This window comes from Phaseolus vulgaris, chromosome 8 (genome assembly GCF_051622355.1).
Source record: "Phaseolus vulgaris cultivar YP4 chromosome 8, ASM5162235v1, whole genome shotgun sequence".
NCBI classification, from domain to species: domain Eukaryota; kingdom Viridiplantae; phylum Streptophyta; class Magnoliopsida; order Fabales; family Fabaceae; genus Phaseolus; species Phaseolus vulgaris.
In genome coordinates, this window is record NC_143505.1 from 55934229 (window position 1) to 56005831 (window position 71603).

General features: G+C 30.2%; 7 protein-coding genes and 1 pseudogene across 12 annotated transcripts; 4 read left to right on the forward strand and 4 right to left on the reverse strand.

Annotated features, from left to right (window-relative positions):
- The first annotated feature begins 2632 nt into the window (after positions 1-2632).
- On the forward strand, positions 2633-4749 carry LOC137826470 (protein transport protein Sec61 subunit gamma). Its single transcript, XM_068632442.2, has 3 exons — positions 2633-2793; positions 2890-3005; positions 4501-4749. The coding sequence occupies exons 1-2, from the start codon at positions 2700-2702 to the stop codon at positions 3003-3005; spliced, it is 210 nt and encodes a 69-aa protein (XP_068488543.1). The 5' UTR covers positions 2633-2699; the 3' UTR covers positions 4501-4749.
- A 2310-nt stretch (positions 4750-7059) lies between these two features.
- Positions 7060-12216, forward strand: LOC137824097 (indole-3-glycerol phosphate synthase, chloroplastic). Of its 3 annotated transcripts, none has more exons than XM_068629553.1 (11): positions 7060-7264; positions 7342-7493; positions 7960-8220; positions 8321-8497; positions 9132-9206; positions 9353-9397; positions 9476-9640; positions 10088-10166; positions 11241-11323; positions 11682-11750; positions 11900-12216. In XM_068629553.1, the coding sequence occupies exons 2-11, from the start codon at positions 7356-7358 to the stop codon at positions 11981-11983; spliced, it is 1176 nt and encodes a 391-aa protein (XP_068485654.1). In that variant the 5' UTR covers positions 7060-7264; positions 7342-7355; the 3' UTR covers positions 11984-12216. The 3 variants fall into 3 exon arrangements, with proteins under 3 accessions (XP_068485654.1, XP_068485655.1, XP_068485653.1); XM_068629554.1 differs by having other exon boundaries at positions 7063-7264; positions 7363-7493; XM_068629552.2 differs by having other exon boundaries at positions 7220-7493.
- Positions 12217-13457: 1241 nt separating this feature from the next.
- Positions 13458-16065, reverse strand: LOC137824193 (WEB family protein At2g40480-like). Of its 3 annotated transcripts, none has more exons than XM_090294416.1 (2): positions 15411-16065; positions 13458-15158 (listed from the first exon to the last, which is right to left on the reverse strand). In XM_090294416.1, exons 1-2 carry the CDS (start codon positions 15633-15635, stop codon positions 13716-13718), a joined length of 1668 nt encoding a protein of 555 aa, XP_090150542.1. In that variant the 5' UTR covers positions 15636-16065; the 3' UTR covers positions 13458-13715. The 3 variants fall into 3 exon arrangements, with proteins under 3 accessions (XP_090150542.1, XP_090150544.1, XP_090150543.1); XM_090294418.1 differs by having other exon boundaries at positions 13458-15153; positions 15411-16050; XM_090294417.1 differs by having other exon boundaries at positions 15417-15903.
- A 4142-nt stretch (positions 16066-20207) lies between these two features.
- LOC137826808 (uncharacterized) lies at positions 20208-21072 on the forward strand. Its single transcript, XM_068632943.2, has one exon. It carries the CDS (start codon positions 20348-20350, stop codon positions 20927-20929), a length of 582 nt encoding a protein of 193 aa, XP_068489044.1. The 5' UTR covers positions 20208-20347; the 3' UTR covers positions 20930-21072.
- Positions 21073-24574: 3502 nt separating this feature from the next.
- LOC137826648 (peroxidase P7) lies at positions 24575-26346 on the reverse strand. The gene is made up of 4 exons (XM_068632711.2): positions 26073-26346; positions 25542-25733; positions 25268-25433; positions 24575-25198 (listed from the first exon to the last, which is right to left on the reverse strand). Exons 1-4 carry the CDS (start codon positions 26283-26285, stop codon positions 24807-24809), a joined length of 963 nt encoding a protein of 320 aa, XP_068488812.1. The 5' UTR covers positions 26286-26346; the 3' UTR covers positions 24575-24806.
- Positions 26347-36166: 9820 nt separating this feature from the next.
- Positions 36167-38949, reverse strand: LOC137826471 (uncharacterized). Its single transcript, XM_068632443.2, has 4 exons — positions 38442-38949; positions 38053-38230; positions 37331-37406; positions 36167-36606 (listed from the first exon to the last, which is right to left on the reverse strand). Exons 1-4 carry the CDS (start codon positions 38728-38730, stop codon positions 36463-36465), a joined length of 687 nt encoding a protein of 228 aa, XP_068488544.1. The 5' UTR covers positions 38731-38949; the 3' UTR covers positions 36167-36462.
- A 269-nt stretch (positions 38950-39218) lies between these two features.
- LOC137827275 (uncharacterized) lies at positions 39219-39805 on the forward strand (annotated as a pseudogene).
- A 19136-nt stretch (positions 39806-58941) lies between these two features.
- On the reverse strand, positions 58942-61518 carry LOC137826472 (uncharacterized). Of its 2 annotated transcripts, none has more exons than XM_068632445.2 (4): positions 61172-61518; positions 60820-60970; positions 59966-60035; positions 58942-59222 (listed from the first exon to the last, which is right to left on the reverse strand). In XM_068632445.2, the coding sequence occupies exons 1-4, from the start codon at positions 61383-61385 to the stop codon at positions 58962-58964; spliced, it is 696 nt and encodes a 231-aa protein (XP_068488546.2). In that variant the 5' UTR covers positions 61386-61518; the 3' UTR covers positions 58942-58961. The 2 variants fall into 2 exon arrangements, with proteins under 2 accessions (XP_068488546.2, XP_090150545.1); XM_090294419.1 differs by lacking the exon at positions 58942-59222 and adding an exon at positions 59229-59367 and having other exon boundaries at positions 61172-61516.
- Between the last annotated feature and the right edge of the window lie 10085 nt (positions 61519-71603).

Consider the following 71603-nt stretch of genomic DNA (forward strand, 5'->3'; position numbering starts at 1 on the left):
ATTTCTTTTTGTTTTTTGTAATACCTCCCGGTCATTAGTTACCAATTTGTTACGTTTTGGTTTGGCCTTTGTTTGCCATGTTTGAACTTATTGGACCTTAATATAATAGTTTTAGCATCATATATCAATCTTTCAACCTTTCGTCCTAGATCAATCGTATAAAACAATTTGTGAAAATGACTAACTATTTTAAACTAGTCTTTTAAAACGAAATAAGCTTAAAGATTCTCGATCTTCAGGCGTTTTCAACTTATGATAAAATAAATTAAGTAAAGATAGTTAAATATTTTTAAACCTTTTGACCTTTTAACATTTTTCAATATATCAACTTGTAATAAAAAAAATCATGTGAATATGGTTAAATGTTCTAAGACTTTTCAACCTTTCGGCCTAGACAAAGTTTATATTTGGTTAAATTGTTTATTCAAAACAAATTCTTATATCAAAGACAAGACATTTTTTGTCGAAAGATTTTTACTTCTTCTTAATCAGTTAAGTTTATCTTAAATAACATTTATCTATTATTGGAACGTCATTGACCAAAAGTTCTAAGTGTTGAGTTATAGAGATTCGCTTAGTATGAAAAATTTGACATGTATTTCTTTTTGTAAAAATTTACCTGGAATGAGAATTTCATTGACTGAGAAGTTCGATTTAAAACAAATGCGCTCTCAGGAGGGATTCAAGTGGAATGAGAATTATCCTTGGCTGAGAGGCTTGATTTAGACGAAATACATTATCGGGAGGGATTCACTTGAAATGAAAACATCTTAGGCCAAGAGGATTTAGTAAGATGAAATGCACTATCGGGAGGGATTTCACCTGGAGCAAAAGCTTCCTAAGCTGAGAGGTTTGAAATAAATGAAATGCACTCTTGAAAAGGATTTCACCTAGAGTGAAAGCTTCCTAGGCCGAGAGATTTAAGTTAAATGAAATATTGAGAATTTGTCTTCATATGAATAACTTCTTCATTAAGTAGTTCAATCTTTAGATCGAAAGATTTATATATATACAATGATAGATGCTTGACATTACACATAATTAGCTAAAATAAAACTTCAAGTGGCTTGCATTCCATGTTCTCGGTATTGCATTTTCATCTAGTGTCTCCAATCTATATGCTTCATTTTGTAGATTTTCAACTATTCTGAACAGGCCTTCCCTGTTTGGTGCTAATTTTCCTTAGGTTGAATCTTTTCTTGCTTCAGTTCTCATTCTCAACACTAAATCTCCTTTGTTAAAAACTCTCGGCTTGACTTTTGCATTAAATCTTTTGCACGCTCTTCTTTTCACTACCTCCTCTCTTATTTTTCTTTCTCTCGAAGTTCTTCAATCAAGTCCAAATTTGTTCTTAAACATTCGTTATTTAGGTCCCAGTCTTCTATTTGTCTTCGCAAAGTTGGTTCACTTACTTCCACCAGTATCTTGGCATCAATATCGTACGTGAGGTTGAATGGAGTTTCTCTAGTTGTTGTTTGCAGCGTGCATCTATATGCCCATAGTATTTCAGGTAACTTCTCGGCCCATAATTCCTTTACATTTCCATGTATTCTTTTCAACTGGCCGAGAATGACTTTGTTGGAAGACTCTTCTTGTCCATTCGTTTGCGGATGTTCAACCGAAGTTGTTATAAACTTAACTCCTAAATCTGCATAGAATTCCATAAGTTTTTTATCAGTAAACTGTCGGCCACTATCAGTTATAATAGTATGTGGGATACCAAATCTACAAATTATATTTTTCCACACAAAAGTTTGAACTTGTTGAGCGGTTATTCTTGTGAGAGCAACTTCTATCCATTTTGTGAAGTAATTTATTGCAATGACCAAAAACTTTGTTTGTCTTCTTTTCAAAGGAAATGGTCTTAGAATGTCCATACCCCACTTTGCAAATGGCCACGGCGAAACAATTCTTTGTAAATCCTGAGATGGTATGCAATTAAGATTACCAAACTATTGACATTTTTTTTTGCAAACATTGACGTATTCATTACAGTCTCCTCGTACTGTCGGTCAATAATACCCAACTCGTAAAATTTTTGTTGCCATTGTTCGTGCACCACATTGTAGTCCACAAAGTTCCCTCTTGTATAACTCATCTCCTATTATGACAATTTTGGTGGCTTTTCTTGCAACTTTGACATCATTTTGAACAAATTACTATTGATTCTTTATTACTTCTTTATACAATGTGATCCAATCATCTTTTGTTGTTGTATAATAGAATTATGGTGAGTTTGTCTTCGTTGACTTGCCAATTTGAACAATGAATCCACTCTTGAGTTTTGTTCTCTTGAAATGTGCTCAATCTCGACCTTACTAAAGCTTTGCATGATGTTTAAAATTTTATGATAATATCATAGTAACAAAGAATTTTTACTAAATTCATATCTTTTGTACATATTAAAAAATAATTTTAAATATAATAAAAGTTAAATTGAGTTATCTAAACTAAGAATTTAAAGTTTAAAAATATTCTAAAATTAATTTGTTTTTCATCAAATTCTACCTAAACGAATTTGAAATATTTTTTATCAAAATTATCTATATATAATTTTTAAAATAACTATTCTAAAAAAAAAATAAGGCATGTTTTTGCTTAGATAAACAACCTGCCTCCATATAAAATAAAACTTTTCAGAAGAAAAAGAAAAAAGATCGACACATATTTGCATTCTGGTATCCAGTGTCTGAGAGAGAATGGACGCCATTGATTCCGTCTTCGATCCACTCAGAGAATTTGCCAAGGACAGCGTGAGGCTCGTGAAGCGCTGCCACAAGCCAGATCGCAAAGGTGAAACCCTAATTCCAATTCTACTCCTTCCTTTTCAATTCGATTCGAATCTATGTGCACTGGATCCTGATTTTTCCGATGCATTTTGTATTTTAGAATTCTCCAAGGTTGCCGTGCGTACCGCAATTGGTTTCGTCGTGATGGGGTTCGTGGGTTTCTTCGTGAAGCTCATTTTCATTCCAATTAACAACATTATCGTCGGATCTGGTTAGGTAAATTATACTACTCACCCAAAAATGTCTTTTTTAATTGTTTGTTATATGCTCTTTTCGGGTACCTGGATCTCTTTGTTTATTATCTGCTCAAGTTAGAGATCGCCATTGGATTTGTGTGTGTGTAGATTTACAAAAAATAAATATTTGAAGGGCTTGTTTGATTGGGAAGAAATATTGTTTCAGTTATTAGCATTATTTTATCTGCTTGTAACTATATGATGTGATGGATTGAAGCCAATATGGGTTCTATTCGCTTGGATACCTAATGATGTGTGAACCGTGTGGAATATTTTTGTGTAAATCCCTGTGTCTGGAAATTTTATAATGGCTCAGACAGTTTTCATTCTTTCTATTGATTGATTGATAAGTGTAAGTGACGAAGTAAATTATGTTTTTTAAGTAAAATTGAAGTTAAATAAATAAATTAGGTGCTCTGTTTGGTCCATTTGATCGTGTCAAGCAAGCGTATGAATGGGAATGGTTGAGTTCTTGTTTGATTGAGGTTCTTTATATGCATATGATGATATGAATGGGTGATCGATGACGGCAACAAAGTTAGAATCTTGAACCTTGTGCCTGTTACTCAAACTCTCCACCTAACCCACCACCACTCCTTCCACTAAGCCGACCTTACTGAGATCGACTTCTGTTTGTCTTCTGTTTTTGCCCTGATCATATAATTGTCTAGATTAGATGGCATGGTAATAAAGAACGGTGAATTCCCTGTTCAAGTCTCTTCTTTCTATAAAGCAAAATTAAGACACAGTGTTTAGCCGATGTACAAGAGTATGTTTGTTTCCTTATATCTGTGCTTCCTGATGGATTTTCAACGTGAATTTATGGTTCATGGAGTTCTGAGGTTGAACGGGGTTGAATGCCAAATCAAACATATATTTCAATGAACTTTATGATCTCTCTATTGGCTATTAGGGTGCATAACTTTACTAGTTTTTATCTTGTCATAATGCTGCCGTTTGCTAATTGGCAGGTGACTTTCCCATCTTTGACTCTGTTATGTTCTAGGTTGCCCTTGCTTATTTTGAATAGTATTGTATTTTATTTAAATTGTAGAATTTTTTTGAAGGGCCAATAACTAGATGATGAATTAATTGGTTGCATTGTAATATGGTTTTCATAAGATAAATTCTACTGTCGTTATTTTCCAATGAACATACATGACAATAAGGTGCTACGATTTCATATTCAAACATCTGAGGTGTGGTGGGGTTATTTTATGGGTACATGTGTAAGAGATTATGCATATCTATCACCTCGGGAGCAATGTGAGAGTATTTATCAAATAAACTGTTGTTAAGGACACTATTATGGAATTTTCTACTTTCTTTGAAAAGGCAATTTTAGATAGTCTGGTTTTTGTAACAATTTTCATTTATTTGGTCTGTTTCGAGATGTTGGCTGTGTTATTGATGAAATTTTCTTGAACGAAGTATGCAAAATGAATGATTTAAATAAACCTTGGTTTTCTCCACAGGGTGGGGAACTGCAACCGCCTCTGGACTTCTAGGTGTCAAGAAAAAGGAGGCAGAAAGAATTCCCCCATGAATAGATAATTAATCTTAGTTCTGTTATATTTAATTTTTATTGTTTTTCCTTATTACTGGAAGGAAGCAAGGAAAGTTTAAAGAAAGTTTGTGCTTTCTTTTGTTATATATACCTTTGACACATTGTTTTGATTTAGGATAAGGAGGAAGAAGGATTGGTGAAACTGTAGCTTTGTTTTTAGTTCATGTTAACTGTTTTCTTTCTTTTATGATCAATTCATGCTTCAACAGTGCAGCTGGCTATTTATTGGCCGCTCAACTGAATCCAAATTTAAAATTTTAAAAAATAAATACTTTCCTGTCGCCATAATAATTTTTTTTTATCTTTTTTCAACAATCTCTCTGTAATTAATCAGGAGTTATTCATGAAGAACTATTAAAGTTGATCTGAGGTTAAACAATATGAATATCTTTTCATCATAGCAGTTTGTAGGTTTTTTCTTCCATCATCGATATCTTGCTTTGCACCCCTCTTAACCTTGTGAAATAGCTAAATTGCTTTTAAATGTTTTTAAATTTTTTTGTACTTTCACAAAGATTATATCTTATTCGGAAAGAATTAACAATCTTTATATGAAAGATAGTTTTGAAAACAAATTTACCAGCATGATCATACCCTTTTGTTATGATTGGAAAAAATGTGAGAACTGAGATATGAAGTAGAGATAACGTTGAACTAAACTTATAGAGAATATATTAAAAAAAAGTGTGGGAAGTTAGCAACTAAATAAATTCAAAGATAAAAGAAAAAATAAAATTAAAAGATGAAAAAAAAATTTGATATTTTTCATTATTCCGGAATAAATTAACATTTTGTAATTATAATTCTCATTACAGGATCTTCCAAAATGAATATTTGGTATGAATGTTAAGTTGCTTCTAAAATGACATTTTCAAGAGTGTTAATTTAACAGTTAAGGGTAAGCCAGTCATTTAACATTTTTTGAGACACAGAATGAGATTCGGCAAATTCTTCCTGCACCATATCAATTTTAACCTCCACCATATCAAACTTTTAAATTTTCAAAACTACCCTCCTGTACCATATCAATTTTAATCTCTACCATATCAATTTTTAAAATTTTTAAAACTACCCTTATTCCAAATTAAAAAATCTAAAATAATAATTATAATTGAGAAATAAAAAATACATGCTGGAAAAAAAATTCTGAACACAAAAATAAAAATACATTTGGATAAAAAATTTCAGAATTCAAAAGTATGTTCTGAAAGTTGAAATCCAAAATATTTCAGATAAAAGTTTCAAAAATAATTCTTTCATTTTTGTGTAAGGTTATTTTCGTCATTTAAGAGAGATATTTTTGTCATTTTCTAGAACTGATTGGGTGCATGCTGAAATCGATATGGTGTAGGGAGGAATTGCCAATGAGATTCTAAGGTCCAATGAACGTATAAAAACAGCATTTGGCAAAATAATGTGGATTAAAAATCCAATTCAAATTTACGCACCAATTCTTACAAAACAAATTAACGCACTATCTAACATTTCCTTTTTTTTTATTATTGTGCTAAAATTAAAATATATGAATTTGAACATTGTAAGATAACTAATATTTTCAGAAACAGCAATATTTAACATTATTTTTAAATAGTTTTAATTCCATAAAACCAAAAGCATTAATTATTAATTATATTAAAATGAAATCAATAAATATTTAATTCAATATTTCATGAATAATTTAAAATAAAAAGTCTAAAACAGTTCTTCACCTTAATCATATACATTTTCAAATTAACAACTGTGCTCCTCGCTTTAAAAAATTCTTTTTCCACATAGAAGAATACACAAAAAGAAAAACCAACAATAAATGAATCATTTTTGTTACTTTATGGATCTTCTCACTTTAAAAAATTAATCATCTTTTAAAAAAGTATGAATATTAAAGATTGTAATATAAAAGCCTTAAACAACTTCCAATAAATTTTATTATAAATTTAAAAATATTTTATTTTTATTTTTATGGCAGAGATATTAAACTTAAATTAATATGATACAATATTTTTGGATAAATGATCATATCAGTATAATATTAACAGCGCACAAATTTCGTTTTTAGTATAATAAAAAAAACCTACCATCTTATTAGAATTTTAATTTTGTCAGTTTTGTTTTTAAATTATCTTAATAGTTGAAGTAATTAAATATATATTTAATGTTGACAGATGTGTTTATTAAAATGAAAACGAAATTCATATTAATGTACAATTAACTTTGGAAGGGAAACTTTTGTCTTTTATTTTTTGTTTTGTAAATTTAATCCTAAATGACTTCTTTAAAATTATTTACATACTAATATTAATCTTTTAATAAATATTTGAGATAATTAATACAGACCAAACATATATTCAATTAACTCCATTATTAACGAAATTTAATCAAAATTAATAGACTTAAAATATTTTTTTACTTAAACTATAATTTTATTATTATTATCGACTATTTGATCAGTATTTTCTTACAAGACAATATTGCATTGTAATTTGGTAGCTTTGATGCCCTTTAAGTTTGATTTTATGCCATTTTTAGGTCTCAATTTGGCAATCAATCCCAACTGGTGCGTGCTCTGTTTGGCCCAGAAAAAAGCAAAAACAGGGTGTGTGCCATCGGAACTGAATTTGCGCGCACGTGTTGAACGCGATAACAGTCTTCTCCTTCAAATCAATATAACTTAGGTAGACGGTGTGTTTTCTTAAACAACTGTTTCATTTTGATTCTCATCTTCCTTTTATCACTCCCTCATTCTTCCTAGCGTTACCTGCTTCAATGGAAGGTTTGGCTTCTCTCAAGGTCCCCTTTCAGGCCACCCCATTCCTCTCTTCAAGACCCAAAACCTGGGATCTTCCGACCCAACTCAATTTTTATAAAAGAAACTCCTTTTCAACATTTTCTGTTCGGGCCCAGGTGAGTTTTTTTGGCAAATTTTTTTATCTTTTTGCAACATTTTGGGGCGTCTCCTTATGGATTAATCTGGGTATCTGTCTATTTTTGTTTTGGGAGTTTGGGTTCACTAAGAATGAAAATAGATGATAGGGAAGTACAATTTGGGTTCATTTTGGGGCCTATGGATGAATGCCGAATTTTATTTACGGTTACGGGGAACACTTATTAATTTGCCATGTGGGATTTGGCTTATGTGGTGTTTTGGTTGGAGTCTAATGATGTTTTGGTTCATTAGGGGTGTATGAATGAATGCAGAATTTTATGTTCTGAGGAACTCTTGTTGATTTGCCGTGTGAGTTTTGGATTATGTTTTGATTAGGTGGTGCGTAAGTGGGTCAGGGAAGTAGAATTTGGGTTCAATTGGGGTGTATCAATGCTGACTTTTATGTTATGAGTAATTCTTACTGATTTGTGGTGTTTTGGTTAGGTGGAGTCTACTGATGGTTCCTCTGCAGTATCCTCATCTGGTGAAACCGTGACAGAGACTCTCAAAATTAAGGAGTGGGAGGTAGGAATGTTACAAAATGAGGTTGCATCTAGCCAGGGCATAAGAATAAGGAGAAGGCCACCATCTGGACCCCCTTTGCATTATGTAGGACCCTTTGAATTCCGGTTGCAGAATGAGGGCAATACACCCCGGAACATTTTGGAAGAGATTGTGTGGAACAAGGACAAAGAAGTCTCACACGTACTATGATTGATTTGCTTTGTGCTCTATTGTTCTTAATATATATGTTATTTTTCAAGAAATAGGTTGAATGTATTACTGGTGACTATGTGATTTTCAGCTTAAAGAAAGAAAGCCCCTCATATCTCTGAAGAAAGCTCTCGAAAATGCACCTCCTGCTAGGAATTTTATTGGTGCTCTAAGGGCAGCGAATGAACGAACTGGACTGCCGGGGTTGATTGCTGAAGTGAAGAAGGCATCACCAAGTAGGGGTATCTTGAGAGAAAATTTTGATCCAGTAAGTTTTCCCTGGTTTCCTTTATCATTTTTATAGATAGAATTGTTTTCTCTCTACAACTGTAACCTTTATGAAGCTGTTACTGATTTATTGTGGAAAGTGTTTTAGTTGGCCTGAACTTGCTGACATCCCGTTGCTTCTTGTTGGTTAGAGTTAGTCCGTTCAATTCTTTTTTATTTGGCCTCCCTGAATCTTCTTGTTACAGAATACGTGTTTGATGCGAGTCATGTTTTCAGACCGGTCCTGGTTTATGCTACATATCGATTTCTTCTCCTATGCATCTTAAGCTTTTTGCTTCCTTAATTAATTTTGTATCTACCCTTTGCGATGCATTTCTTCTCAAATATATCTTTGTTACTTGGATTTTGCTTTTACTATTATTGCATTTATGAAGTCAAATCTATTATAGTTGTTAAATCTTGTCTTCAGAAAACAAGGACCTGTTGTAATTTTAATGTATCAGGAAGATGTTATGTTTTCTCATTAAGTTGAGTATCTTGGTCTTGGTTTTGGTATTTTTTTATCTCTGAATGTATCACGACCCTTCAAACAACTTACCCAACATTGTTGCTAGTCTGTATTTTTCTCTCTTTGTAGTACATACACGCGATTATTTGAGCTGCTTCTGTGATAGGTTGAAATTGCTCAATCTTATGAGAAGGGTGGAGCAGCTTGCCTAAGTGTTTTGACTGATGAAAAGTATTTTAAGGTAAACCAACCAACGTTGAATTTTTTATAATGTGTGTACGGCTTGATAATATTTGGTTGCTAGAGTACTAGGTGATGCTTGAGTACTGCTTAATAATATTTGGCTGCAGCACAATGATAACTCACTCTTATTTAATATTGGTCCAGGGAAGCTTTGAAAATCTGGAGGCAATAAGAAAGGCTGGAGTAAAGGTTTGTTTTGTGATTTGTAAAGTCCCTGATCTAATGCCTTTTATAGACCATGTTGATGACTCTGGACAAAACATGCAGTGCCCTTTGTTGTGCAAAGAGTTCATCGTAGATGCATGGCAACTTTACTATGCTCGAACTAAAGGTGCAGATGCTGTCCTTTTAATTGCTGCTGTTTTGCCTGATCTTGACATCAAATACATGATTAAGATATGCAAGTTACTTGGACTGACTGCACTTGTTGAGGTAAAGTTGGCACTTTTTTATTTGTTTCCTAAATCTGAATTATGTCAACTTCAACATTATTTTTTTTAAGCTTTCTGATATCTTATGTTTAATATGAATGTAGTGCCAAATCTATGTTGAGTTTATCCCATGTTGTGGAAACTTGGTTCTATAGTAGGTCACTTAGAATTTTGAATAGCGTAGTTGTTATAGTTATAAAAATAAGGAGCTAATCATATATAAATAAAAACATAGGTCCTGTCTAGCATAATGATTCTGTACTTGAAAGCAAGAAATACATTATGTTAGATTTACAAGTATAGAATCTATAGATTGACTGGGCCTGTGTTGAAACCAGAAATAGACCAACTTAGCTTCAATCAAAACTTTGGATTGTCATGACTGATTAGATGATTGCAATACCTGATGGACAAAAGGATTTTTTCACATTTTATGTTGTTTTGTCAGGTCCACGATGAGAGGGAATTTGATCGTGTTCTTGCAATTGAGGGGATTGAGCTTATTGGCATTAACAATCGTAATCTTGGTATGTGTTATCACTCTACTCTCTCCTCCCCTTGCATTTTTTCTTTTCTTTTTGATGATATGTTATCTGGCTTTTCTCGTGCTTGTACTCTAAATGGAATTGAATTGTAATTATATTATGCAATTTATCTTTTAATTAGTAGCTCGGTAAAATCCTTTTGGTGTTTGATCAGCTTGTTTTCCCTCTCCAATTGGATGTGCCTTTTATTTCTACTTTTGCTTTCATATTCTGTATAAGTTTTCCAGTTTTCTTCATCTATGTCATTTGTCTTTCTTATCCTTCTACATGGATACATTATCACTTCCTTAAATCCTATCTGTACCTTTTTACTACCATCTTTTAGAACTTATAAAACTTTTAAGCATTGCAATTACTTTTATCTGTATACTTTCTGCTATAACTTCACCTAGCAACATTTTTTTGACTTAGTTGTACTTTTGGTCTCTTTAGCTTGAACTCTGAACACTTTTCGTCAACCTAAGTTTTTAATATTAAGTTCCTCTATTTTTTTAATCAAGCAAATTTGGCTTCTATTTTCTTATATCCGAAATCTTAAAATTCTCTTTCATTTCCTTCTAAGTATTTGAGAGAGTTCATGATGGATTCAGTATATAAAATCATTTACAAAGTAGAATTTAAAAATTCAGTGGCTTTAAATGATTTAGTAGGGTTTGAAATTAGGATTTGAAGAGATAAACATTTGAGATTATTATTTTGTTTTATTTTGGTGAAATTTAGTGTTTTGTTCGGTTAGTCTTGAGTAGTAGAAGGTTTTAAACAGTTTAATTAATTTATATTGCGAAGGTTTCAAGTAGAAAGTGAAAAATTAAGGATTTTAGGTAGAAAACATAAATGGAAGGACTTAACTAGACAGAAAAAAAATTAAAGGGACCAAAATCCAAAGTAAAGAAAATAAAAGTGCAATAAAGTTTTTTTTTCTTTCTCACGAACACATTACATGTTTGAGAACACTAATAATTTTCTACTTTGATTTTATCTTTCTGTTCCAATCTCTGAATATTTTAACTTGAGGATCTGAGTCATCACCCACGGCTTTCCTTTTGGGGATTGCAGAAACATTTGAGCTGGATATTAGCATCACAAAGAAGCTTCTTGAAGGAGAACGAGGCAAAATAATCCGTGAGAGAGACATCATTGTACGTGGCCTTTCCTTTCCTTTGTTTAGAGCTACTCCCTCTGTTACTATATAATAGTCGTGTTTTGAAGAAAAAAAATGTTCCTTCCTATCGCTCATTTTTTTAATTTCAAGATAATTAAGTTTTTTTAATTACATCTTTATTTTCATTTTTATTATGCATTGAAAATTGTTTAGGGGGAGAAAACTCAAACAGGTATGATAGATGACTTTTTTAAATTTGCATTGAAAATAAAAAAAGTTAAATGTTTTCTTTAGAAAAAGAACCTTAAATGACTGTTATATAGAAAACGAGGGAGTATTTAAAAGACATTTTCTCAGTTTATCAACATCATGCTGATGATCATATGGTTGTTTAGATGGTTGGAGAATCTGGTCTATTCACCCCTGAGGACATTGCCTATGTTCAAGAAGCAGGTGTCAGAGCTGTAAGTATTGGCAATTGAATTTCATTAAAGCATGCGTTCTCATAACTGTCAAGCATTTGTAATCCAACATCAACAGATGCTTCGCAACTCACCCCAGTTACAGTAATACCTTTATGGTATCAAACTCATTGTTTTACCATTTTTTTCAGGTATTGGTTGGAGAATCTATCGTGAAACAAAGTGATCCTGGGAAGGGAATCAGCAGTCTCTTTGGCAAAGATATATCTATCTGAGTTGAAGCGAACTATCTTGAGATACAGGCATCTTAGATGACTGATTATGATAAAGTTCTTGATTTGATGCCTTTATGTACCAAGTCATCAAAAGCTTATCAACGGCAAGCATGTACCAAAAGAAACTTTCAATGTTCAATTATAGTTCCCACCTAAATACTATATCATTAAGATATTACTGTCAACTTTGAATCTCACTTCATTTTGCACAATCATATATTTTCCCTAACAAATTCGAGTAGTTGTGTTGTAATTATGCTAATATCCATTAAGGACTTGCCTGTCAAACCCATTTGATGATCTCACATGATGAAGTTCAAAAAGCAATAAAAAGGAACAACAAAGTTTCTCATTATACTTACTGATCAGAATGATAAAAGATACATAAAATAGTGAGAGTACTTTTATTTATATTGGTACTAACCACCATCAGCAAGTAACTAATTCATAACAAATTAACTCCTGTAGAAGTCTACTCCCCTAATAAATTACAAAAAATGAGGTGGTGGGTGGAAATGATGAACACTATTTTTGTACATAATTGTGTAAAAATATTTAACCAAAAAAACACTTTTGTCGGTAGAAAAAGTAGTCTTTGAAGTTTTTCATGATTATACACTTACCTTGCTAGTATAAACAAGTTTGAATAAAATTTTCCATAAACATCATAGGAGAAAAAACAAAGTAAAATAAAATTTAGTTAAATCAACTTATCCCACCTATGATACTCTACCAATTGCCTTTGTATATAATGAATGGGGTTTCTTTTAAATTAAATAAGCAATTAATTTCCAGTTGCATGACAGTTGGTCATACTCAATGGCCCATACCTGGTAGAAGGAAAAACAATGTGAAAAGAGCAAAAGCAGGAATTTAAAGGTGAAAACTTAAAAAGGGCATAGGATCATTCAGACCTCTTTCCTCACAATTGACAAAGCTTCTCCAACATATGAAACTGAATCTTCAGGAACAAATTCCCTCACTTCATCTACCTAGGCAGCTGTTCGAATAGGATCAAACATGATACAACTCTTTCACAATGTTTATTCATATCAGTTCGTACAATACATTTTCATTCACTAGATGTTTGTCCCGTGTTCAGCCTCGGGCTTAGTTTCTTCTCTTGTTTGCACCGCTTTTCGGTTTTGTCCCTGTAATTGCTACTGTTTGAGCAGAAAATATCAAGAGTGATGCAGTTAACTAATATATAGTTTTTTCATTACAATTTGGTATAATTCCAATCCCTGGAACTTTCGTGTCAATTTGTTTCTGGCAACGGATACAGAAGATTACAGTTTTTTTAAATGGGGCCCAATTGACAACAAATTATAATCCAATGGAATAAAATCTTCTTCGGTAACAAGTGTATTAAATTTAAATTGTAAAGAACATTGCAAAACAAACGCAGCTCCCATGTTTAAACTAACATTCCCAACAGGAAGGTAGAGGGGTTCGCGGAGATGAATCCTAAAAATCAACAGAAGTAAAATCCACTAGCCCTGTTAAAACTGAGCTAGTTGTATAAAGTAAGGTAATCACACGAGAAAAACATAGGTTACAAAATCAAACAACAGCAAATATTGCCTTATCCCACAGGACTTTACAAAGTTATACAAGAGTCACAGATTCTATGACTTACAAAAAGGAGACATAACATAAGAATAAAGAAAGAACGGCAAAACACTGATGCGAGTTGTGTTGTGGATATTGATCCATGCATAGGCCTCGGGATTCATGTCTTCTTCTTACTTCGCTTTCCCAAGGGGAGTGATATTTGAATGAAACTGAACTTTTTCCTAGACGCTATGAACTGCTTTTGCTTTTGATTACTCTTCCCATCTTTCTCGGGTATTGTAGGTAGAGTTTGATCCTCCTTCAATGCTCGAAGCATTTGACTCAATGCTACCGTCTTTTCAGAATGCTCTTGCTTATCCTTTGTTGTAGTGTAATCTTCAAGAACTTGCTTTTCGCTAAGTACATCTCTCATTGAAACTGAAGACCTCAAGGCATGCTTCGGATCATTGCTAGTTGTAGTAATTGATCGGATTACATCTGGTAGAGTAGAATCTTGACAAATTCCAGCTTGATTGAACGTCCTGCTCTTAATCAATGGCTGTCCTTTTAGATCATTCTCAGGAATCCATCTCCGAAGAGCCTCTTCAGCAGCAAGCTGCTTTATATTTGCACTTTCAACACTATTTAATGCCTCAGTCAAGACTTGTTTGCTGCGTAGAACTTCTTCTGTTGCTTCCTCAAACTTTTTCAAAATACCTATTTTGTCAATTGGAAACTTGGAAACTGTTACCTTCTTCAAGGTTGACTCTTGAGGAAATTGAACTACGGGATTTAGAGGAGAGTACTCCCCTAAGGAAAAGTCCACTTTCTGATGTTCTGGAAGCGAAAATTCAGATGATATTTCAGGGCAACATAGAGCCTCAATTTCAGCAAGAGCAACGGCTTCTGCTGCTATTGCAGCTTCTTCCATTTTTTTCGCTGCAAACCACCTCATCTCAGCAGTCTTAATATTAAATCCATTGTCTCCAAACTCAGCCAAGGGCCTTAAAACTTCAGAGCTTCTTGTTTCACTCATTCCATTGCACTGTCCAGTATCAAATTCGAAACTCCTCCCACCATTTAGGGGATGATGACAAGTGCAACCTGTTCCAGCAGTAGCTTCAGGAGGATTAAACCCTGCTTCTGTTTTGGTAACTTCTTGAGTAGAGACAGCTGTAAACTTCGACGCTAGTTTCTCCCGTGTCCTCTCAACAAAAAGCCTTTCCTTCTTCATCTTCTTATTTAAATCTTCAACAGAAGATTGTATCACTTCAAGATCATTAATCGTTTTACCAAGGCTCAGTTTAGCTTGTCTTAACTCCACTAAGAACAGATCAGGTGCACACGGACTCGAACTTTGCAATGTCTGCTCTTCATTGTTGATACCATTCACACAATTTCTAACAGCAGCTCCAACCTGTTCACATGAATTTTCACCTCGAGTTGCTAAGCAATTCAATGCTTCTGATTGTAGCTGCAGCTTTAATTCCTCCAAAATTGCTTTGGTTGCTCCCAGTTCTTCAAGCACATCAAGTGTCTCGAGTTCTTTCACTATCAAATCCTTTTCTAACTTTGCGGCTTCTTCCTCCACTCTCTTTATGTCAAATTCTTCAGCACTGTTCTGTTAACAGCAACCTTCAACATTAGAGAGTAAATCACCACAGGAAAAATTCTAATTGAAGAACTGTCGTATAATAGAACAGAATGCATCCCAATTAGTTTAGTAAATGGTAAATAACAAATAACACCATAAAACAGAAACTAAGCCAGCACCGGCAACATTTTGAACATGCACCAACAAAAAAGGAAAACTGATAGCGAAACACATTCATTACTCAAAATTAAAAAACCAAAATAGAAACAAAAATTTTACACGAGCCTCTCCGAATTTGTAAAAGGGTGTCCAAGGTCCAGTTCCTTCGAAACGGGTCACCGCTTCCTTGACAGACCCGAACGGCGGCGAAGTATCAATTTCAGCTCTCAAACCAAACCTTATAATCCCCGGGTTCTGACCTGACCCTGGTACAACACCAGGCTCGGATTTCACCCTCGGCGTCGCCGGCAAACCGACTGCTGAAATTTTCGGGGTCTCGGTCATTGGAACAAAGTCCAAAGCAAACGCGGGTTTCAGAGAAGCATCGAGAACTAAAGCCACATAAAGGTTCGAGCTTTGACCTTTTTTGGTTACCCATTTGTGTGATTTATTGCAATACCGAGGATGAAGGAGAAAGGGTGCGTGATGATGGTCTCGCGGGACCGAGTTTCGAACCGGGTCGAAAAGGGGTGTCGGGTGAGCGGAAAGGGGAAAGGGGAGCGGCAGCGGAAAGCGCTTCTAGGGTGCTTTTCGCGGTGGGAGACAGTGACGTGGAATTACGGTGTGGTTGGTGGGTAGAGGGAAATATCAAGGGCTGTGATTAATTGTGGTGAAATGTGCCAATGAAGAGGAGCCACGTCATGAATTTAGGTGAGGGTGAGAGTGTTGTGTCGGTGACCTTTGCCTTGATTAGGAGCGTGATTAGCGGTCAGGGAAAAAAGGGAACTAAATGCTGCTAATCTAATCCTTAAAGTGTAAAACGCGCTTAATTAATTTCATCTCTAAAAGCAGAAAAATTATAAAATTATTTACGAACTGAAAAATGTGTGTGAATTTGATCTTATAATTAAATTGGATAGGTTAAACTTAAATTTTATTTCTATGGATATATTCTTTTTAGGTGGTATGTACTCACTGCACTTTATTCAACTGGACTGAAGATTGATTTTCTTTTACTGTTTTAAGATTTGGTGGTATTATAATGTGTATAACTTTCAATTTAATTATTTATTTTTATTTTGATGTTAAAAATACTTTTAAATTTTCACTTAACTTCACAATTTTTCTGCATTTTTATCTATTTTATATTTATCTTTACTTTTGCAATATTTATATTTAATTTATTTTTGTCTCACTGTTTATTATTTTCAATTTTATCTTTCTGTTAATAAATGGATTAATGCAATCCTTAATTTTTCAAAATTATTCTAAGTTAAGTTAAATTTGCAAGTACTTTCAAATATCAAAGCAATATTAATAATTAAATTCAAATGATAAAATTTTTCTCTGTTCTCTCTTTTTCGAAGAGTTTTTGTGTGGTTAAGGTTTGTGTGGATAAACTAGTTTGTAGACTTAAAATAATTGTAATATATCAAGAATTGAGTCAAATTAAATATGGAAATTACTAGTTTGAAAAACATAGACACGTTTAACTTATTTTTTTTAATTTATATATAAAAAATTATTAAATAAAATCTAATTTTAGAAAAAAAAATATTTAGTTGTTATATTGATTAAATTAAATATTATTTTAAAAATTAAAAAAAAATATTGCTATATAAATTATTTTTTATTATTGATAATTAATTTATAAATTGATATCTAATTAATTATCAAGAAAGATTTTAGCTACCTGAATCATTTAAACAATAAAACTTTGATAATAATTAAATATTTTGAAAACTATTTTTCAATAATTTAGATATTAATATTTTTGTAGTATCTAATTTAATAATTAGTTAATTTTTATTTATATTATTTAATAATTTTCTTGAAAATTGTACTCAATAAGACCACCTTTTGAAAAACAAAATAATACGACTACTTACTAAGACCGCTTTCAACCTGCAACATACAGACATGACGAAAAGGCAGCTAAAAGGATACATATGCAAAATAATAGATATTGTCATACCCTAAGACCCTATTCAGATTAAACATTTCAAACACAAATTTCTGAAGAAACCAACGAGAATAAGAAAATAAAGTCTTATAGGGTACTTATGATTTAAGCAAATCCATGTCTTTACTTGTACCATTGTGAAAGTTTCCTCCAAGTTTCAAATTGCATCTTTGAACATGACACCATTTCTCTGATTCCAAATCCCAATACAATTTCTATCCACACACACTTCTAGATCTGATTAGCTTTTCCAATTATCTCACAAGTAGATCAAATTGTTTGAAGTGACTTGCAACCTCATTAAAATGTGCAAAAGATCTTCCTACCCATTTATCTGTCATGTGTTACAGTACAAAAATAATAAGTGGCAAGCATTTTCCAAAATCGATCCACATAAAACACATAATCCCAATTTGTACACCCTTATGCAGTAAATTTTCAGATGTAGTTATTTTCCTATAATAACTGTCCATCCAAATAATTGAGCTGAAGGTAGTGCTTTTGTTTTTTAGAAAGTACCAAAGTTAGTCCCAATCCTAGTGCTATTATGTGCATGTGAAATAAGTTGAGTGAGGCGATTTTACTGTGTATGTTTGTGATAGTTCATCTTTCCAGTACCACTCATCATCCCTAAGTGGGTTGATAGAGACACTATTTAGGTCCATCAAGAAGTCCTTTACCAAATATATCTTCCTCCCATTTGAACTATTCTCTCCTCCAAGTAACCATCCATATCCATTGATTATCGTTCCCATCTTCCCAATTGATCCAATGTACCATCTTTCAACACAAAGTTTAAAAACAGTCTTGGATATTTTGTTATTAGGGAATTTTCACCTTACCAGCATTGAATCTCATTCTATTATTATTGAACCAATTATTACAACCACTCTCCCGGCCTTCCTTATGAATCATATTTTGATTCTAAAGCTTTTTGAATGATAACAAAACTTTTAATGAACGACATTAAAAGTAAGTTAATTTTTAACTATTACAAGCAACAATTTGATATCAGTTATAGATTCGTGACAGTAACCATTCACTTAAAAGAAAATATTAAGATAGAATAAGATATTTATTAATGGAATTATTTAATCAGTGATGAAAGCATTGATAGTCTTATTGTATGTATTATGTAGAAAGTAAAAGATTAAGAAACTGTGGGGCTATGGCAGTGGCTTTAATGTGGTATAGCCTTCCACAGGGACCTGCCTAATCCCTGCATGTTCTGTTGCGATTTCTAATTCAGACCATTCTTCCTGATAAATGTCCAAATCAAAGCAACTTTTCGTATCACAATTAATTTGTTTTTTTTTTCTGCCCCCACAGCAGAGAAATGGCAGTAACAAAACCAGTGAGTTCTGATATTTAAAGTGCAATATATAGAAAAGAAAAAACATGATTAAGTATCATCTCAACGTGACACCAAGCTTTTCAGTGGACTACTGTCTATTAAGCTTTCAGAATTAGTGATCAACACATTAAATACTAATACATGCATAATCAATGCATGTTGTCGTTTAATATGTTAATATTTTTTCGCCATTCAATGTATCTGACCCACGGTAGAAGAGGAAATTCCTGCATCAAAATCTCTTTCCAGCATTGGACCAGTGCATCATGGTCCTGCATGCCGTTAATTAATTCACCTAAAAGTGCTAATTTCTGTTTGTAGTAATGCGAAAGTTTTGATAACTCTCTCACACCTCCTAGAATATCTAGCTAGTGAGGTGGTTGATAATGAACAAATTTTCCTTTGGTGTAAAAAACAGTATCATTGATAGTAGAGTCCGTTTAAAACATGTGGTAGGAATTGAAATAATGGAATTTGTTCATAGCGAAATGCACAGGAAAGAAGCAGTTAACGGTATGAACGTGAAGGTGATTCTCCAATGGTGAAGCAAAGGACTTTTCTGATGACACAGCTCATCCCGTATGTGACATTTCATGGCTAATAAATAATAGTAATACCCTTCACACTGTTATGTACGGTGTGTGATATGTCTCTATCCAAGATGCCCGAGTAGGTCAACGTATTCATGAATTTCTTCCTGCTATTTAATGAGTGTGAATTGTTCAGCATCCAATATCCAAGCTTGGGTACAAAGCAAAGTTTGATTGGAGAAGGGCATGGTGCAAAATGCAGGCCCTCAACTACCTACACACAGTAGAAACACCTTAAATTAGATCCATTTTTTTATTCAATTTTTTAGTTAGAAGAGATAAACATTGCCAATCAGATAATAATTCACGTGGCATGCATTCATTAACGTTGGTGCCTTTATGTCATTGGATTTTCTTTACTTCCATATTATGACATATAGCATAGCATTTTATAAGCAAAATATGATCCTTATAAGTTATATCATCTTACTACAGAAAAGAAAGTACTCTTGTTTGAGATACAATCTTTTGAGCCAAATTTCAAACCTCCTTAACGAATGAGTATTAGATTATTGGCATATACATAACATATGAGATATGACAATTAGGTAGACATGAAAGCAATTACACAGTATAGTAGTATGTAGTAGAATATCTGCCAATTCCTCCTTTCTGATTCATGGATATGTACATGTTTTCATTTATTGCAGTGTTCATCCGTAACCAAATTCCCTTTCCTTCTCACCTGTTTCAGATCACCAATGATTTCTAAAGGAACTACCACTAAACTGCTTCGTCACTCTTTAGTCAATGGTCTAGATTCTTCCATAAATAATTTGGCAGCTACCTCTAATAACCCATTTAATTACACAGTTTAATCATCGACAATCCATATCAGACATTAAATTTCGCCACAACCAAATTGGTGCGCTCCAAAAAATACCTACCATTAAATTCATTGAACACCCCGGGCCCTCCTTCATTAACTTCATGCTTAAATTAATTCCCCATCAAGAAACCCAATTCTTCAGTGATTAGAAGAACATGCACTCTTTATTTATTGACATTTATATATGTTTTAACTTTTAGGAGTATGATAAAGTAGGGGAACCCATAAAACAATGCTAAGGTCTAGAAGGCAAATATAAACCCTGCTTGAGGCATTTCATGCATCATAGTTGAGGTAAGAAAATCTTAGACTTGAGTGCAAATGGTGAATGATGGTGGTGGTGGTGGTGCCAATCATGTCTCAATTGAAAAGTCCTTCAGAATAAAGGAGGATGATAGGTTCTTCTCAAGGCTAATGTCCAAGGAAACCTCCAAGGCTAACTCTTCTTCAAGGGTTTTCTATTATGGAGAAACATCAATTGCAGTTCCTTTCACATGGGAGGCTCAACCTGGCACCCCAAAACACCCTTCTTCTGTAACTTCTCTACCTCCCCTTACACCCCCTCCTTCATATTACTCCAATTCCAAGTCCAGCAACAAGAGAAGAAACTCCAAGGCCAACATATTTTCATGCATTTTGCCACGGTTTATGACAGGCTCAAGAAAGGACCACGGTTCACCAGCATCATCTCGCTCATCCTCCTCATCCTCATCATGGTCATTGGTTCACCCATCACACTCATATTCCACCAGGGATACAGCAGATCAAGGAACCCTCTCTTTCTCACGCCCAACAACTAGTACTGTTCGCACTTTTCTCAAACATAAAGCTTCAAACAGATTCAGAGGCTGCTACTCCTTTGGAAACATAAAGAATGCAGTTGTGAGGCATGGATCAGCCTAGTTTGTGGAGGTAGCATAGTTAGAATTTACTTTGTTTAGTAGAAAATATTTGAAAAAAAATGTAGTTTGGTTGGTAATTGTGCTAGTTTCAAATATGAGGGACATAATCATTTTCTATCTCATCGTTTTGATTGAGATTGTATATGCTTTAAATTAGAATCTCTCTTTCAATATAATATATATACACACTTGAGAGTTCCAATTTAAATCTGGCTGAGATGTCTAACGCGTAAATGAAATTATAACCTAATCAAAATGATTATTATTATTAGAAATTCATACTTTGTTCTTCTTAAGAAGTGTTTGATATGAGATAAGTTTTTTTAATCTTGAGAAATTATGTTCCTGGAGATTCAAGATTTTTAAAGTTGATTAAAATGTATGTTTTAGCCGTAGATATTCTTGGAAATATTTGTTTAAGATTTCCAATAATAAAATAGTAACTTGTATTTTTTATTGTTGTAATTTTTTTTTACTTTAGAACATTTATTTTTCTACCTGTTTGTACGAATAATTTTGTGAAAAAAAAAACTATTTTTTAGAAACATGATTTTCCCAACTAAGCCTTTTACTTTTATTAGTAGAAACTAATAAAAGAGTGCGCAACAACAAACTGAGCTTGTCAGACTAATAACCATTATTGCGAGGAAAAGTAATCTGTGTTCAAATGGACTTAAATAGCACGTGGCAAGAAAAATAATTTTCGCATTAAATGAATTTGTATCTAATTTGCATAAAATATTTTTATAATTTATCTGTGTTGTTGTTTTTGGTGAAACAAAATTTAGACCAAATATAAAAAGCGTATTTAATTTGGTCAAATAAGAGGGAATTTTTTCATCACCTCTACATTTTTCTTCCAAATTTCACAATGTTATATAAAGATGAAACTATTTTTATTATTTTTTAAAAACTCTAAAAACACACTATCCACACTTTTTTTTTCTTTTTCTTCCTTACGCCACATATCAAAGACCTACATTTCCTACATTTCTTTGTCTCTTTGTGTACGATGACGACTTCACCTCATTGCACAAGAATCGTGAGGCGTGTTTTGTTTGGTGGTGTCTCTTCATCTCGTCCCTATTATTTTTGTTTTTCGGAATCATGGTTCTGCAACATAGTCACAGATTGAGTGATCCAAAAATTTCCCAAATGAGTGTGTTCGAAAGTTACCCGAATTGAAATGCATTCCGGATCCACCAATTCGTAAGCCAAAAAAATGCATTATGGATCCATCAATATGTAACTAAAAAATGGCTTCGGGATACAACAATCTGTAAGTCAAAAAATTTCTTCCAAAACATCCCTCATATGAAAAACATAAAGCTTTACTTACGAAACGATCAATCTGTAGATCATATTTTTACTTTCGGATTGATCCATCTGCAGCACAATCCCAAATGTCGATTTCCATAAACCTAAAAACACCATAACTGCTCAACCTCTTAAAAAAATCAATTCTTACCTTTAAAAGCTAACCAACACTTCAGGAATGCAACTCATTTCTTCACCTTGCTTCGTGCAGCTAAAATGAGCCTCCATCAACGCCACCAATGAATGAAAATGAAGAAGGTAGTAAACCAACTCATCCAAGATGTCCTTTTCAAATAAAAGGCCAAGGCTATATTAGGAATTTTAGAAATTATGGGGGTGCAGGAAGAAACTCTCCAAATCAGAACTGGATCTAAGCACAAAAGCCCTAAGGCTCAAGCCCATATATGAAGAATCTCCATTCGTTCAGTAAATAAATAAGTTTACGAAAAAATAATTTTAATTCTCTTGATTTTCGGTCAAAGATAATTCTAATTTTTACATTTTAAAATTGATAATTTTATTCCTAATAGTTTTTGTAGTATATGAATTTCATTTCTCATCTTAATATTCAAAGCTGCATAAAGAGAAACAAAGTTCACAAATGATTAAAAAAAATGAGAATAAAAGTTACTCTCTCTCTCTCTCTCTCTCTCTCTCTATATATATATATATATATATATATATATATATATATATATTTGTATTTACGAAACCTTTTAACTAATTCACGTACTTTAAAATATAATTGATTTAGAAATTAACATTTATTTTTCAATAATTCATATTTTTCTTTCAAAATTATCCTAACTATTTTTAAATTATTTTTTATTTACTTCTTTCTCAATTAATTAATGTTTGAAGAGAGAATAATAATGATATAGTTTGAAGTTACCCATCTTTATTTCTAATGATAGAAATTTCATAGAGATAGAATGTTAAATTATATTATAAGTAAAGACAGATTCCTTCTTATAAATATAATTTTGTGAGATTAAAATTAAACTCCCTTAGTATGATAACAAAATCTATAAAAAATATTGGTTAATTTTATTATGAATTATTGTTATGTTATCTATAAATATATATTCTTGCATAAAAAGAAATTTATATGTTTAAAAATAAATTTTGTATGAAGATGTGTTTTCTTTATAATATTAAAAAGCTAAGACTAGTTTTGAGAGAAGAGAAAATGCCGTTGACTTTCTTGAGACAGAGAATTAAAATATCAGTGAGATATATAATATATAATTCCAACCATGAAAGAGTTGATAATAACAACAATGAAGAAATACATGAAATCGATTCGAAGATTCGTAAGAAACCGAAGGGCACCTGCCTGCCTTCTTGAAAGATTTTCACCACCAAATTGTCAACAATTATCAACTCTACAAGAATTTTCACTTCTCATAATGTGTGTTATCCATTACATTCTATTTTATCACATGCCTCTATATCACAAAAAATTTCGTTATTGTTATTATTATTATTATTATTTTTAATATTATTCAATATATAAATCCATAAGTATTATTTATGGTAAATAATATTAATAAATCTACATGGATAATATTAATACATTATTATTGTTACTAATATTATTAATTTAATAATTAATATTAATATTGTTAATATATATATATATATATATATATGTATTTAATATTACTCCTAGATATAGATCTTTACGGATATACCTAAATTCTAAACTGTAGGTTACATATCTATATCCATATATCCATGATAATATTAGAAATATTCATAATATTATTAATATTTTTAATATTACTGATGTATATAAATCCATAGGTATTATATATGGATCTGCATATCTTTATCTGAGGATAATATTAAAAATATTAATAATAATAATATTATTAATTTAGTAATAATAATATTAATAAATCTTAATATTAGTGTTAATATTAATATTTTTTTAATACTAATAACATTTTTTTTAGTATTAATAACAATAAAAATAATAATTAAAATATTTTTATTCATATTATTACTAATATTAACATTATTATTTATATTAATAGTATTATTATTTATAATATTATTATTGTTATTGTTAATAAAAATATTAATATTATTAATAATATAAAAAAATAATAATAACCGTAGATATAATCATAATAGGAATAATAATAATAATAATCATAATATAAAATATAATATGGTAACAAGTTTGTCCGACCGATTTCCGGAAACCAATTATAAGAGCCACTAAAAAGGTTGTGTAAGAAAACATAGCAAAAAAAAAACATAAATAAATATGAAAATTAAGTAGGGTAGAAAGTGGACATAAAAAGCAAAAAAGAAAAGCCAAAATAATGATAAGTAAAACTGTAGTAGGAAGTGAGGAAGGAAGTTGTACATGAAAAGCCTTCAACTTGAACATAAGCACTCGGAAGCAAAATTAAGGAAAAAGGGAAATGCAGGTACACTTTGTAGCAGAAAACGTAAAAATGAGATGAGGAGATACTTAACAACTTATTATTACCCCTGCATTCATCTGGAATCATAAAATCCAAAAGACGTAGGTGTTTTCAACAATGGAATTAGTTGACCCTCCGACACTTGTTCCTTATTTCTCCGAGGGAGCCGGTGAGGGGACTGATGTCTCCCATTTTTATCATAGCAGCGGAGAAATCAGCGAAAAAGGAGCCTGGGTTGGTGTTGTAGGTACGTACCAGTGAGTCAGTGGAAGCACCATTGAAGAGTTGTTGATCAGAATGGAGGAGGCCCTTCTTCTGAATGAGATTCTTGAAGTAGTGATTGTCAAAGAAAGTGGGAGTGGCAAGGTCAAGGGGTGCCAAGTTGTTGTCCCCTGATCCTGAGTTTGGAGGGCATGTAGATTGTCTGATGTGTGCAAAGGAACTATCTATGTTGGTTTCATTGTAGATGCGAGCTCTAAAGGTTGTGCACCTTGCTTGTCCAATTGTATGAGCCCCTGGAACAAGGTCAAAAGTTATAAACAGTTTCTAAAAAGTGTATTTTGAATCCAGGTTATTGTGTGTACCAGATAGTGCGACCAAGTCCTTGGGAGAAAGTCCAAGAGAGTTGAATCTGGAGATGAGTTGGTTGACGTTTGAAGTGGGTGGTGGGATGCCATTGTTGGCAGCAGATTGGCTTGCTGTCCTCGAATCTCTTCTTCCAAGTTTCACGTTCCAACTTGGACCACCAAGCTGAGATTAAATCCAATCAAATATTCAATTCACTTCTACTTGCATGTCATGTGGGTCAATACTATGTAAAATATTATATGACGGGCCTTATATATAGTAATTGCTTACGATGTGAACAGAATCTCTGGCAGCAATGGCAAGGATATCAGCACAGGAGACCACACCTGGGCACACTTCCTCCACAGCTGACTTGATTTTGTCGATCACATCAAATCCACGAGCAGAGTTCTTGTTAGGACGTGCGTTCTTCTCTCCGGTGAAGCTTGATGTATCATCAAGTAGAATCGACCCATCACACCCCTGCACCACTTCTTATTTATTCAATCCACATATACTGTTTAAAACTTATATATATTGCTAGTTTCAGTTTTTTTACACAGTCAACCAGTTAGAAATGCAAAAATATGCATGGACAAAAATTATATTGATCATAACTATTGATATCTGAACTGACAGAAAATATACGGGGTTACTTTAGTAGTTTTGCTATAATAGTTCTATGAAATGTAGTTGCAAAAACTAGCTATAAAAAATGCTTTTTAAGCAAAACCAACCAAACCTAATAACTTGAAAACGAATGCAGAAACAAAATTGTCTAGCAGTAAATAGAATAGTTAACTAGCAGGTGTTAAAAATTACGTTAACAAAGCAATCGTGGAAGAACAAACGTAGGAGAGAAGCACCCATGCGGGTCTCCTTTGATATGGCTGATTCCACTGCGCATTTCACAGTGTCAAGGAGTTTTGGGCAAGAACTGGAGTAGAAGTTTGTGTAAAGTGTTGCATTGGCACCTCCAATCACAAGGACCAAAAGGGCCAAAGTGATCATAAAGCTAGAACAAGACGAAGCCATATGTCTGAGAATTCTAGAAGAGTAAGTAATATTTAGGTCGATGAGTGTGTTTTCTAAGTGCATATGTCACATCTTTTTATAGCCAGTGTCAAGGTTAGTTTGTCAATGTGGGATTAAATCTCAAGGTGCCTTGTCTCTTTGCCGTTACCTAACCTAACACGCAGAACTATAGCTAAGTTGTCAATGCATGGAGTGTTTACTTGGATTGTATTTTGATTAATCAATTCACAATAACGATGTGAACCTGCTTCGTTTTTCTTTGATGCAATGACTTGTGCTGCCGGCTTCCCATGCTTTGTCAAAGTGTTGGCAAAGTAGTTAGTAAGCTTTTTTTAGGGTTATATCATATGATATAACCCACGATTTGATGTCTAATATTTTATCATGCAATTCATATATACAACTCCACAGAGCTGAAAATAAATCGAAACTTCAACTGCTTTAATCAAAAGATTCCAAATGCACCGTTTTATTCATATAGTGGCAAACTTTTTTGAATTATGTTTTTTTATCAATAAAAAATAATAACATTGACACCTTGATGGAAAAAACGCACGCGGAAACAACACACATAATCACGAATCAACTGCAGAAAAATAAACGACACAAGATTTAACGTGGTTCGGTCGTCAACTACAACCTACATCCACCCGGGCAATTATTAGGTTTACATTATATTCTGTTGCACACCAATTACAAGTAGAATGATCTCTTTAAATAGAGATAAATAGAGATAATAAAGGGACATAATAATTAAGCCCACTCACTAAACATGTGTCTACTCAGCCCAACCCAATTGGTCCTAGTTTCATACCCAACACACCTCACTATCCTTCACTAGCTAAAATAAGTCATGCTACAAAAAAAAAAACAGAACCTCAACAAGGAGCCAAGATGAAACAGAGATCTTCCTATCACCACCTTATATTCTTCAAACATAATCCATGCAATGTTGCCCTCCAAAAGAGAGATATCCACGTTCTCGATAGAGTTTTCCAAATATCAGTAGGATTTATTTTAACATTGTGTATCCAAGGTACATGGTGAACTTTGAATGATTATGCTTAATGTTTCAAGCCTAAAAAAAGTTATATGTTGATGTGTAATGTAAACAGTCACTAAGATTGTAGGGGTTACCCATTGCAAGTAAATATTTTGTTATATATAGGTTGGATAAATATCTTGTTATATATAGGTTAGATACTCCAAATGTTTAGTTTAATATAATTTATTGTTGATCAAGATTTTGAAGGTTAATGTTTGGTAATCTGATTATGTTTTAATACTTTTTGGTGTTTTTAGTATTGTTCTATTTTGACCGTTGTTAAGGACGCACTTCTTTGGTTGTGTTATTTATTTGGATAAGAAATAGTTGGTAATTTTTGTTCCTAGTTTGGAATAGATTGGAATGTGAGATTCTATTTTATTTTTCTTCTTATTTCTTGTTTTTAATTCTTGTATAAGGGTTGAGTCACCACTTAAGTGATTTATATTTATTTATTGTTTTTTTCTAATAAAAAAAATTATTGATTAAAAAACTTGATTTGGATTTAAAAAAACAATTGTTATAAAATAAAATGCAATAGGATTAAATTTTTTTAATGAACCAAAACATAGGTGACACTCCTAATATTATCTAAATCTTTTTACTATAGTAAAGTGATTGTAGTTAACTATCAATTTAATTGAATACAAATAATTAGCTGGCCATAAAATAGATTAATTCGACCGGCACTGGCTTGTAACTCAAGTATATAATTCGTTGAAAAGATGGGATTGCTAATGGTCTAAAGAGAGAGACCTTAGACAATAAGAATAACATAAACAAACCAAATGCTTTTATATTTTATGTTAACCTTTAGCTGCCTCTGAAATGAAAAACAATGGCTTCAAAGTTGATTTTGGGGGAGTCTTTAAAAGTAGTTCAGATGAAAGAAAAATCACACTTCAACAAAACGAGAAATATGATAGGAGTGAGTAAATTTGAATGATTAAGGTATGACTTAGTCTTTTTTTGTTTTTTTGTACCTTTTTTATATTACCATTGAAATAGTATACTTCCATGATTATGATCCACGTTCTCTCATACGGTGCCTCTTCCAAATTAAATAACCTTTTGTGCTTTGGAAAATTACAAGGTTTAGGTTTTTAGAATTATATTCATTTTGGATTATTTGAAGTTTGATGGAGTGTAACGAATCTTTCACAGCCTCACCCTTTTACTACCTTATTATAAACCCCATTGCTAAAGCTTAACTAATACCATTTACTAAGAAATTCAACGTTGATAAGTTTGACATAAAGTTGCTAAAGCTTTTTGTACTACACAATATTTGTGCCAAGAGGCTAGAAACTTGGTTTAAATATGAATTATACATATCAGTTCATTGTTAACCTTGAACATAAAAAAAACCTTGAATGGTAACTGAATTTAAATACCAACCACAAAAATTAAAATTAAATTTTTTTAAAGGTTGAGGTTTGCACCCACTTATATAATAGGCTACTCTGATATCATATTACAAAGTGGACTTTAAGCTTAACTCAACCCCATAAAATCGACTCATTAAGTTGAGGTTTGCACCCACTTATATACAATGAAAGGCTCTAATCTCTAGTCGATGTGGGATCTCCAACAAAAATATGTTTTTCTTTCATATCTTATGTATCCTTAGTGTAAATTTTAAATTTTTTGAGTACTTATAATAAAAAAAACTATTAAAATATGTTATTGTTAGTATTTTTTAAACAAATGAATTTATATTGAAAATCTATTTGACACGTAAAAAAATTTGATACGTGAAAGTACATGAAAAAAATATTTATCCTGATTTTAAATATCCATCGAGTTTACCCAAATTTTCTTGATTAATATTTTTGGAAAAGGATGTTTATTTTTACCTACTTGTCTGCTGAAGATGGAGGATCTGGACTTTTTGATTGGGTTCACATTGTTTTTGTTTCGATTGTCAAAGTTCAGACAATGATCCATTGGATAAGGTGGTGGAAAGAAAAGAAAGTCGTAAATCAATTAAACTATATGATTACTTTTGCCCTTTATATATATATATATATATATATATATATATATATATATATATATATATATAGATGAACTGGCTAATTTGTAATTAAATTCATTAATGTCTTTCACTTTTTGTGCGTGGACGATGAATTAGAATAATCTTATAATCTTACTCATTCAAGTAGTATATAGATGATGATTACCAACTTAAATTGACCATTGTATTTTCTTAACAATAATAACAATTAATTAATTTCACTTACAGCTGGAGATTTACCTGAATATCAATCACTGTACTCAAATGATTCAAAATCATTACAGAATATTTGAGTTTGATTTAAGTCATCAACATCCCTTATTTTTAAATTCCTCTCAAAATTTGGAATATGACTAGATCACGGTATTCTAAATGTAATTTTTTGGTTTTGATTTTATGAGTTTTAGTACAAACAAAAATGATATTTTGAAACAAAAATTATATTTTGAAGATTATTTGAATAGCTACCATTTGAAATATTTGAAATATGAGATATAATATATTTTTAATAATAAATTTCTAGATAAATAATAAGTATTATTTGTGATGGTGTGATTAAAATGTTGGATTTGGATTACATTCCATTGGTTATTTTTTCTTATTCTAACTAGTGTTTAAATCTTATCATTTGTATTCAACTATTAAACTAAACATTAGGCTTTCAAGTTCAAATAAAAGTTTTCTTTACAGCTCATTAGAGATTAATGCCTAATGCAGGTCACGTTGAAAAAGTTGATCCCATGAAGCATAGGCCTAACACGAAATTCTGTTAGAAAAAATTATTGTGTAAAGGATCAAAGTATAAGGTCTAGGTGTTTATTGTAGAACATCTTATGGCAATTGTTGATGTATGATTTGCAAGTTTAAGGAAGATTTTCGTTCAGAGCTAGTAGAACTTTGGTAAGGGTTTGTATGGTTGTACGGATCTTTTTGTTTTTAAATTGTAAAAACTTATCTATATAGATTCATGTTAGCTCCAACTTCTTTATATATTTGTTTAAACCCTTCTTCTTATATTTATGTGAGGAACCTAGGTTAAGGAGGATCCGTTTGGGATGTTACTTTTTGATTGGTTTTAGAACTAGTTTTTTAAGTCACTTGTAGTATATATGTAATAGAGTTGAAGTATCCCTCAAATACTCTCATTTATTTTATTTTTTAGTGTATTAATAAAAAAAATTATATTTCTTATTGCTGATAAAATAAATCGAACATATCTACGTTCTTTTTTAGCGTGACGTGCATTAGCTCGGTCTCGACAGCCGCAATGGTCGTGTCGACACAGGTGTTGTGCTCCTTGTCGAGGAGGGGTGCTGAACCAAGTGGTGTTCAATGTTTTGAAGAATCCAAATCCTTTGAAGGATGATGAAGCCTCTGCTTTGCTTGATGCTGCTGTGCTGGTTTTAGCTTTGTTCTGGGGTAGTTTAAATGTTGTAATCAACCCTTGGATTAAATCTCAAAGCAATTAGCATCTCAATCTTTAACAAAGTAAAATGTTTTTCAAACTAAGTTGAAACAACCGATTGTTTTGTCGAAACAACCGATTGTTTACACTTAGGTGTTTTGAGAAAGTTTGAAAACTGTTTTTGAATGGTGAATTTTGTTAAGTAACAAAACAACCGATTGATTCGAGGAAACAATCGATTGTCTGTTTTGAAACCATAACAGAAAAACTGTTTTCTTTGACTGAGCTTTAAATGCTTTAAATGAATACGCTCCAATCATTAAATGCTTTGACCAATCTGTTTTAAATGCAATTAAGAGTTTGTTAAGATTTGATAACAAACTATATTCTTAGATATATTTTGAAAAACTGTTTTTATGTTTTAAGAATCTTGAAACAAAGTTTTGATAAAAAAAAAAAGTTTTTAAAAGAGTTCTGAGATTGCAAAAGTGTTGAGAGATTGATCAAGGTGCTGAATAGGATTCTACTTGTATTGATTTCAGATATTCATCTGTAACAAGTGTAATCTTTGTAAAACTGCTGAACAATTCGTGTGTGTGTTTTACTGAGATTGGCTGTGTGTTCTTGAGGTGTTCAAGATCAGCAATCTTAGTGTTGGCCAAGGAGAGTGTGTTTCTTGAGGTGTTCAAGGTCATTCTCTTGGTTGTGGTGTAAGTGATCAAGTGGTGATTGCTTACTGGATATCATCAGGGTTTCTGAGAAGACTGGATGTAGCTTTTGTTTGGAGTGAACCAGTATAAACGACTGTGTACAATTTCTCTATCCCTATCTCTTTAATTCAGTTTTGTTATTTTGGAACTGGTATAAACAACCGATTGTTTCGCTAAAACAACCGATTGTTTTTCCAGCTTTGTGCTTTTGTTGTTTGTTTTGGAAAAACTGAATCCTTAATCAAGGTTCTTTCAAAGTATTTTCATTTTAAGGTTAAAAGTTTGCAAAAATCTTTCTTAAACAATTCACCCCCCTCTCGTTTAAGGTCATATATTCTAACACATATCTACGTTCTTTTTTAGCGTGACGTGCATTAGCTCGGTCTTGGCAGCCGCAATGGTCGTGTCGACACAGGTGTTGTGCTCCTTGTCGAGGAGGGGTACTTGACTTAACACTTCCTTGGCCTCCGGCCTATCCTCGGTCGCTCGGGGATCCAGGTCCACCAGAGCGACTGTGGGTACCACCAGTACCGGTTGGGCTTCTTGAGGAGAGCTCTGCCTCCGAGAAGATTTGTGTTTAGGGGAGCGGTCGTCTCGCAAAGGCTCTACTCTAAGACTTCTGCATAACATTCTCTCGCCACCTTCTAATCCACATGAACCGTGAGAATGTCTCCTAATGGCAAAGGGAACTTCATCGCCAGGTGGGGCGTCGACATGATCGCCATCAGCCGGTTGATGAAACGGTCATCCAAGGAGGATGTTATACGAAGCATTCGCGTCAATCACCAAGTATCGGATCTTGATGGTCTTGCAATTTTTTTCCTCACCGAAAGTGGTATAAAGCTCGATGTAGCCTTTAGTACCAACCCTTTCGCCCGAGAAACCAACCACTTGGTCATCATACGACACCATTTCGGTCTCGGGTATCCTCATGGCCTTGAAAGTCTTCCAGTAGAGGATGTCTACTGAACTTCCCTGATCTACTAGCGTCTTTCTGATGGTGAACCTGTCGATATCGACCGTTATCACCATAGGATCGCCTTGTCGGTAATCGACACCTTTGAAGTCATCGTCGGTGAAGGTGATAGGCGGCATCCTCGACCGGAATGACATCGCGTTCACCTATTGCACCTCTCGGAGGTGTTTCTTCCTGGAGCTGTTGGAGCTTCCCCCACCGAAAAATCCCCCGACGATTGTGTTGATGACTTCTCGGTTCCCCCTTCTCTCAGTTTCCCATGGGGAGTCGTCTCTTCCCGGAGGGTCATCCCTCCTTGTCCGTCGCTCGAGTCATCGGCCGTCTCGTGGCCTTGGAGGCGAATAATGTCTTCGCTTTGCGAGCTCGTATTTGCGAGGGGAGTACTTCGTACCTCGGCTTCCCCAAACGAACCGGCGCAGGTGCCCAACCTGGATGTGTTCTTCAATTTTATCTTTTAGAGCTAACATTCTTTTATTGAATGCTCGTTGTTTTGATGATACCGACACTGTTTTCCTCGGGTGGAATTCTCTGGCTTGCTACCTTTCTGGGGGGAGGGATCAGCTCGACGCTAAGTGCCTCGTCCAAAATTCTCCCCCTCTCAACTGTTAAAGGGGTATACTTCGAGAATCGGCTTCCCCGGCTGTCTCTGCGCCTGTCACTTCTATGGCCCGATCGGCCTTGGCATTCTTTCTCCTCCTTCCCCTTCTCACCCCTGGCCTCTAACCGGGCTTGGTTACGAAATTCTCTCAGCTCCTCTAGCTGCATGAACTTGGCTACTCTTTTTCTAAGCTCGTCTAAGCTAGTGGCCGACTACATACAGAGGTTGTCGGCAAACGGTCCCGGTCGCAAGGTTGTTAGCATGTGGTGCATAGCAACGTCCGGACTAAGGTTCCAGTTGCTCATTGCCACCTTGTTGAACCTGTCGACAAAGGTTCTCAAGGATTCTTCCTTCTCCTGGCGAATGCCCACCAGGGCGATGGAGGTCAGGTGGTGTGGCCGGCTGGTGGCGAACTGTCTCGAACTTGGCTACGAGCGTTGCGAAGCTGTCAACGGATTTGGGCGGGAGTTTGGTGAACCAACTAAGGGCTCCTCCCTTCGGGGACGTGGAGAACACTCAGCACAATATCGCGTGCGTGGTGTACGCAACTATGTGCTCGTCCGGGTTAGTCGTGCCATCGTACCGACCCCTATTGAAGCCTTTCCACTTGTCCGAAAATGGAGCTTTTATGATGGAGTTGGTGAAGGGGTGTCGGTGAGTTGAATCAAGGGTGGCAATCGTCCTGACTGACTTGTTGAGACAAGACTCACCATCCATCTCATGGGTAGGAGCCTTATCTTTGGACTTCTCAACCGCTCTCAGGTTGGGAGGGGAGGTGAATGACTTGCCGACAACGTTTGTCGGCCCAACAGATGGTCCTCCCTCCACCAGCTTCTTCCTCATATTCTCATTCTCCGTCCGTAGAGCCTGAATCTTGTTCATTCTTCCTAACGACTTCTTCATTTTTTCTCTTCATCTCGGCTATTTCTCTCTACAAAGACAACAACAATGCCATCTGGTTAGCTTCATTCACTCTTTCTATGCTTCGAGTTGATATAATCTACTATTACTCTTCAATCGATTTCTCTCGATCCAACGGTGGACATCAATTATTCTCGATAGAGAAATGAGATCTAGAGAACTATTGAGAGACTTAGTATTCTTCCTTCCTGTCAGCAGTCAACTTCTGCTTCAATTTCCTTCACCAAACTTCTCACTACAAACTCATTGTTTACTAATATGCTTTCCATCGTTAAGGTATGAGTAGAACCAAATTATTATTTCTTAGTATTCCGTTAACTTCTTAAATAATGATAAAAAAAAATCTTCAATTTCAACATAAAATATTTTATTTTATCTCATTCTAATCGAACTCATCTCATTTATTTGAGTCCATTCATTCATTTATTAAATGTCTTATCCTTATTTTAGTACAAACAATGAATGAGTAACATTGCAGCCTTTTCCTGGTTATTGCCAGAATTGGAATGCAATTTCCAGTGTTAATTAAGAGTGTTGCCCTGTCTATTTAACACCTAAAAATTATCATTAGTCCGTTTGAATTTTGCTCCCCAATTTATTACCAAAAGAATGACCACTCTGATGTTCCAAACTTTGCTTGCTTGGAAAACGAGTTTGTAAATTTGTTCAATTCAATTTTTTTTTCTAAAGAGTATAATATACTTTTTATTTTGAAAATGTGTAATATTTTCCATTTCCTGCACTGAATTGTGTTCTCTGTGAGAACTCTGGGAGAAAGAAAAGTAAATGACATCCTACAAGTGTGCGAAAATTATGAAGAAACTTATATAATATAATATAATAATAATAAACTAATATATTTATATAATAATAATATAAATATATTCATATAATAATTTAAATGTATTTACAGAATAATAATAAAAGAAATAAATTAATAATATAAATATAAAATAATAATAATATAAGTAAACTTTAAAATAGTAATAATATATAAAAAAAGTAATAAAATTATAAATAATAATAGTAATTAAAATAAATTTAATAATAAAAACAATTATAAACAGTAATAATAAAAATAAATATTAATTAGAAATCTAATAATAATTAAAAAAATTTATTAAATAATAATATTAACAATAATTTTTTATTTTACAAAAATATTTTTTATATGTATCTATAATAAAATAAAAATATTAAATATTAAATAAATTTAGGATTTAGTATTAATAAAAATAAATACTAATAATTCATAATAAAATTATTTATAATATATAAAAATAAGTATACAAAATTTTAATTATTAAAATTTATAAAAAAAAATATTTTCTTTCTAAAGATTAGGATAAATATATAAATTCACATTCTAATATTTTAAAACAAAATAAAAATTACCTCACACACATCACATCACTCACCTTAATAAATTTTCTTCACAAATTCACTCTTTCTACCTTAATCCAAACAACTTAACTTTTTCACCTTTTTCTCTCAAATCAATTCAAATTCACTTTCTCAAATCATCATCTTTCTTCTTCCTAATCCAAATTCCTAATCCAAACACATGTTGTAACTAAATAAGAGAAACTTTCAATAACATGGGCAAATACCATTGGCCTGGCTGAATGCGAAAATTTCCAAGCACACATTTACAATGACTCCAACATTGATCCTCCTAACAGAAGTTCCTGCAAAGCAAATGCCCAAGAAGTGGAAGAGACAATACACTGAAACCTCTTGACCACCAAACTCCAACCCGTTTCGATAATTATACTTCCAGAATTTGGTGAGTAAAAAAATTCTTCTTCAATGGCAGTTCTATACAATCTGGTTAGAAAATACGCTGTCAATACAGCTGCATTTTTTTAAGACTTTGTCAAAGGCATGGCCAAAATAAGCAAAATCAAGCCTCTCAGAAGAAGCCAAGGACAGATCAGAATCAATTGCGGGAAAGTCAATTAAACTTTAGCAAGTGATGTTCAATTTCCAGTGTTTTAAAATTATCAAATAAATTGATGCTCGTCACATCTATCTTATATAAGTAATATAGATAGACTTGTAACATCTACATGAACCACAATACACAACATTAGTAATACCAACACCTACCTATCCAGAAATTGTCTCTCTTTGCATTTGCCCAGTAAGATGGTAAAAGAATAAATGGCGTAAAACAAAACAAGGAAGTAAAATCACAATATTACAAGAATACTACTAAACTCCAAGAAGATTTATTGCTGATAAAAAAACTAAACTAAAGTCCAAGAAGAATTTTGCTAGAGAAATCAGAATTTTTTTCTAAGACAACGTTGAGCATAATATTAACATTGATTGTTTCCACTGGACCATTACAAAATAGTATTAGGAGGTTACATTTATATATTGGTCATGGAGACGCCAGCCAGTTAGTTACTTCATGAGAAAACCACGATATCTCAACTATACAACAGACCAAAGCGAAGAAATTTCAAGCTGCTATTTATAGTAGCTTACATCTCCTACGACCTAATCCAACTCATCATCAGATTCAACCTCCAGTTCAAATTCATCAATTTCTTTAAAGTAAGCATTCTGTTTTTTCATATATTCTTGAAGCTGGTGATTGGGGATTGCATCTTTTTCTTTTTTAGATGTCAAAGTACGCTGTTTCTGAAAATTCAGCAAAGCAACTATGTATCAGATACTAGCAAAATATTTATTTTGACATGATTGAATAATTAACTTAAAAACAAGGATGCAGAATCTATAACTTATCGAGGTGCATGATATGAAGCTATAACTTACCAGAAAATTTATATATATGACTTCCACCCAACAACTATTTCAAAGATTTTATTAGAATAATGTGTAATGACAAAGGAAATATCAATAGTTGGAAATCAAAAAGAACGATTCTCAGATTGAAAAAGGCTCCCAACATTATTCTAATGCAATATAAATGGGTGAACAAGCTCCCCTATATCCCAACAAGATGATACCCATGACACAATCACCAAGGGGCAATCTTACCAATGCATCAAGATTCAACCTTCACACAAATTCATAACCTACAAATAGGGCAAGTACCCATTATATTTTAGATGTGAGGACATTTCATAGAGTCTTATCCTTCTTCTAATTCATTAGACATCAATGGAGGCTGGCGTAAAAATATTTATAGACAACTTCGGATCATTCATGGCACTGAAATTGACACATCCACTTAAAGGCAGGGGTACTCATCTTTTAACAGTAAATAAACAGTTATCGGAAATCTCAGTGCAATATTTTTAACAATAAAAGATCAGGTTCTTGTCTAATAACCAATTCAACATCATTTGAGTTTCCTAATAAAATCACAGGAACTTAGGACCATAATAGTAAATTAATATACCTTTGCCCGAGGAAAAGTCAATGCTTTGGCCTTGGATAGGTTCAAACCTTCAAACTCATCATTTTCATTTTTCTCGCTGTTTTTTCATCACAAAACCATACACCACAACAATTATATGAAAAAAATTCCGGAAGGAAACAATAAAAAGAAAAAAAATCAAACTCAGTTCTCTTAATCACGACAAGAGATATAATGAATGTATTCAACTATAACATTGTATCATTGTATCCAACTATAACATTGAATCCAACCAAGAGACCAAAAAAACATAAAATGTCATGGACATGCAGCATAGTAATGGCAAAACAGGACAGACTAAAGAGGTCAAATAAAAAAAAATAAGTATCTGTTCAGGAAAGCTTTCACAAATCCAAGACTTTTCATGTATTCAAACAAAACTTATAAGATTAATCTACCCAATCCAAATAGCACACTAGTCAACTTAAAATTTTAAAATGCAAAAGAGTGCTAACAAATAGCAACATACTCCTCTGACAAAGTCTGTACTCATTAACTAAGAGAAGGTCTGTACTCATTACTAGCATTTCTATTCGATAGAATCCATTACCATGGTTAGCATTTTATTCCCCAATCTCATTATTTTCCCCGTGTCCCAAAACTTCAAAAAACCCTCTCTTATTTTCCTCGATAACTGTATCTTAAAACTCAATACAACTTCCACAAAAACACAATCTACCAATTTTTTGAAGGTAAATACTTACAGACTATCAGATATCTTCAAATTTGGGGTGCTGCTAACAGGAACAGCCACTGCCTTCCCTTTGTCCTTCTTTCTTTTATTCGAAGAACGTCTTAGGCTGTACACTACTGAAATAGGATGAAGAGGCTCAGAAGCCTCAACATCATCAGAAGCTTCGGCATCAACAGCATCAACAATCTCTGAAGGAAAAAAAGAAAAGAAATCACAGAGGGATTAAACATAGTTATACGAAAGCTTGAAATCAAATAGCGATAATTAAATACAGTGATTAAACATGGTATATTGAAATTGAATTTGTCAAGCGACAGTAGTATTGCGAAGGTGGAATGTGTCTTTGGTTGCAAGAGAAACTAAAATTGGAAAATCAATAAAATAAGGAAGCGTGTGTACGGATTGAAGGGGGAGTTATTGAATCGGCGGCGTGTAGAGAGGGTGCTTTGAGAGTTGGTGTGGAGGGAACGGACGGTGAAGGAGGGGTAGGGTTTGGGGCATTATCGAGATTGGCGGCGGCGGCAACAGTGTTTTCAGTGACACGTGTATCGAGTGCAGAAGAGGAAGTAGTAGAAGAAGAAGAAGGGTTAGTTCTGTGAGGTTTTGGGGAAACAGGAAGAGAAGTGTTGGTGATATCGGAGAGAGGCTTTCTGCGAACGACCACTCGTCGTTTTCTGTTAGCTTCCATCCTTACTTGCGGAGTTGGATTTCTATTGCCGGCGAAAAACAAATTAAACGTGTGATGAAGCGAGTGCACAAACTTTACTGCAAGTGCGAGAAGGATGACGATTCACCAAGAACCTTCTTCTTTTTCTTCTTCTTCCCAGACACCAGGAATTCGAATTTTTGTTTTTCTTTTTTGTTTTCGGTTTAATACCAACGCCAAGAACAAAGGCAAGCCTTCTCCTATCCAATACGGGCTTGGGCTTACTAATTACATTGATACGTGGCAACAGCGCAAGATTCTGTTTAATTTTTTTTATATATTTTTTAATTTTACAGAGTATATATTTGAAATTAATTTTAAAACAATATACAAAATCTAAACTGAATTATTTTGGTTAAATATATTTTTGTGCCTGTGCTTTCATCTGAAATCTTTTTTTTATGTATTTGTAATAAAAGAAATTTAAATACTCCTAACTTCCAAATTACAAGAGAAAGCAACATAAAGATTCAAAATGGAAGCAATTCAATCATGGGTTTCAAATCACAAGCTAGGAACACTTGGTAAGATCAATTTAAGATATTGCATTTTTCTTTTAACCAAAAACTTAAGAACAAAACTCGTTTCAAGTTTTACTTTAATAATTTATATTTTATTAAATATATTATATATTATGAAGATTTCAACTAATTTTATATTTCTTATGGCATGGTAGGCCATTTTTTCCATAAATTTAATTATAAGGAAATTATAATTAATTGGTGTTTGGTTGTAGGGGGACTGTGGGCCTCTGGGATTGGGGCATCACTTGTGGCTAATTCACGTACAGGATCTCCAATGAAGCCCACTCTTAGACTCATCCATGCCAGGTACATAACATGTCACATACATACATATATGCACATTCATACATTCATCACCTACATAATAGTGTTCTTTGTTTTTGGGCATGCCCAGGCTTTAACTCTGGCAGTGTTGTCTGGTGTCGCGGCTTATAGATACTAAGATTCGTGCATGTGGCCCAAAACCACAGGCCCACGTTCTTTCTCCCACTGTAGCCCAGCTAGCTAAATGGGAGCTTCTAACTCCTTTCTAAAAATCAATATTATAAATAATAAGAAAATTTCAGTTTTAGATAATATTATCAATTATTAACTTCTTGTAGTTTTTTTATTATTATATAATATAATATAATATAATATTATCAGACTCCAAAAAAGAGAGTTTGGTGATTGAATTGTGTAATTGGTTACGAGAAAGACTTGCTTTTAATTGATTTTGAATGTATGAAGGGTTGTTTATAAATCAACTTCTTTGTGCACTTTCTTACTTTCTTTTTACACCTCCATAAATCGTCTAATTCCAAAAATATTCTTTTCGGCAGAAATTTTAAGATTTTTTATTTTATTTTTAAATTATATAATCTGTAAATTTTTAAAATTTTAAAATTTGAAATATAAAATTGCATTTCAGAATTCTATAGTTAATAATATATTTTTAAATTTCAAATTTTAAATACAATTTTTCTTCTTCTTCTAAATTCGTACTTTTAAAAATACATAAAGGTTGTTTTAACATCCATTTGGTAAATTATTAACTTATAGATAGATGTTAGGGCTTGCAACACACGGATAGAGGAAATCCTAGTAATAAGGGCAAAAGTATCAAAGTAATTTATGTTATGTTTTTTAGTAAAGCCTTTAGCAACTAGTCTAGCCTTATATTTCTTTATGGATCCATCAGGAGGCATTAGTGCAAAAAGGTTAAAAGAAGACGACTATTTTCAATTTAAAATGGCAGCTTTATAGTCGCATTTGATGTACATGTAGTCTTAAATCCAACACATAAAAAAGCGGCTATTTAGCCACATTCTTATTTAATTTTTTAAAAATAAAAAATAAAACTCTAAACCCTAAATCCTAAGATAGCAACGGCGGTGACGACAGCAGCGATAGAGCAAATATAGCATAGCAAAAACCCAAACAACAGACAATGAAGTAGTGGTGACCTTTGTCAATACAAGAAAACAAACAAATAAGATAAACAAAAAAAATATAAACCAATGGTGGAGAAGAATGAGAGCTCGAAACGAACTTACAATGACACGAAGAAGACAATGAAGGCTCGCAGAAGACGAGAGGAAGCACGAGAGCATAAACATAAGAGAAAATGAAGCTTTAGAGAACCCTTTGCCAATGCAAGAAAACAAACAAATAAGTGAAACGAAATTTTTTTATAAACCATTGGTGAAGAAGAAAGAAAGGTGATCGAAATGAACTTATAATGGCATGAAAACACAATGAAGCTCGCAGAAGAAAAAGGAACACCAAAGAAGAAACAGAGAGAAAACGCGAAGCGCCAAGAAGAAAGAAAGTATGAAAGCATAAGTGGCGCGATTCAGAGTTAGGATAAAAAATGACTTAAGAATGCGGCTATTACAAATAGCCACATTCATAAATGAAGTTAATTTCAAAAATGCCACCACATTTTGAATGACAATATCTGATCGTAAAAACGCATTAAATAAATAGTCGTTGTTTATACATTTTGCACTAGTGATGGTACTTCTTAAAGATCCGCTTACAACCAATGGGTTTTGCTCCTTTAGGCAAATATACTAATGTCCATGTATTATTTTTCTTAATTGAATCAAGCTCAGTTTTAATGACCTTATCCCAATGTTTAGCATCAGGAACACTAGTAGTTTCTATACAACTTATTGGATCATTGTCAACTAGATAAGTGTAAAAGTCATCTCCAAATGAGATTTTCTTTCTCTGACTTTTACTCATTCTAGCATCCTCACTCATGCCATCACTAGCATTATCTATAGGTTGTTCAGATGTACCACTACTCTTTAGAGGAAATATATGTTCAAAGAACTCAACATTTTTCGTGTCCACTATAGTGTTACGTTCAATTATATCACTATTAAGAACTAGAAATCTATATGCAACACTATGTTCCGCATATCCTAAGAACATGCAATCAGATGTTTTAGAGCCTATTTTCCTTTTCTTAGGATAAGGTAACATCACTTTAGCTAAACACCCCTACACTCTTAGGTATTTCAAATTAGGTTGATATCATTTCCACAGCTCATAGGGTGTTTTACCATTTTTCTACACTATTGAGAATGTACTGTATGTTGAAGGGCTAAAACATAGTCTTCTAAGCATTAGCCAGTTGTGTGAAAAGGGATACAAGGTCAATTTTGAAGCCAACACTTGTACAATTTCAAATGAAATTTTTGGTAAGGTGCTGTTCACTAGAAAAAGGGTAAATAACATCTATCTCTTAGATATTATAAAGAGTTGTTCTGAAAATGAGTGTTTGTTGTCTAAAAATGATGAGTCATGGCTGTGGCATAGGAGGCTAGCTCATGTTCACACAAATCACTTGAATAAGCTAAGATCTAAGGAACTTGTTTCTGGTTTACCAAACATAAAATTTCAAAATAATAGATTGTGTGATGCTTGTGTAAAGGGAAAACAGATTAGAACTACCTTTAAATCAAAAGATATGGTTTCTTCAAATAAAGCTTTGGATGTTTTGCATATGGACTTGTTTGGACCATCTAGGACTGCTAGCTTAGTTGGAAATTACTATGCTTTGGTGATTGTTGATGACTTTTCAAGATATACATGGACTTTGTTTCTTGCTTATAAAAATGATGCATATAAAGCCTTTAAGAAACTAGTTAAGGTTCTGCATAATGAAAATGAAAATAGGATAAAACAGATTCGTAGTGATCATGGAGGAGAATTTCAAAATGCAAAGTTTGATAAATATTGTGAAAAACATGGGATCATACATAGTTATTCTGCTCCTAGGACACCCCAACAAAATGGTGTTGTTGAAAGAAAGAATAGATCACTAGAAGAGTTAGCTAGGACTATGCTAAATGAATCTGGTTTACCTAAATACTTTTGGGTTGATGCTGTATACACTGCTTCTTATGTGCTTAACAGAACTTTGATTAGACCAATTCTTAAGAAAACTCCCTATGAATTGTATAAAGGTAGGAAGCCTAGCATTAGTCATCTTAGGGTGTTTGGCTGCAAATGCTTTATTTTAAATAATGGTAAAGATAATCTGGGGAAATTTGATCCTAAATCAGATGAAGGAATACATATTGGATATGCTATAAATGGTCATGCTTATAGAGTGTATAACAAAAGAGTGCTTGCACTTGAAGAATCTATACATGTTGTATTTGATGAAACAAATTTTTTTGTGCCCAAATCTGTTCTGGATGAACCTGGTATGGATGATTTAAGAACCATTATGCAACAGAATCAATCTAGTGAGCTTGATGCAACTAATTCAAATTCTATCAAAGAATCTACTGTGAATGCAGGACTGCCTAAAGAATGGAAGACTCCAAGGGATCTCACTCTTGACAATGTAATTGGTAAAATTGAGAAAGGAGTCTCAACAAGGAATTCACTCAACAATTTCTGCAGAACAGTGGCTTTTGTGTCACAGATTGAGCCTAAAAGCCTGGAAGAAGCACTGCAAGACAGCAATTGGATAACAGCAATGCAGGAAGAGCTGAACCAGTTTGAATACAATGAAGTGTGGACCTTGGTTCCAAGAAAGCATGAGATGAACATCATAGGAACCAAGTGGGTGTACAGGAACAAGATGGATGAACATGGAGCTATCACTAGAAATAAAGCAAGGTTGGTTGCTAAAGGTTATAACCAAGAAGAAGGTATTGATTTTGGTGAAACCTATGCACCAGTAGCACGTCTTGAAGCTGTCAGACTACTTCTAGCATTTTCCAGCATACAAGGTTTCAAGCTGTTTCAAATGGATGTCAAGAGTGCATTTCTAAATGGCTACATCAATGAAGAGGTGTTTGTATCTCAGCCTCCAGGGTTTGAAGATCACAAAAATCCAGAACATGTGTACATGCTTAAGAAAGCCTTATATGGATTGAAGCAAGCACCTAGGCAATGGTATGAAAGGCTAAGCGAATTTCTGCTCTCTCAAGGATATAGCCGTGGCAATTCTGATAAAACTCTCTTTCTAAAGAAGAAAAGAGAAGATATCATACTTGTGCAAGTCTATGTAGATGATATTATCTTTGGATCCACAAATGAAGAGATGTGTGAAGACTTTGTGAAAATCATGAAAAGTGAGTTTGAGATGTCAATGTTAGGAGAAATGAATTTCTTCCTTGGACTACAAGTTAAGCAACTCAAGGATGGAATTTTCATAAGCCAAGAAAAATACTGCAAGGAACTGCTCAAGAGGTTTGATATGGATCAATGCAAAGCAATCAGTACTCCTATTTCAACAAGCTGCCAGCTGGATCAAGATTTTGCAGGAAAATCAGTGGATCAAACCAAGTATAGGGGTTTAATTGGTTCCTTATTATACCTAACTGCCAGCAGGCCTGACATTATGTTTGCTGTGTGTTTATGTGCTAGATATCAATCTGATCCAAAGGAATCACACTACAATGTAGCAAAGAGAATTCTGAAATATTTGCAAGGATCTAAGGATGTTGGATTATGGTATCCTAACAAGGTATCCTTAAATTTAACTGGTTTTTCAGATTCTGACTTTGCAGGTTGTAAGGTGGATAGGAAAAGCACAAGTGGAACTTGTCACATGCTTGGATCAAGTCTAATCTCTTGGCATTGCAAGAAACAAGCTTGTGTTGCTCTCTCCACAGCAGAGGCAGAATACATAGCTGCTGGAAGTTGTTGTGCTCAAACCTTATGGCTAAGGCAGCAGGTAAGTGATTTTGGAATTTTGTTAAACAAGATACCTATAAATTGTGATAATACTAGTGCCATAAATCTGTCTAAGAATCCTGTCATGCACTCAAGGACTAAACATATTGAAATTAGACATCACTTTTTAAGAGAACATATAGCTAATGGAACTTGTGATATACAATTCATTGGTACTGAATTTCAACTAGCTGATCTATTCACTAAACCACTTGCTAAAGACAGGTTTTATTTTCTTCTAAATGAATTGGGTATTATTAGCTTAAATTGTCCTCTGCAGTGAAAATTTCAATCTGTTGTTTTATGATTTAACATGTTTTGTTCCCTATTTCAGAAATCACAGCTATGACTAGGAAAGAGAAAGATTTACTTTTCTCTCTCTCACTTTATCTTTGACTGCTTTTTCGGTTATTAACCAGCAGGCCTATGGCAATTAGTGTGTGGGTATCCTAACTGATTGGATATTGTGGAGGTGCAACAGATTTGGTTTGCCAAAATCAGGTTCCAAGATATTCTTACGTGAATCCACACCTGAACCTACTGCACCATTGGAATAAAATCTGTAGCATATCTAATAGATTTGATTTTTTTTCAAAACCCATAATTCCCAAAATCTGATCAAATTGTCCTTCATTAAAATCTGTGATTTTCAAAATTTGATTTAATGATTCTATATAAACCTAGCACAATTCAGCTTGTCTCTCACACCTTCTCATTTGTGCTATAAGCTGTCCAGGTTTACACTTGCTTCAACACAGGTTTCGTTTCTGTTCTGAGTGATAATCTGTATTGCATTTTTTTTCTAGAATTGTATATTAATAAACTGGTGCAGGGAAAAACAGATTGAGCATGGCATCCTCATCACACAGAAGGAAGAAATCCAAGGAGCAATCCAGCAACAACCAAGGTATTTTGGAGAAATGGTTTGCTGGAGATTCTGAAGCAATGACAAGGTACATCCATGAGACAAGCAGAAAGTAAGTCAATGCACCCAAAGTGCTGGAATTCTCTTGGTTGAGAGAAGAAAATCTGACTGAAGCAAAAACCTTGCTCAAGCATCAAAAGCTTAAGAACTTCCTAGAAATGACTGGAAATGTCTATCCAGACTTGGTGAAAGTCTTCTACAGCAACTTGGTTCAAGATGGCAAAAATTTGGTCTCCCATGTGAAAGGTGTGAAGCTGAAGATTACTAGAGAAATATGGAGTAATGTGGGAGGAATCAAGTATTCTGGAATGAAGGTAAGCAAAGGTAACACTGTTGGAATTCAGGGATTCAACAAGATGCAGTTTTACAGAAGTTGTGTGAGAAACCCTGCTGAACCAGTGGCTAGATTCCATGCTGGAAATCTCACAATCATTCCAAGACTCCTTGCCTACATCATTGCTTGGCAGCTTACTCCAAGAGGAAGTAATCATGCAACTCTTCATGAAGAAGATTTGATTCTGCTATACTCTATCATGAACCAACTCAAGGTAAATTGGGTGAGTACAATGGTTGAGCATATGCTCAAATCCACAAGGTTACCAGACTATCGTTTTCCATATGCTATTTTTGTGTCAAAGCTAATTGATTACTTTGAAGTTGACACTACAAATGAGAGAAATGACACCATTAAGGCAGCAAGTGAAATAGACAACTCCACTCTCTTGAAGATGGGCTTTCAAAAGGAAGATGACAGCTGGATATTCAGAAGGAATGCTGCAAACAGAGCTGAAAATGAAGCTGCTGATCCAGAAAATGAAGAAGAAAATGCTGATGGAGTGCAGAACATGGATGCATCACCAGTGCACTCTGCTAGACTTGAAGATGTTGCTGCTACAAGTCAAAATGCAATGGTTGCATATGAGGAACCTGAGTACAGAGGTGAACCTCTGTCTATGTTTGAAAGACAAGTGCTAAGCAGGCTGGACACACTCACATATGAGCAGAAAGCACACTATGAAATGACTTACGCCAGGTTTCAACACTTGGATGACCAACTTGAAGGAGTTCAAGTGCAGCTAGCTGAGCTCTACTACAATGACAAGTGATCCTAAATCTAAGTATTTAGCTTTTATATGTTGTTGAACAATTTGGTTGTAATCTGTTTGCCTTTATTCTGCACTGGTTTTTAGTTGATTTCATTGAGGTTTGTAATAGAACTTAATACTGGATTTATGGTTTGAACTATGATGAATGGCTTGTATGTTTTATCCCATGCTTTATTTTGTTTGATGAATCCAAAGGGAGAGAAGAACAGCCACAGAAAGCTACATGGTACATAAAGGTAGCACAAAACTCACAACTGCTCTATTATGGTTTTATGTCTAAAAATTTCTGTGCAGGTTTTGGCAGCTAGTCTAATACAGATTGTGATCATCAAACTATGCTGTGCAAAGGGGATTTGTCTCCATCAAACAGGGGGAGATTGTTGAAGATGGATGAAGTCTCTTCTCTACCTAGTGTTGTGTGTGTTTGATGTAGAAAATAGCTAGTTTGTTGTAAAGTTTGTAATAGGTTTAGATGATCTTGTATGTAGGCTTGTATTTGTGTGAGGTTGTCTTTTGCTACATGATTTATCCTAGATGCCTAACCAAGTCTAGATCAAGCACATGATGTGGTTAAATGGTTTTTGAAAAGCTTTTAAAAGTGCTCTCAAAAGATTTAAATCAGTACAAAAATAAATCTGTTTTATGGAGAAAGAATCGGTTTATTTCTTCTCTGTTAAAAGGTTTTTCTAAAATTCTGTTAGGGCACCACAGGTAAAGCTTAGTTAGTTATTTCAGTTAAAGCTGAGCTGGCCTGTTTGCTATATTTTAATCTGTTTCACTGAGAAAGAACATGTTTATTCTTTGGTCAACTAAAAGGTTTTTCACAAGTTAGTTAGGGCACCAAAGGTACAACTCAGACAGTTATTTCAGTTAGCTGAGTTGGCGGTTTTCACAAAATAAATCTGTTAAGTTCAAAAATGAATCTGTTGTCTTCATAACTGCTTTTCAACTGTTTTTTGAAAAGAAGTTAGAAACTGTTTTCTATATAAAGAAAAGTCTTTCTCACATGAAAAGGGGCTGAGCAATTACGCTTTTGACAGAGGTCAAACATTTTCCATGTGAGAAGAAGGATCAAAAGATTTTTGAAAGGTTTTCCAAAGAGATTTTCAAGTGTGCTTGTTCTAGGAAACCTTTGATCTTGGTGAAGGTGCTGGTGCAATTCTGCAGCAAATTGAACTACTGGTTTTGAGTTCTTGCATCTTCTTTTCAGGTGTAATCTTTCCTTTATTCTGGTTTGTAAAGGTGTAAGTGTTAGTCACTCCTTGATAGGGTTTCTTGGAGTGCAAGGTGTGCTGAAATAGGGTTTTTCAGCATTGATTGTGTTGTTCTTGTAGTGTTCAAGAACTGCTGTGTTTGTAAGTAATTGGTACTGTTTTTAGTGGATTCCACCTTGGGGTAAGGTGAGACTGGACGTAGCTCTGTATGAGTGAACCAGTATAAAAACTTGTGTGCCTTTTCTTCTCATCCCTGCACTCATTTCTGGTTTTGCTTAATTCTGTCAAGAACTAAATATGTTATTTTGAAATTGAATCTGTTAATTCTGGGTTTAAGTAAGAACTGTTCTTCCTTATTTGTTAAAGCTTTCTAATCACAAACAAGGCAGTTGTATATGATGGCTTAAGTGATCTGTGAACAAACAGTCTAATCATTAAAATCTGAGAAAGAATCATTCTCCTTAAAACCTTGTGTTGAGTAAATTTGTTTGATTTCTAAGCATAGCTGTATCCTTCATCCTCATAATATTCAGCTGATCTGACTCTGTTAGATCACAATTTTATATTGAACAAATTCAAATTGTGCTAGACTGCTCTGAAGAATCAATCTGTTTTATGTAAAAACAATCTGTTCTTTTTGCCTCTGGTATACTGAAAATTGTGTGTTCTTGCAAAAATTTTATAAGCTCAATTCACCCCTCCCCTCTTGAACTTAGACACTAATAGACCCAACATAATTGAGTTTTGTACTGTTCAATATATCCTCTCTCGAAACTTCCTAATGCGCCTCCCTTTTTCTTCCTAATCCCTCATTTCTCATATACTAACCCTTCTGACTTCCATGGACGCAGTTTTATCGAGTACGTTTTTTTTTTCTTTTCAATTTTTTATTCAATGAACAAAGTCCTACGATTCCTATTTGTTTGTTTTTCTTTAATAGTTCTATTTGTTGGGTTTTGTGTGAGCACAATAATTACAATATTGTCATCATACAATGTAAAAATGAATAAATGAATAAAAAATAAAAGTAAAATTAGACATTGCATTTTTATCTTCTACTTTATAATTGAAAAACAACACTTACTAAATGGTTTCGTGGTTCTGGAACGAAAGTACGAGTTATGATAATTTGAATATGAAAATAGAAAGTTTGATGGGATAAAAGTGAAGATGAACGGAAGAAAAAAAATACAATTGTACAATGATCCTGAACAAACCTCACTTTGCAATGTTTAGTTTTGAATTTAAAATAGTTTTATCTGTTATGTTAGTATCTCTTTGAGATATATATAAAATTTAAACTATTCACAAAATAACAAATAAAATAAAATATAAAGATAAAGATAAAATTAAAATAAAATAATCCTGAACAAACCTTACTTTGCAATGTTTAGTTTTAAATTTAAAATAGTTTATCTCTTTGAGATATATATAAAATTTAAACTATTCACAAAATAACAAATAAAATAAAATATAAAGATAAAGATAAAATTAAAATAAAATAAGATGATAGTTAAGAGGGAAATCCCCTAATAATTACTACAAAAGTCAGCATTCTTATTTTATAAGTCAAATATGTGTCTGAATAATGGTATTTTATGTATTGTTAGTATATTTTAATTGTGTTAAATATCTTAATGTTTTAATTTGTAACTGTAATACCGGCTTATTTCATCTTTTTACTTTTGAATTAAATGGAACTATTTTTGCATTCCCTTCAATCGGACTCTTGCATAAAAAAAAACATGTATCTTTAAATGGTAAAAAAGAGAAATAGTAGAATGTATAAAAAATAGAACATAATAAAATTTAAATTAAATATGTTGTCAAGTACTTCATAAAAAAAGGATTAAATTCTCAAACCACAAAATTTTTCTAACATTTTTCTTGCAAGTTGACGTATGAGATTATTTTTCCTTTCACACAATGATGGCACATATCATTGTAGGGTTTTGTTTATATTAGATAAATTTGATCTAATAAAAATCTTAATTTAAATAAATAATATATAATACAAAAAATACCTACAATACTATACTTAAATTTATCTATATATGCAAATTCGTACATTCAAAATAGCTTATTATATGACTAAAAGTCTAAAAGTTATATATATTAAGTTTCATCTTATACATTTTTAGAAGTTTAACTTAACATACTTAAAACCTTGTTTCGCATTCAACCTTTTACATAGATTTAAGATATCCTTAAATAAGCTAATCAACTGAGAGAAAAAAATATAAAACAAACTACAGAAACTATAAAGTTTATACTAATTATTATTAACAATGTTTTAGGAATTACATTAATTATTTAAAGTTATTTTTTTTTATGTAATTTTCACAATTGAAGTGATGACAATCTTTAATTATAAAGGTGAAGGTTGATAGAAGTTTCGTAATGACAGATAGACCAAGTTTATATATATATTATGTATATAGATTTTGATGATAGTTTTTTTTTATATTATATATATACATAACATGCTTAATTATAAGAGGATTGAGGTATATCCTTAAAATATTTTATATTTATTTTATTTTTTTCTTTATTAATAAAAAAGAACTAACAGTTTGAGTGACAATTATACTTTTATGCTTAGTTTGGATCCATCACTCAAATAGAAAGGTAAATATTTGTTACGTTTGTATCTATTAAATGCAAGGCGAGAAAAACAAAGATTTATGGGAGGAGAATAAAATCACTACTCTCTATTAGTCGAATAAAAGTTAGGAAAATTGAAAAAAATTACATTTTATTGTCAAAAAGTCAAAATTATCCTTTTTTTTATATACATATAAAATAACACTATATATATTACAATAAAAGATATTATATATATATATATTATTAATAAAAATAAAATAATTAATTATAAATTTTATAACATATAACGAAAATTACGTTATTGTTTGATATGTAATATGTTACAAATTTTATAAGATAATCAATGGATTATCAAAATCGATTATGTTATACAAATTTGTAACATAAGAGATTATATATTAAACTTAATCAACTGTGTTATAAATTTTATAATATATATAATTAATTATTATAATAATATAATATAATAATAAAATAAATATATTTATATAATCTATACCTATATATAAAGGGGATTCCCTCTTAGCTACCATCTTATTTTATTTAAATTTTATCTTTATCTTTATATCTTATTTTATTTGTTATTTTGTGAAAAGTTTAAATTTTATATTTCAAAGAGTTTAAATTTAAAACTAAATATTTGTAAAGTGAAATTTGTTCAGGAACATTGTACAATTGCATCTTTTTATCCCGTTGATCTTCACTTTTATCCCATCAAACTTTCTATCATATTTTTCTCCAGATCATCTTCACTTTTATCAATTGCATCTTTTTATCCCGTTCATCTTCACTTTTATCCCATCAAACTTTCTATCATATTTTTTTCCAGATCATCTTCACTTTTATCAATTGCATCTTTTTATCCCGTTCATCTTCACTTTTATCCCATCAAACTTTCTAGAAGAAATCGCACTTTTGTTCCAGAACCACTTCGAACCACTTCCGTTCCAGAACCACGAAACCAATCAGTAAGTGTTGTTTTTCATCTTATTTTATTTGTCATGAACAATTTAAATTTTATATCTCAAACTTTCTATTTTCATATTTAAATTACCAGAAGTTGTACTTTCGTCGTTCCAAAGCCACGAAACCGTTGTTTTTCAATTATAAAGTAGAATATGAAAATGCAATGTCTGATTTTAGTTTTATTTTTTATTGTGCTCACACAAAACACAAACAAATAGAACTATTAAAGAAAAACAAACAAATAAGAATTGTAGGGCTTTGTTCATTGAATAAAAAATTGAAAGAGAAAAAAACGTACCCGATAAAACTGTCTATGTGGAAGTGAGAGGGGTTAGTATATGAGAAAGGAGGGATTAGGAAGAAAAGGGGAGACGCATTAGGAAGTTTCGAGAGAAGGATATACTGAACACTAAAAATTCTGATGTGAATATAAAATGTTAGTTTTCGTTTCTCTCTTTCCATTTTTTCTGTTTCTGTTGATTTTCTTTTATCTAATTATGCTTTTAATTCTGATTTTATTCAAGCCTTTTTTTTCTTTTTTTTTAAATTAAAAAAAATATTATTAAAAAAAGAAAAAAGAAAGAAAATACAAAAATATGGGGAGACTAGACCAAAACTCATATGTTAACACAAACGATACATAGGTAGATTATACCTATTCATAAAGAATTCTAAAAACAGACTAGCTGGGAGTCTATTATACCAATGAAAAGATTCTCTATGAATAAATCCTAAATTAGCCAACTTATCAGCACACGCATTCCCTTCACGAAAAATATAAGTTACCCTAAACCTGATTGTCCCACAAAAATTAAGACAAGTATTCCATCGATTCTGAAGCATCCACGGAACATTAGTCCTAGCAGTAAACACAGCACAAACCAAGGCAGAATCACATTCAAGCCAGACATTAGTAAGTCCCATTTTTTGAGCTTCCTCCATAGCATGTATAACTCCATAAAATTCAGCAACCAAAGCAGTTTGAACTTCAAGAAACGCTGAAAAAGCACCAATAAATTCTCCCATACTCCCACGAAAAATACCTCCACAAGTAGCAAGACCAGGATACCCCTAGCAGCCCCATCAGTATTAATTTTGACCCAGCCTGGTGAAGAAAATTCTCATTTAATAGGAAGAGGACGAAGAACTTTACCACTACGAGTCTTAATACCGAAAAACTTAATCACGTTGAAGTCCAACATATCATTCTTCATTGAAGCTTTAGACGAATTTCCCACTAGACAAGTTAAATCTTTAACTATCGAAATAGCCTTAGAAACCCCAATCTTATCCTGAAATCTAGCATAATTCCTCATACGCCATATCATCCATATAGAAAAGGTTATCACCGCAAGCTTAATCAATTTAACCAAAGGACTACCATCACTCTTAATAAAAGAAAGTAGATCATCCTTATTAGAGAAATGAGAAGTAAGAAAAATTTGTCGTACCCAACTCCAAATATGCAATGCGTTAGAACATTCAAAAAATGTTGAATAGATTCCTCTTGCTTTTCACAAAGCGAACACATAGAACATATATGCAAACCCTTACAATTTATATTAAAATTTAAAAATTTAAAATTTTTATCTCTCAACTCCTCTATCAACTCCTCTTAATTATTTTATTTAAATTTTAAAAAATGTTTCATAATTACTTATTAACTGTTTTTTTTAATTATTTTGTTTAAATTCAAAAAAATTGTTCTGTAACTACCCTATCAAATAATTTATTTGAATTCAATTTTTTTTTATGTAACTACTCTATCAATTATTTTTATAGATATTTTATTAAAATATTAAAAAACTAATAACTACTCTATTAACTACAGAAAAAAATACAAAAAATAATAATAAAATAAAATATTGATATAAGATTAAATTAGAAAAAAATACATATACTTAAAAATATTTACAGAGAATTTTTTTTAATATATCTATACCTATATATAAAGGGGACTCTTTAACTTCTCTCAATTTTTTTCGTATCTTATCCTTATATCAATATTTATTTTATTTCATTAATATGTACATTGTGTCATTTCTTATTTTTTTAAAATTTTAAATTTTATATTTTCAAAAATTTTAAATTTTAAATTTTCAAATTTTCAAACTCTAAAGTCTTTTCCAAACACTTAAAAATTTTTAATAAATATAAGTGTAATGTATGAATAATAATTTGAGAATTGTGTGTTCCTACATATTTTGAGATTATTATTTTGTAATCATGTTGGGGAATGTGAGAAGACCAAACTTTTAGTTCAAAGGAACTCTATTCTAAAATTGAAGAAGAGAGTGGAAAAGGTGAATAATATTTGCTCTAAAGGTATAAGAGCATTACTATACACTAATAATTGTTTTGTATTTTTTTTTTCACTTTTACTAATAATATAAATGTAATGTGTGAATAATAATATTGTTTATTCAATTTTACTATTAAATATAATTATATAAAAATAAAAAATGCGGATACACAGGAACGTAAATGTATTTATATTATAATAGTAAAAGAAAATAAATTAGTAATATAAATATAAAACTACGAAAAAATAAAAATAAAATTATGTTTTTTACATCAAAATTTATTTTAAGTTAAAATAAAAGTTTTTAAAATTTATTACTTTCTTAACTTTATAAGGGAAAATTTTATTTTTATGATAATTTTTCATATGTTAAGTAATTTGTAAATTTTTTTTTGAAATTATTTAATGACATTTCAAAATAATTTTATTTAACTCAAATTTATAAAAAATATCTCATATTTTATTATTAAAATATTTTAAAAATAAGAGTAAATTTGTCAACTTATCTTTTATACAGTTTAAAAAAATTAAAAATCTTCTCACAACCATATGATCATTCACAAACTTTTATAAATTTTTCTCACAAATCCACTTTAACCTACCTTAATCCAAACAACCTCATTTTTTTTATACTTCCCTCTCAAATCACCACTATAAGTCTACTCCCTCAAATCCCCAACTCAATCTAAACTCAACCTAAGATTCTAGTTTAACTTTATTAAAAATATAACTTATTTTTAATTTTTAATTTAATATTTATGATAATTGTTGAAAAACATATTTACAACAAGGTGTCTTAATTAATTGGATGAAAAATTATTTTCAATCTACACGAAGAATGCACACTATGATTTACCATGCTTATGTCCCATAAAATATTTCTGTAATTGTTTTTAATTACAAATTCTTTTAAATGTGTTAGCTGTATCATTGTACAGTATCATTTTATTAACAGATTTCAGTTTTGTGTAAATCAAGATATTAAATATTAAAAATGCTAGATAAATATATGATTATCATATATTTAAGTTTTTAATATAATAAAAACATTTTAAAAAATTATTATTTATGTTAATGACATAGACCAGTTTCTTTAAAATAATTTTTCTGCAGATATTTACGACAGCATGCAATTGTACAAACAAGTATATCAAACACTACCTGACAACAGGGATAGAGCTTTATACAAAAACGATTTATTCATTGAACGATAATTTGGTGAAAGTCGGTGTAAGAGAAAACACCAATTATTTGGTATGCTTTTGTATGAAAGATGCAAACAACCAGTCAGCTAAAGGGTTCAATGTGATAAATGATATTAAGGGTAAATATGTATCAGATATTAGCAAAGTATTTATTTTGACATGATTGAATAATTAACTTAAAAACAAGTATGCAGAATCTAAGTATTTCACCTTCATTCCCTGTCAAAGGAAAATGTCACGTGCATGATATGTCTCTCATTTTTTTTTAAATAATCACAGTATAGAATATATAAATTAATATAAGTTAGCTTAAAAGGTGAATATTTCATTCACCAAACAAATATTTTTTTTAAACACATAGTCTTAGATATTGAAATAATGAAATAGTATCTAATCTTAAAATCGAAATTGAAAAAAATAGATACTAAACTTATGGATGAACTATCACAAGATTGTTTTAATTTATAATTAGTCTATAAAATAAAAAAGTTAAAAAAGATTGGAATTGCGATACAAATTTTATCATAAAAGATGCTTGACAAAGAGCGCATAATGGCAAGTAAATACCAAGTTAAAGAAATTCCAACATAATACTTTAAATATAGTAAGAAAATAATATCATCTCTTAAATTTAAGAGAATGCAAAATAAAAAAAAATCACATAAGAGTATGTACTTATTTTCTTTGATTCTGATTCTTTCTCAAATATTTTCGGATTTACGAACAGATTATTTATATTATTATTTATAAAAGATTTCATAATGATGAAAGTTTTATTTAAAAATAAATTCAAAATAAAAAAATATAAAATAGAAAGTTGATTTCATACACTCAAATTACAAAGAAAATTGATAGACACTTAAAGTTTAAAAACTTTTCTAAACTTACCATGCATGTTTTTTTTCATGTCATTTAGTGAAATTGAAATATGAGAAAGCTACTTTTCTTGCTTAAGAACAAAAGCAAATCTTATTCATGAAAGAGACTGAAAAGAATTATTAATTATCTTAAGAAAAAATATGTTAATCATTCTATAAAATATCGTAATAAAATAAAATAAATTTGTTGCACAACATTGTTACTCAAGGAAATTTATTTTTTAACGTGATCTAGATTAATATGAATTCAATCGTACTATTATATTTTTTAAATAATTTTATAATCCGAATTCAGTACTTGCTTAATTTCAATTTTAAAAATATATTTTTAATATACTAAAGTTCAGAAAGACAGTCTTTTTAACTCGCACAAACAATTTTCTTATTATTGCTTTTTTTCTATAATTTCTATTAAATAAATTTTTGTTAATTCATTATCATAAAAAAAAGTGTATTATTTACTTTGTAAAAACAAAAACAATGAGTGAACCTTACAGGAACAATCCAATTCAGAAAAGGTGAAACAATTATTGTACAAACTTTTGGACTATCAAAACCATTAAATTTATCACTGTAACCATGCAATAATTGCACTCTTAAATTATTATTTTGTTAAAAGCAGATTAAATCATTTATGCCTAGATTGGAAAAATAAGCAAGTAGAAAAGAAAACCAGAAAAAAAAAATATTTAGCATAGTAAAAATGCATACTTTTCAATTATAATTTTATTTATTTAATAAAAAAAATAGAAAAATAAGTAAAAGTATGTAATAAATAATAAAACGAGTTTCACTATTTTATTTTATTTTTCTATTTTTTATTGAATCAAGCAATACATTATTTATTTTCCATCTTTCTCCTTCCTCAACCAAACAAAATATTAGAATCTTATGCATAAATATTTTTTTACTATCAGAATATATAAATATAGAATATTCACCTTCTGTAAAAACTTGAATTTATTATCATTAATCTTATTAAATTTGATTTTAAAAGAAAATAGAAATCAACCTTTCAAAATTGTTAGAATTAGTTTACTTTATTTTTGACAAAATATTGTCATTAACCTCGAACCAAATAAAAAAAACAGTTTGATTTGAATTTTCGGTCTAATGTACAATATTTTTTTTTAAAACCCAAAAATTTTAATAAATGTTTTTACAATAATCCAAATTAAATGCAACACTCAAAAACATTTAAACTATAAGCATAGAACTTATAGAAAATATAAAATAAATAAAATAATGATAAAGGGAAGCAGATAATATAAATCAAATAAATAAATAAAAATATGAGTAATCAAGTGTTGGATGATTGGATTGTAAAATATAAATTCAATACTCAAACAAATAAAGATAATGTTTGTTAGTTTGGATTGAGTGATCTAATCAGTCAACTCAAATTGAATTGTTGAACACTCCTTGGATTGGACAATTTATCTTAATAATTTAGTTTAAACATATTATACGTGTAGAATACTATAATATTTTTTATTATGAATTACTATATAAATATATCATTAACTTGTGTAATAATTACTTTAAATTTATATTCATTATATTTTTTAATCAATTAATAATATGAAATATTTTATATCATCGATACATTAAAAATTGAATTAATTTTTTTAATTTTCATATTATAACTTTTATTAAGATATACTTTAAATATGATTGCTCCGTAAGCTAATTACATTTACAAACCACTTTATATATATATATATATATATATATATATATATATATATATATATATTTTAAAAGAATTACTACAAAAGTCAGCATTCTTATTTTATAAGTCAAATATGTGACTGAATAATGGTATTTTATGTATTGTTAGTATATTCTAATTGTGTCATATATTTAATGTTTTAATTTTTAACTGTAATACCGGCTTATTTCATCTTTTTACTTTTGAATTAAATGGAATTATTTTTTGCATAACATTCCCTTCAATCGGACTCTTGCATGAAAAAAACATGTATCTTTAAATGGTAAAAAAGAGAAAAATAGTAGAATGTATAAGAAATAGAACATAATAAAAATTAAATTAAATATGTTGTCAAGTGCTTCATAAAAAAAAGAATTAAATTCACAAACCACAAAATTTTTCTAACAATTTTCTTGCAAGTTGACAGGTATGAGATTATTTTTCCTTTCACACAATGGCACATATCAGTGTAGGGTTTTGTTTCTATTAGATAAATTTGATCTAATAGAAATCTTACTTTAAATAAATAATATATAATACAAAAAATACCTACAATACTATACTTAAATTCATCTATATATGCAAATTGGTACATTCCAAATAGCTTATTATATGACTAAAAGTCTAAAAGTTGTATATATGTATTAAGTTTTATCTTATACATTTTTAAAAGTTTAACTTAACATATTAAAAACTTGTTTCGCATTCAACCTTTTACATAGATTTAAGACATCCTTAAATAAGCTAATCAACTGATAGAGAAAAAATATAAAACAAACTACAAAAACTATAAAAATTATACTAATTGTTATTAACGATATTTTAGGAATTACATTAGTTATTTAAAGTTGTTTTTATGTAATTTTGACAAGACAATCTTTAAATTGTAAAGCTGAAGGTTGATAGAAGTTTCGTGATTACAGATAGATCAAGTTTTGATATATACAGAGTTTATGTATATAGATTTTGATGGTAATTTTTTTTATTATATATATATATATATATAACATACTTAATTATAAGAGAATTGAGATCTATTCCTAAAATATCCTATATTTATTTTATTATTTCTTTATTTCCCTCGGATAGAAAAGTAAAGATTTGTTATTTCGTATCTATTCAAATGCAAGGAGAAAAAAACAAAGATTTGTGGAGGGAGAATAAAATCACTCCTCTCAATTAATTGAAGAAAAGTCAAGAAAGTTAAAAAAAATTATATTTTATTATCAAAAAGTCAAAATTATCCTTATTTTTTATACACATAAAATAACACTATATATTATAATAAAAAATATTATATATATTTATATTATTAATAAAAATAAAATAATTAATTATAAATTTTATAACATAATAAATTACGATATTGTTTGATATGTAATATGTTAAAAATTTTATAAGATAATCAATGGATTATCAAAATCGATTATGTTATAAATTTTATAATATATATAATTAATTATTATAATAATATAATATAATACTACTTTTTTACAGAAATACTGCAATATTTTTCACATTTTCATTTTTTAAAACTTACATAATTATTATAATATCCTTTATCAAGTCCATAATAAAACATTATGTTTTTTTATATATTCTTGAAGCTGGTGATCCAACTCATGATCCAGCAACTCATGAAGTAAGAGTTGTGAAGCTGGTGATCACACACTTCATCAGATTCTTTATCAACCTTTTTTTTAAAGTAAGGAGGGTGATCCAACTCATCACTAGATTCAACCTCCATTTCAAGTTCATCGATCTCTTTAAAGTATGCAATCTGTTTTTTTATATATTCTTGAAGCTTGTGATTCTTCTTCATTGCATCTTTATAAGCTAAAATACGCTGGGTCTGAAAATTCAGTAAATATGTATCAGATACTAGTAAAATATTGGGGCAATCCTACCCATGCATCCATCTCTTTAAAGTAAGTCTTCTGTTTTTTTATATATTTTTCCCTCTTTGCATCTTTTGAAGATAAGAAAGTCCGCTGTTTCTGAAGATTCAGCAAATATATATCAGATACTAGCTCAATATTTATTTTGACAATAATTAACTTAAAAACAAGTATGCAGACATCTCCATTCCCCGCCAAAAGAAACAAACAGAACTTAACGTGATAAAATTACCTTATCAGAAAATTTATATATATGACTTCCACCAACAACTATTTCAAAGATTTTATTAGGACAATAACTAATGTGTAATGACAAAGGAAAATATCAATATTTGGAAATCACAAGAAATATAAGAAATATCTCAGATTGAAAAAGGCTCATGACACACAATCACAGCCAATCCTACCAATGCATCAAGATTCACCCTTCACACAAATTCATATAGAGCTTCCTTCTTCTAAAAGTGTCTATCTAGTTTCATTAGACATCAATGGAGACTTCTTCTAAAAGTGTCTATCTAGTTTCATTAGACATTATTCTAAAAGTGTCTATCTAGTTTCATTAATGGAGGCTTCTTCTAAAAGTGTCTATTTAGTCAGGGCAATAGACAGTTCTGGTCGAATAACCAATTCAACATCCTTTGAGTTTCTTAATAAAATCACAGAAACTTAGGACAACGATAGTAAATTAATATACCTTTGCACGAGGAAAAGTCGATGTTTTGGTCTTGGATAGGATCGAACCTTCAAACTCACCATTTTTCTTGCTATTTTTGCATCACAAAACCATAAACGACAAGAGTTATATGGAAGAACTTTCAAACAATAAAAAGAAAAAAATCAAACTCAATTCTCTTAATCATGAGAAGAGATATAATGAATGTATCAAACTATAACATGAATCCAACAAAGAAACAAGGAAACATAAAATGTCACGGGCATAAAGCATAGTAATGGCAAAGCAGGACAGACTAAAGAGGTCAAATTAAAAAAAAAAAAAAAGATAACTATGAATCAGTATCTGTTCAGGAAAGCTTTTACAAATCCAAGACTTTTCATGTATTCAAACAAAACTTATAAGATTAATATAGCCAATCGAAACAGCACACTAGTCAACTTAAAATTTTAAAATACAAAAGAGTGCTAGCAAATAGCAACATAGTCCTCTGTACTATTGGCTAAAATTTACTCTAAACAAAAATCATAAGTGAGACTCATTAACTAAAGAGCACCCCACAACTTTATAATTTCCAATCGAGCCTATAGTACTAAATTTGTGTGAGAGGGTGGGTTACTAGCATTTCTATTCGATCCATCACAATGGTTAGCATTTTATTTCCCAATCTCAGATTTCAGCATCCTATAGCACTAACACAAAATTTGTGTAAAAGAGTGTGTTACTAGCATTTCTATTCTATAGAATCCATCACTTAGCATTTTATTCCACAATCAATCTCATTATTTTTCCCGTGTCCCAAAACTTCAAACAACCCTCTCTTATTGTCCTCGATAATTGTATCTTACAAATTTTTTTGAAGGATAATTACTTACCGACTATCAGATATCTTCAAATTTAGGGTACTACAAACAGGAACAGCCACTGCCTTCCCTTTGTCGTTCTTTCTTTTAGTGGAAGAAGGTCTTAGGCTGTGCACTGCTGAAATAGGCTGAACAGGCTCAGAAGCCTCGACATCAACAATCTCTGAAGGAAAAAAAGAAAAGAAAAGAAATCACAGAGTGATTAAACATAGTTATACGAAAGCTTGAAATCAAATAGTCATAATTAAATGGTATATTGAAATTGAATTAGTCAAGCGACAGTAGTATTGCGAAGGTGGAATGTCTCTCTGGTTGCAAGAAAAACAAAAATTGTAAAATCAATAAAATAAGGAAGCGTGTGTACGGATTGAAGAGGGGGTTATTGAATCGGCGTGTAGAGAGGGTGCTTTCAGAGATGGTGTGGAGGGAACGGGCGGTGAAGGAGAGGTAGGGTTTGGGGCATTATCGAGATTGGTGGCGGCGGCAACCGTGCTGTTTTCAGTGTTGGGGATATGGGTGAAACTGTTAGCTTCCATCCTTATTGAATTTCCAATGTCGCCGAAAAACACGTTAAACATGTTTGATGAAGCAAGTGCACAAGCTTTACTGATGGGGATTCACCAAGAAGCTTCTTTTTTTTCTTCTTCCCAGGTACCAGGAATTCGATTAGATCTTTGATTTTGTTTTCAGTTTAAGGACCATAAACCCTAAACGACAAGAAGAAAGGCAAGCCTGCTCCTATCCTACGGGCTTGGGCTTACTACTTACACTGATACGTGGCAACAGCGACATTATTTTTAATTGTTTTTCATATATTTTTATAATTTTGCATAATGTATATTTCAAATTAATTTTAAAACAATACACAAAATCTAAACTGAATTAGTCCCTCCTAACATAAATAAATAAATTTTAGTTGAACTTTCATCTGAAATCTCTCTTTATGTATTTGTAGTAAAAAAATTATTACAATAAATCTTTGTAAAAGAAATTTAAATAAATCATTGTAAAAGAAATTTAAATAAATCTTTGTAAAAGAAATTTAAATAATCACAATATTTTAAATTATTTTATTTTCAACTTAAATAAAAATCTAAAATAAATTAAGTTTATAGATTTTTCAAAATCATAAATAAATATAAGTCCAAAAATATTTAATGTCATTCTTAAATAATAATTTAAAATCAATACAATTCCTAAATTAGTTAATTTTATTTTTAAATAAAAATCTAAATTAAATAAATTTATATGTTTTTCAAATTTCTAAATAAATACAAATCTTAAATTAATTTATTTTCTACTTAAATAATAATCTAAAATAAATAATATTTTTAAAGTTTTCAAAATTCTAAATAAATACAAAATCAAATTATTTAATGTCGTACACAAATAAAATTCTAAATAAATTAAATTTTAAATTATTCAAAATCCTAATATAGATAAAATTCTAAATAATTTAATGTCATACTTAAACAAAAATGAAAATAAAAAATTTCTCAATTATTTAAAATTCTAAACAAATACAAATCTCAAATTAATAAACATAATACTTAAATACAAATCTACAATAAATAAAATAACTAAATTATTTAAAATTAGAAATAAATACAAATCTTAAATTATTGAATATACTTAAATAAAAACTAATACTAAATAAAAATTTTAAATTATTTAAAATTTTAAACACAAACAAATACTAAATTATTTAATATCCTACATAAATAAAATATCTAAATAAATAAAATTCTTAAATTATTACAAATATTAATATATAATAATTTTAAATTATTTAATGTCCTACTTAAATAAAAATTTAAAATCAATAAAATTTCTAAAATATCCAAAGTTCTAAATAAAATATTCAAAATCCTAAATAAACACAAATCATAACTTATTTTATGTCATCCATAAATAAAACTTCAAAAAAATTTAGAAATCCTAGATAAATACAAAATCATAAATTATTTTATTTCCTATTTAGATAAAAATAAAAAATAGAAATCCTAGATATATATAAAATCACAAATTATTTTATTTCTTATTTAAATAAAAAAAATAAGTTTTTCAAAATCCTAAATAAATAAAAATTCAAATATTTGTAATATCATTCTTAGATAAAAATCGAAAATCAATAAAAATTCTAAATTAACCAGAATTCTAAATAAATCCATATCCTAAATTATTTAATTTCATTCTTAGATAAAAATCTAAAATTAATTAATTTCTACGTTTTTTAAAACCCTAAATAAATACAAATCCAAAATTATATCAGCTCCTATTTAAATAATAATCTCCAAAAAATAAAATTTTTAAAATTATTATTTTTAATGCTCATGTTTATTTCTTATATATTAATATTTGCATTGTAATTTTATTTTTATTTTCATATTTACATTTATATATATATATATATATAATTATATTATTACATAGAAGTGAAAGAAAGTGTGCCAAATAAATCAATAAAGAAGACAATATTTTAAATGACTTCAAAGAAGACAATATGATTATTTTTGAAATAATTAAATTCGGTTATTCTGTTTGTAGGATATATTCATTTTTACATAATTGTTTATTATTACTTACTTTCTTCATTTTTTGTCAGTTTATTGTACTTTAATTATTTATTTATGTGTATTATTTATGTTCATGCATTATTTATATTAATTTAGTATGTTTAATTTATTTATTTATATGCATATGCTAATAATTATTTATTTTATATATCATTTTTTATTTATTTTTTCATTTACCTTTATTTATATATATATATAAACAAATACAAATCCTAAATTATTTAATGTCATACTTAAAAAAAATTTATAATAAATGAAAATTTTAAATTATTTAAAATTTTAAACTAATAAAATCCTAAATTATTTAAAGTCATACTTAAATAAAATATATAAAATAAATAAAATTCTTAAATTATTCAAAATATTAATACATAATAATTCTAAATTTTTTAATACCTTACTTAAATGAAAATTTAAAATAAATAAAATTTCTAAAATATCAAAAAATTCTAAATAAACATAAATCATGACTTATTTTATGTCATACATAATTAAAATTTCAAAAGTTTTTAAAAATTCTAAATAAATACAAAATCAGAAATTATTTTATTTCCTACTTAAATAAAAACATAAAATAAATAAAAAATTTAAGTTTTTAAAAATCCAAAGATTTGTAATATATAAAAATTGAAAATCAATAAAATTTCTATATTAATCAAAATTCTAAATAAATCCATATCCTAAATTATTTAATTTCATTCTTAGTTAAAAATCTAAAATTAATATTTTTTTACGTTTTATAAAATTTTAAATATATATATATATATCCTAAATTATTTTATGCCCTACTTAAATAATAATCTCAAATAAATAAAATTTCTAAAACTAATTATTCGTATATGTTGATGTTTATTTCTTATATATTAATATTTTTTTTTCTTATTTTCTTATTTACATATATATAATTATATAAATTATATTTTTATCCATGAAGGTGAAAAAAAATGTGTCAAATAAATCAACAAAATTTGGAGGGAGATGAAATAATTTTATGTTAAATAACTTTGAAGAAGACAATAAGATTATTTTGAAACAGAAGTTAACCTACCAAATAATGAAATTTGGGTTATACAACTTTTAGGACTAGTACTTTTTTTGTATAATTGTTTATTTTTACTTACTTCCCTAAAAAAATTTGTGAGTTTGAATTATTTATTTGTGTATTATTTATTTTTATGGATTGTTTATATTAAGTTTAGTATGTTTAGTTTTTTTTTTATTCGCATATGCTAATGATTATTTCTTATGTATTTGTAGTTTTATTTATTTATTTTGTCATTTACAATTATATAATATAAATATATATATATATATATATATTTAATTATATAAATTATATTTTTTTTATATATAATAGTAAAGGAAAATGTGTCAGTTAGATCAACAAAATTTAGAGCGGAATAGAAGAATTTTTGTAAGTTAAATGATTTTAAAGAAAGATAAGATTGTTTTTGAGGTATAGGTTAACATACCAAATAATTAAATTCAAGTTATTCGCATTTTAGGATGATTTTTTTCTTACATGACTGTTTATTGTTACTTTCTCAAAATTTGTGTTAGTTTACTGATACTTGAATAATTTATTTATTTACATGTATTATATATCTTTATGCATTGTTTATATTAATTTTAGTATGTTTAGTTTTATTTATTTATTCATATATGCTAATGTTTATTTCTTATATATTAATATTTGATTTGTATTTTTTATTTTCTTATTCACATTTACATTTACATATATAAATTATATTTTTATATAAAATAGTAAACAAAACTTAGAGTCAGAGGAAAGAATGTATGTATGTAAAATGATGTCAAAAAAGACAATAAAATTATTTTTTTGAAGTAAGTGTTAACATACCAAATTATTAATTTGAACTAGATTCAACCTTACCAACCTTTTTAAAGTAAGCAGGTGCTTCAACTCATCACCAGAGTCAACCTTCAGTTCAACTTTACAAACATTCTTTGTGATCCAACTCATCACTAGAGTCAACCTTCAGTTCAACTTTACAAAAATTCTTTGTGATCCAACTCATCACTAGATTCAACCTTCAGTTCAACTTTCCCAACCTTTTTAAAGTAAGCAAGGTGATCCAACTCATCACTAGATTCAACTTTCACTTCAACTTTATCAACCTTTTTAAAGTAAGTAGAATTATCCAACTCATCACTATTCAACCTCCAACTCATCACTATATTCAATCTTCAGGTCAAATTCATCAACAGCATTGTATCAGATACTAGCAAAATAATTAACTTAAAAAGTATGCATAATATTTAACCTCCATTCCCCCGCCAGAAGAAAATGTCAGGGAAACAAACAGAACTTAACGAAGTCTATGAACCTATAGCTTAGCAGAAAATTTATATATACGACTTCCACCAACAACTATTTCAAAGATTTTATTTGGACAATGACTAATGTGTAGTGACAAAAGGAAATATCAATAATTGAGAATCAAGAACTATCTTGAATGAAAAAGGCATTATTCTAATACAATACAAATATGTGGTCAGTGAACAAGGTTCAACTTACTTGCTCCGGTTTTGGATTTCTCTTGTCGGGGTTAAACAGGATAAACATGTGTAATGAACCGAGTGCACAAGCTTTACTGCAAGTGCGAGAAGGATGAGGATTCACCGAGAAGCTTATTTTTTTCTTCTCTTCCCAGACACCAGGAATTCGATTCGATCTTTGATTTTGTTTTGGGTTTAAGGACCCTAAACTATATAAACCCTAAACGCCAAGAAGAAAGGCAAGCCTGCTCCTATCCAATACGGGCTTGGGCCTACTCCTTACACTGATACGTAGCGAGATTATTTTTAATTGTTTTTCATATATTTTTATAATTTTGCAGAATGAATATTTCGAATTAATTTTAAAACAATATACAAAATCTAAACTGATTTTCGTTGAACTTTCATCTCAAATCTTTGTTTATGTATTTGTAGTAAAAAAAAATTAAAATAAATCTCTGTAAAAGAAATTTAAATAATCACAATATCTTAAATTATTTTATTTCCAACTTAAATAAAAATCTAAAATAAATGAAGTTTATAGATTTCTTTTATAGATTTTTCAAAATCATAAATAAATATAAGTCCAAAAATAGTTAATGTTACTCTTAAATAAAATTTCAAAATCAATACAATTCTTAAATTATTTAATCTCATTCTTAAATAAAAATCTAAATTAACTAAATTTATACGTTTTTCAAAGTTATAAATAAATACAAATCTTAAATTAGTTTATTTATATTTAAATAATAATCTAAAATAAATAATATTTTTAAAGTTTTCAAAATTCTAAATAAATACAAAATCAAATGATTTAATGTCGTACACAAATAAAAAATTTAACTAAATTAAATTCATAAATTATTCAAAATTCTAAATAAATACAAATCTTAAATAATTTAATGCCATACTTAAATAAAAAATGAAAATAAAAAAATTCCTCAATTATTTAAAATTCTAAACAAATACAAATTTCAAATTAATAAATGTAGTACTTAAATAAAAATTTACAATAAATAAAATACCTAAATTATTTAAAATTAGAAATAAATACAAATTCTAAATTATTTAATGTCATACTTATATAAAAAAAATTTATAATAAATTAAATTTCTAAATTATTTAAAACTTTAAACAAATAAAATCCTAAATTATTGGATGTCATACTCAAATAAAATATCTGAAATAAATAAAATTCTTAAATTATTAAAAATATTAATAAATAATAATTCTTAATTATTTAATGCTTACTTAAATGAAAATTTGAAATAAATAAATTTTTTAAAATATCCAAAAATCCTAAATAAACATAAATCATAACTTATTTTATGTCATACATAAATAAAATTTCAAAAGTTTTTAAAAATCCTAAATAAATACAAAATCAGAAATTATTTTATTTCCTACTTAAATAAAATATAAAATAAATAAAAATCTTAAGTTTTTCAAAATCATAAATAAATAAAAATCCAAAGATTTTTAATATATAAAAATAAAAAATCAATAAAATTCTATATTAATCAAAATTCTAAATAAATCCATATCCTAAATTATTTAATTTCATTCTTAGATAAAAATATAAAATTAATAAATATTTACGTTTTCTAAAATCTTAAATAAATATAAATTCTAAATTATTTTCTTTCCTACTTAAATAATAATCTCAAATAAATAAAATATCTAAAATTAATTATTCGTACATGTTCATGTTTATTTTTTATATATTAATATTTGCATTGTAATTTTATTTTATTTTCTTATTTACACACATATATATATATAATTATATTTTTATCCATAAAAGTGAAAGAAAATGTGCTAAATAAATCAACAAACTTTGGAGGGAGATGAAATAATTTTATGTTAAATGACTTCGAAGAAGACAATAAGATTATTTTTGAAGCAGATGTTAACATACCAAACAATGAAATTTGGATTATACGACTTTTAGGACGAGTCCCTTTTTGTATAACTGTTTATTGTTACTTACTTTCCTCAAATTTTTTTGTCAGTTTATTATACTATAATTATTTATTTTCATGAATTGTTTATATTAATTTTAGTATGTTTAGTTTTTATTTATTTATTCACATATGCTAATGATTATTTCTTATGTATTTTTAATTTTATTTATTTATTTTGTCATTTACAATTACATATAATATATATATATATATTTAATTATATAAATTATATTTTTATATATAATAGTAAAGGAAAATGTGCCTCTTAGATTAACCAAATTTAGAGCGAGATAGAGGGATTTTTGTAGGTTAAATGACTTTAAAGAAAGTGATAAGATTGTTTTTGAAGCAGAGGTTAACATACCAAATAATTAAATTCAAGTTATTCGCCTTTTAGGAGGAATACTTTGTTTACATGACTGTTTATTTACTTTCTCAAAATTTGTGTCAATTTGTTGATACTTGAATAATTTATTTATTTACGTGTATTATTCATCTTTATGCATTGTTTATATTAAATTTAGTATGTTATTATTATTATTATTATTATTTATTCATATATGCTAATGTTTATTTCTTATATATTAATATTTGATTTGTTTTTATTTATTTTCTTATTCACATTTAAATTTACACACACACACACATATATATATATATAATTATATAAATTATATTTTTATACAAAATAATGAAGAAATCGCGTCAAATAAATCAACGAACTTAGAGTGGGCGAAAGAATTTATGTATGTTAAATGATGTCAAAGAAGACGATATGATTATTTTTGAAGTAGGTGTTGACATACCAAATTATTAAATTCGGGATATATATCTTTTAGGATGAATCCTCTTTTTACATAAGTGTTTATTGTTACTTACCAAATTTTATAGTATTTTTTTTATTAAAATTATTTTATGATATTATTATTATAATTTAAATATGATACATAAAATTAGTTTATTTTATAATATACTTCCTTTTTTCTAAGAATTAATAGTACAAGTATGACAAGTACAAAATTAGTTTCTCATCTTTCATATATTTCCTTCCATCAGTTCTACATTTAAGTTATATCTGCAACGGTGATTCAAATGTGTTGATATTATAACTCAATATTGCTCAACACTCAATTTATGCCAGCTAAAGTAAGAAAATTATGTTATTCAATTCCCATTGTTTGTTGCTTGACATGCTTTGTCAATTAGATAGTCAACTAGATGACCTCCAATTTAAAGGTTGACTTTATATCTGATATACAAGCAACTCATTCTATTTAAAGACAATGAAGAAATTGATGAAATATTGAACATAAACGAACACTGTTTTTAGCTTGGTTTGAAGCTAATAAAATTTATCTAGCAGGGCAACATTTGACCTATTCTGAATATCCTAGCCAATTTGTTTGGATGACAGAACGAAGAGAATGGAAGCCAAGGAAGATGAGTGCTAGTATTTGAAGACTTACATATATTCCTCTTGGCCAAGTGAATTATATTATCTCAGGATATGGGATATTGTTGAATTATAAGAAAGGTGTTGTAATTATGATAACATTAAAGACTCTTAATGGTATAATTTATAAAACATATAAAGAGGCTTGCTATGTGATGAGACTATTGGTAGATGATAAAGAATTTACTTATGCCATTATAGAGGTCAGCAACCTTGCTTCAGGAATTCAATTGAAAAGATTGTTTGTTACACGGTTTCTCATGAATATTATGTCTAGACCCGATGAAGTGTGGAACAAAACTTGGAAGTTACTATCCGATGACATTGTATACCAATAAAGAAAAGAGTTTAACCTACCAGGTATAAATTTATGTTTTCCTCAAAGTTTATAAATACCTTCTGTGACATTAATTTTTTGGTAGGCCTTACAATTGAAGATGCTCAAATACAAAAATTGTGTCTTCTACAAGTAGAAGACTTATTAATTTCAAATGGTAAGTCTTTAAAAGACTTTAACCATCTACCAAAACCTATTCATTAAGATTTTCTTATTTATTTATGAGAATAAATTCATTATTGATGAATTAAATCATGACAAAATAAAAATGTCTTAAATGCATTATTTTCTTTTTCAATCTCTATCTGCTGAGCAAGTAGATGTCTATGAGAATATAATGACAACAATATTGTCAAAAGTTGGCGTTTTTTTTTCTTATACAGTTATGACACCACAAGAAAAAATTTTATATGGAAAACTTTATCTATTGTGATTAGATCAAAATGGTTGATTGTGTTGAATGTAGCTTCTAGCGATATAACTTTTTTGTCACTTCCGAGAGGGAAAACAACTCATTCTACCTTTTGCATTCCTTTGTTAATAAATGAACAATCAACCTGCAACATACCTCAAGGAAGTCTTCGTGCCATATTGTTGATTTAAACTAAATTAATTATATGGGATGAAGTTGCAATGATCAATAGATTTTTTTTTGAAGTTTTGGATAGAACTCTAAGAGATGTCATGAGGGCTGAAAGTCAAGAAAATGCTCATAAACCTTTTGGTAGTAAAGTCATTGTATTGGGAGAAGATTTTAGGCAGATATTGCCTGTTGTAAAAAATTGATCAAGATATGACATTGTGAAGGCAACATTAAACTACACGGAATTATGGAAACATTGCAAAGTCTTGAAACTTACAGAGAATATGAGATTAAACAGTGAGAAATCAATGCAAACTGTAACAAAAATAAAAGAGTTTTCTAATTGGATACTTCATATTAGAGATAGAGATATGAACTTAAACAAGTTGGGACAAGCAACTATTGAAATACCAGAAGACATTTTAGTTCTACACGTTCAACAACCTTTTTGCAATTGGTTGAATTTGTTTATCCAGGCTACATGCAAAATCTTACCTCTGATGAATTTTTTGACAATGGTGCAATAGTGTGTCCTACTACAAAATGTGTGGACGAAGTGAATGAGTTAATCTTATCATTAATCCCTGAATAAGAAGTTAGTTATTTAAGTTTAGACCCCCTTTGTCAATCTGATGAACAAGAAAATGCTCAAGGTGAGTGGTTTACAACATAATTTTTTAATGGTATCAAATGCTCGGAAATTCCTAATCATTGGGTTAAATTAAAAGTTGGAGTTCCAATAATGCTTCTAAGGAATATTGATCAAGCCAATGGACTTTACAATGGAACAAGATTACAAGTAATTCACTTGGAGGAGAATGTTATTGGTGCCAAAGTTATTATTGGACAAAATATTGGTGATAAAATATTTATTTCTAGAATGAACTTGACTCCTTCTGAATCAAGCCTGCCTTTTAAGTTTTAGAGAAGACAATTCGTAATATCTTTGTGCTTTGTTATGATAATAAATAAAAGCCAAGGTCAAACACTTAATAAAGTTGGTATATATCTACCATATCCAGTGTTTACACATGGACAATTATATGTTGTTGTTTCCAGATTGAAATCCAAGAAAGGGTTGAAAATATTGATTTTGGATGATAATGGAAATACCAATAATTCAACTACTAATGTGGTTTACAAAGAAATATTTGAAAATGTTTGAAACATATTGTTACAGTCATACATATCCGGTATGAAAATTCTTTAATCCAAAACTATTTTTATTTCTCATATCTTTGTTCTAATATATGAAGATGAACTTAACAATTTCTATATGTTTTTTTTTTAATATCAGGTTTCTTCTTATTTCTGATAGTAATTCGTTCAACGGGACTATAATGGATAACTAAGAAAGGTATAA

What these genes read in the sequence shown, in the direction of transcription:
- LOC137826470 (XM_068632442.2), top strand. Translation starts at nt 2,700, where the DNA reads ATGGACGCCATTGATTCCGTCTTCGATCCACTCAGAGAATTTGCCAAG. An exon ending in CCACAAGCCAGATCGCAAAG is followed by an intron (nt 2,794 to 2,889) that starts GTGAAACCCTAA and finishes TTTGTATTTTAG; the next exon opens with AATTCTCCAAGGTTGCCGTG.
- LOC137824097 (XM_068629553.1), top strand. Translation starts at nt 7,356, where the DNA reads ATGGAAGGTTTGGCTTCTCTCAAGGTCCCCTTTCAGGCCACCCCATTC. An exon ending in TGAGAGAAAATTTTGATCCA is followed by an intron (nt 8,498 to 9,131) that starts GTAAGTTTTCCC and finishes CTTCTGTGATAG; the next exon opens with GTTGAAATTGCTCAATCTTA. An exon ending in CATTAACAATCGTAATCTTG is followed by an intron (nt 10,167 to 11,240) that starts GTATGTGTTATC and finishes TGGGGATTGCAG; the next exon opens with AAACATTTGAGCTGGATATT.
- LOC137824193 (XM_090294416.1), bottom strand. Translation starts at nt 15,635, where the DNA reads ATGACCGAGACCCCGAAAATTTCAGCAGTCGGTTTGCCGGCGACGCCG. An exon ending in ACAAATTCGGAGAGGCTCGT is followed by an intron (nt 15,159 to 15,410) that starts GTAAAATTTTTG and finishes TGCTGTTAACAG; the next exon opens with AACAGTGCTGAAGAATTTGA.
- LOC137826808 (XM_068632943.2), top strand. Translation starts at nt 20,348, where the DNA reads ATGGTGAATGATGGTGGTGGTGGTGGTGCCAATCATGTCTCAATTGAA.
- LOC137826648 (XM_068632711.2), bottom strand. Translation starts at nt 26,285, where the DNA reads ATGGCTTCGTCTTGTTCTAGCTTTATGATCACTTTGGCCCTTTTGGTC. An exon ending in CCAGAGATTCTGTTCACATC is followed by an intron (nt 25,434 to 25,541) that starts GTAAGCAATTAC and finishes ATTTAATCTCAG; the next exon opens with CTTGGTGGTCCAAGTTGGAA. An exon ending in GGACTTGGTCGCACTATCTG is followed by an intron (nt 25,199 to 25,267) that starts GTACACACAATA and finishes ACCTTGTTCCAG; the next exon opens with GGGCTCATACAATTGGACAA.
- LOC137826471 (XM_068632443.2), bottom strand. Translation starts at nt 38,730, where the DNA reads ATGGAAGCTAACAGAAAACGACGAGTGGTCGTTCGCAGAAAGCCTCTC. An exon ending in TTGAAGATATCTGATAGTCT is followed by an intron (nt 37,407 to 38,052) that starts GTAAGTATTTAC and finishes ATGAAAAAACAG; the next exon opens with CGAGAAAAATGAAAATGATG. An exon ending in TGACTTTTCCTCGGGCAAAG is followed by an intron (nt 36,607 to 37,330) that starts GTATATTAATTT and finishes CTGAATTTTCAG; the next exon opens with AAACAGCGTACTTTGACATC.
- LOC137826472 (XM_068632445.2), bottom strand. Translation starts at nt 61,385, where the DNA reads ATGTTTAACGTGTTTTTCGGCGACATTGGAAATTCAATAAGGATGGAA. An exon ending in AATAACCCCCTCTTCAATCC is followed by an intron (nt 60,971 to 61,171) that starts GTACACACGCTT and finishes TTTTTCCTTCAG; the next exon opens with AGATTGTTGATGTCGAGGCT. An exon ending in CGACTTTTCCTCGTGCAAAG is followed by an intron (nt 59,223 to 59,965) that starts GTATATTAATTT and finishes CTGAATTTTCAG; the next exon opens with ACCCAGCGTATTTTAGCTTA.